The 57,222-nt window shown below is 42.7% G+C and overlaps 4 protein-coding genes and 1 pseudogene across 4 annotated transcripts; 3 read left to right on the top strand and 2 right to left on the bottom strand.

The window, feature by feature from the left end:
• Positions 1-12,634: 12,634 nt before the first annotated feature.
• Positions 12,635-16,026, top strand: LOC130198324 (neuromedin-U receptor 1-like; annotated as a pseudogene).
• A 6,909-nt stretch (positions 16,027-22,935) lies between these two features.
• On the bottom strand, positions 22,936-28,794 carry cpdp (CPD photolyase). Its single transcript, XM_056420513.1, is given in 12 exon segments — positions 22,936-23,640; positions 23,734-23,888; positions 23,970-24,091; positions 24,295-24,432; positions 24,907-25,037; positions 25,039-25,094; positions 25,668-25,826; positions 27,049-27,151; positions 27,153-27,220; positions 27,753-27,919; positions 28,011-28,330; positions 28,578-28,794. Coding segments are annotated over 12 exon segments (1,626 nt in total). The 5' UTR covers positions 28,601-28,794; the 3' UTR covers positions 22,936-23,456.
• Positions 28,795-28,878: 84 nt separating this feature from the next.
• LOC130197690 (UAP56-interacting factor-like) lies at positions 28,879-32,670 on the top strand. Its single transcript, XM_056420512.1, has 9 exons — positions 28,879-29,045; positions 29,210-29,350; positions 29,454-29,617; positions 30,573-30,721; positions 31,032-31,104; positions 31,450-31,505; positions 31,662-31,736; positions 31,930-32,056; positions 32,177-32,670. Exons 1-9 carry the CDS (start codon positions 28,973-28,975, stop codon positions 32,276-32,278), a joined length of 960 nt encoding a protein of 319 aa, XP_056276487.1. The 5' UTR covers positions 28,879-28,972; the 3' UTR covers positions 32,279-32,670.
• A 302-nt stretch (positions 32,671-32,972) lies between these two features.
• On the bottom strand, positions 32,973-49,412 carry LOC130197689 (TSC22 domain family protein 2-like). Its single transcript, XM_056420511.1, has 3 exons — positions 46,326-49,412; positions 35,058-35,109; positions 32,973-34,702 (listed from the first exon to the last, which is right to left on the bottom strand). The coding sequence occupies exons 1-3, from the start codon at positions 47,957-47,959 to the stop codon at positions 34,391-34,393; spliced, it is 1,998 nt and encodes a 665-aa protein (XP_056276486.1). The 5' UTR covers positions 47,960-49,412; the 3' UTR covers positions 32,973-34,390.
• Positions 49,413-51,852: 2,440 nt separating this feature from the next.
• Positions 51,853-56,692, top strand: LOC130198022 (profilin-2-like). Its single transcript, XM_056421059.1, has 3 exons — positions 51,853-52,164; positions 53,482-53,674; positions 54,834-56,692. Exons 1-3 carry the CDS (start codon positions 52,036-52,038, stop codon positions 54,929-54,931), a joined length of 420 nt encoding a protein of 139 aa, XP_056277034.1. The 5' UTR covers positions 51,853-52,035; the 3' UTR covers positions 54,932-56,692.
• Positions 56,693-57,222: the final 530 nt, after the last annotated feature.

The following is a 57,222-nucleotide window of genomic DNA, read 5'->3' as shown; positions in this document are numbered from 1 at the left end:
GGCTAGTCACGCAGATACAGCTGTTATGCGTCACTGGACATAAGGATCTCATCCTAACCAGTGATGTCATAGCAGCAGTTTAAAATCACCTGTCATTGCTCTGACGTCACTGCGTGAGATATCACTCTCCGTTGCTAATGTCTTCCTGAAAATGATTTTCACAGAAACGCACATATTTTATAACGCTTTTATTGTGAAGTCAAAAGTTTCGACACTTCCGGGTGTCTTTGAATGTCCGTGCTGTTTGACGGTGCTGGCGGTGGGCGCGGAGGAGGAGGAGGAGGAGGAGGTGGGAGGAGGAGGAGGAGGTGGGAGGAGGAGGCTAGTTGTTTGTCCAGCAGACTGGAAGCGGCACCAGCCCGCAGTGTGTGCCCGTCCTGCAGCAGGTAAACCGGGCCGGACCCGGCGCACCGCCGCTGAGGTGGTGCTCGCTTCTGTGTTCACAGCTCTGTGGTCGCATTGGGGGCGTCGGTAACACCGGAGAGACTGCGCCTCCCGCTGAACGCCCGCTGCGCATAAACATCTGTACGAGAGGTCCACAGCGTCAATGTAACTCAATCAAATCCAAAGATATCACCTTAATATATCTGGTGTTTATATTTTTGCATTACTTGATACATTTTATAATATAATTCCACATGTGGACCGATATAACAATTATACAGAAAACAGCACAGACATCTACTGCTGGATCATGTAGTTTATAGGTTTATGTTGCAAGTTATAAAGAAGATACCGTTTTAGGACTCAAAGTGGTATTTTCCGTGCAAAGCAGTAGACTGCCTGCACTCATTAGTTCACGTCATACTTTGACCTTTTACACTCTCTGTCTTGGAGTCTCTCTTTTTAGGTCCCTTTGCACCACACCCACCGGGTCTTTTGTCCCTCGGCGAGTTCCAGCAGAGAGAGGGAGTGTGTATGCTGGTTGGTGGAAGCCTGTGCTCTCAGCTTTGGGACAAGGCTCCTCTTCACACTGCTTATTCATCCCTCTGTGTGCCCCCACTCCCGCTGCTTCAACCCCCCTACTGCTGCACACACACACACACACAAAGTTTCGCCCCCAAAGTCCCTCTGTGCAACAAGCTCAAGATCCCCAATTCACCCCCCACCTCTCTCTCTCTCAAAACGTTACCCCCCACATCCAAGCAGCTCCCCAATCACATCCACCCCAAAGTTCCTTTTGTCCCGCAGGCTTTGTGCACTAATTAACTACAGTTCAGTTCCCAGCAGGGTTGGGTCAGCCTCTATCCTGAAACCAGTGATGGACAGCTCTCTTTAACCAGCTACACTCAGACTAAGACTCACAAAAAGACAGATAGTGTCCTTCATGGCAGCGTTGGCACAGTCATCGTGAACAGGTCATGCTAATGACATGTTGTCACGACTCAAAAAGCAGGACCCAAATGCTGACATTACTGCACAAACTAATATTTAATTCCAAAAATCACAGACCAGACCAGACAGGAACGAGAAAAACGCAGACCAAACAGTACGAAGCCACACTGGGAATGAGACGAACAGGGTTTACATACACAGGCAGGTGGAGGTGATTGGACAACGGGGAACGAGACACAGGTGAACACAATGAGGGCGGGGCCAGCAATCACACAGAAGGAAACAATCAGGACCAGGGCAGACAATCACAGGGAGACAGACGACACAAGAACTTCAAAACGAGACACAAAACGAGACACAAACTCCAGATCATGACACATGTGCCAGAGCTGCTGCTGCTGCTGCTGCTGCTGCTGCTGCTGCTGCTCTTATTTGTTAAGCATCCCTCTTCCCCTGCGTGTTGGTCTTTAAGAAGCTCCTCAGAGACCAAGAGAGTGTTTTGGACACAATTTACAAATCAGCTTTGCAAACAGTCCTTGAATTCCCTCAGTGTTTTAAAACACACACAAACAGAGAATAATTATTGAGGGATTAAACAAAAAGAAGAAGAAGAAATCCAATATAAATGCCTTTTATCTTTCCACTTCCTCTAATAGCAAGGCTATTATGTGTGCTGGCTTTATGTGGAGAATTATTTTGTTTAGATGAAATATCCCTTTGACTGAAAGAGGACCCATGCTGTCTCGCCTTCAGTTTCATCCAGACAGGTGTTGTTCCTGCGTAACCTTTCACCTCTTCACATATGATAGACTGCCGGTTAGATCTCAGGCTCTATACATGCTGACGACAGGTGGAATAAAGAATTGCTGCTCTGGAGAGTCTTCCCATCCTGCTGCAGATGAGAAATCTGTTATGGGCTCAGGGGGAGATATTCACATTTTACCGAGCATGCAGAAGAGACTTAAGGAGCCAAGTATGAGGTGGAGGGAATGAAAATGAGCTCTGTGGGACAGCAGTGTTAAGCTGACAAGAGGGGATGACAGAACATCTCCACAGCGCTAGACTGCCTCCTGCAAACTACTCGGGAATTATGGAGTCTGTCCAGTTCACTGCACTGTGTGTGTGTGTGTGTGTGTATAGACACATGTGCACACAGGACGTTGTGTGTGTGTGTGTTTGGATTTATGTTTGACTCATGCAGCCATCTTCCTGTGATTTTAGTTTTATATGACTCTAACCTGTGTCTTACTGATGTTTCTGACTCTAAACAAAAACACCTAAAGAAACATGATTCAGAGGTCACCTTCTTCCCAGATGCATACATTAGGATAATATCCGAGAGCAGAGACCAAATGGCTTTTGCAAGATAGTGGCAGGAATATTTTCAATACATTTTTAATTCCATCAAAGAAAACAATATTATTGAATTCTGGTTATTTGTAATGTGAAAACTGAATCTACTCCACGTTGAATCCACGGTATAGAAATTGAAAACAAACTCGATCAACCTCACAACCACTCACAGGCTGTTCTGGATCTTTCTCTCACGTCACACAACATTTGAGAAAGAAATGCAGAAATCTGATTCCTTCAAGGACTTCTTGTCTTCTTCCTAAAGGACATTCGACTATCTATAATTCCATGACAACTAAACCTCCATCTCCCGATGAAGGAGGCTCCAGAGCAGCCACTCAGTGGCCCTTTTGGTGAGATTGTTTTAACAGTTGGCAAAGAAATAATAAGAACATCAGTTAAGCATTAAAATGGAGTTATGCTTGCAGCACGGCAAATAAATCTGACCTGCATTTTCAAGGAGCATTTGACATTTTGGAATATACAATTGACTTATTTGCTTTTCTTGCCAAGCGTCAGATGAGAAGATGATTACCACTGTATGGTAGATGTGAAGCTACAGCCAGCCGACAGTTGGGTATGCAGGAAGTCAAAGTGCAGACCAAGAATTACTCCGTCACAATCCCTGTAAAATAACAACTTGCCGTTTTTACACTTGTGCCATTAAAACATACACTATTTGATGTGTTTTCCCGTTTCCAGTTTTTGCACTAAGCTAGGCTAACCGGCTGCGAGTTTTAGCTTCATATTTGCTGTCAATATTCTCAGTAATGATCTTAATATAGTCTAACTCACAGTAAGAAAAACAAAAAGCATATTTGACACAATGCCACTCTTGTCCATATACATCAAAGATTCCCCATGTCACACCATATTAGCAGAAACGTGGAAAAAGTGCAAAAAATATCCAACCATAAGATCTCACAACGACGAGGGTAGGTCATCTTTTCTTAGGGGCTGCTGATGTGAGAAAAGCAGAAAAGGCTCTGTCGACAAACGCTGGGAGATTAAGTTAATGGGGGACAACGCTGTCAGATAATGAGGGAAGACTTTGCCCAAAGAAATTCACCATAATTCTGCATATATTGGAATATCTGTCAGTGAGCTCCTTGTTTGCTAACAAGGCCAAAATGAAGAGCTCAGCGTCCTCACGAGCACTCCTCAAACACGACGTGAAATTGTGCAGGAGTGGCGCTTTGCTTCATTGATTGGGATGTAATGATCCACGATTATATTCAGACAGGGAGCTGCTGCTGGGCTGATGGACTGAATACGAGTCGCTGTTGGTTTGGTCGTGTTTGTCTCCCTGAAAACTCCCCGTGAGTCGACTCTTCTCGCGGAGCTGTCAGTGTCAGCCACCGCTTCAGGTTGGGAGAGTCGAGCTCCAGCACTTCCACTGACTCCCAAACTTCACAGCTAATCAGCAGAAAGCTGTCACTTATCTTCTACGCGCCTGCAATACACAGTAAAAACTAATTAGAACAATCCCATTTTGGTGAGCAGAAGTCTTTTTCTTTCAGAATTATTCACAGGAGGCGTTATTGATGATTCGCCACATTCTGCAATTTTCCCACCATTCTCCTGCTCCATTATTCATCCACCTCTACTTTTTAATCTCCTGTGAGCTGACTCAGAACTCCACTTCCATTTGCAGACTGTTCCTCCTCTATGCTCATGTCTGTAGCATTGATTAAATGGACCCCGGTGGGCTGGGGATTACGTCGGGGGCTCTATTTGAAATGGCATTTCTACTGTGTTTTTCCATTACTGAGCATACTATTGGAATTTAGATAAACTGGGTCTGGGTAGGCTTTGTTGATTTCTGAGTTTATTCGTCTGGGTCACATGGGGTCCATTTGTTGCAATTTAACAATTACTGGCTTTGGCATATTTGCTGATTTTCTGCCTTCAGATCCCTCACCAGTTACAGCCGACCGGACCCCCACAGGAAGACAGAGGAGAGGAAGAGGGAACAGTGGAGGCAGAAAAAAGGAAAACAGACATTTGTTCTTCATCAGCTGAGATGAAGCGCGGACACGATCAAACAGGACTGAGACAAATGAGAAAACGAGAGAGGACAGAGAATGAGACACAAGCACGCCCGTTGTTTCCGTTCACATATTTGTGGTTTTAACTATGAGTTCAACGCCGGTTGTTAAAAAATGGCTGCCCCCCTCACAGCTTTAAGTGGAGAAACGGTTTCACTCTTTGCAGCCGCAGCCAGTCGGAGTGAAGTGGCCTGTGAACATTAAATGTGTGTTTGATCACTCTGTTTACCCGCTGAATCCAAATGTATTCATGCTTTCCAATTCTCTAGTCTCGCTGCAACTCCGATGCATACAGATGTTGAGCAACATCCAGCTTCTTCTACATTATTAACACATGCTAACGCTCAGTAATTACAAAACCCGAAGGCTTTTGACCTCAACATCACACCGTGATATTTCTCCACGAATGGCCACTTCTGCACTGTCCAACAGCGTCTCCACTTCACCCAAGAGGTGAAGTAATTGGTCGGGCTGTTTTGCTTCAAACACTTCTCATTTGGAGTAAACAACTGTCTGGCGCTCCGGTCATTCCCAGTGAAAGGTCTCCAGTTTAACAAAGGATTTCCTCACCATTGTACACGCTGCACAAATGATTGGAGTCCGGCGGCAGCATTCGCCACTTCAGGTTCTACTCAAGCACAGAAATGATCACACGAGCTGAGCAGATTGCTGAAGGAGGCGCTCATGTGCTCCCCGGAGGCTGAATACCACCAGTACAGCAAATAATTACCACAAGATATATGTAGACCAATTTTAAGAATACATAACTTTGACTTGTTCAACACAGGGTTATCCTCAGTGATGGAAGTATTCATAATGTGTACTTAAAGGGGACAGTGTGCAGGAGTTGGGGGCATTTAGCGTTGTGGTTGCAGATTGCAACCAACTGAATACCCCTCCGCTCACCCCTCTCTTTCCAAGATTGCGATTAGTGTTAGGGTGAAAAACCATGGAAACGCCCTTCGCCTAGCTCAGAGACCATCCTTACCGTAGTCAAACTACTTTAGGAGCAACGAAAGTCCAGTCACATACCACCACCACCATCACCACCATCATCATCGTCATCATCATCACCACCGCCATCATCATCACCACCACCACCATCATCATCATCATCATCATCATCACCACCATCATCATCACCAACAACACCACCATCACCACCACCACCACCACCATCATCATCATCATGATCATCATCTCCTCCACCAACAGGTCTGGACTCCACGGTGGGATTTATCTCGTTGCTGATTGGTCAGACGGTCCTGACTCCTGATCTCCCTACAGAGTCCAAGCGCCAAAGACTCAGAAAGTTTATCATCAGATATCATCTGTTCACAATAAAAAATGATGCTTTCTTTATTTGACGGGTCTCTCCAGATTGAAATACTCACTGCAGTGAATCCAGCGCCAAGTGTGATATAGTTTGGTCGTGCACTTCTGAATTTGTGTAATTTGTGGCGCGATCACTGACAAAACACCAATTACTAGGGATTATACAAAGTAGGACAACTCGCTTTTAAATACTTTAAAAACAGGTGGTCTTAAAAACCTTCATTTGAGTATAAATTTCCGGCCACATCTAAATAGTTTACAGGATATCCCAGCTGTGTTTCTTTATAGTGCATGCAATACTTTTCAGGACAAGTACAAAAGCCATAAAGTAGTCCATGAATATGAGATATGACTTTACAGATACTTACGATCCCTCCTCGTCAATGTGGAGGTTGCTTTATGGCTTTTGTCGGTAGCACCGACACCTTGGCATTTCTACGGCTTACATTGTTTAACAATATTCTGTTTATTTGTTTGTTCGCCTTCTGGCATTTTGGAGAGCGCACGGCGCATAGAGTATGAAAGTCTCCGTTCACGCTCGGAGGCTCGCGCGTATATAAACAAAGCTTGACAGGACAGCATTCATTTGGAGTCGTGTTTCTATCTGAGTAAAAGTCCAACACTGGCTCCCCTGCAGCTATGTTTTTGATCCCTGCGACTCCTGAGAGAAATATGTGTGCCTTCACCAGCTGGTCGCTAACTGTATCTGTCTGCTGCTTTGCTGCAATTACTTCATCGCAACGTGTTTCTTGAAAACAAGTAAACAACTAAACTAGGGGCGAAAAGACGCTCGACATTAAGCCACATATGGAGACCCAGACAGAGCTCAAAGTAGAGATAATTAGACCTAAGCCACATTTACATCAAGCAGTTACTTTAACATTAGAATCGTAATTTTCACGTTTCTATTAGAATAATTAATACCACATTAATATATAATATTACTGCTTTACATATTGCGGGTTTGTTGAATTATTTCCCATTCATAATGTTCACGTCTTGCAACTAAATTCCATTTCTATGCAATGTTTGAGATAATATTCTTTCCACCTCCATTTATGAAAACATGTTTCAGTAAAGACTTGTTGTTCCACCGACAGTGGGAGCTGTGCGTCAGACAGACACCACGTCCACCTGGAGACGAGCTGACCTCACGAGCCTCAGCCTCGAGAAGAAAAACAGTCAATCTGTAGTTTGAAGGCTCCATAAAACCATTTCATAATGAGGTCAGGACGATGCCAAGTGCACTGTGTGTGTGTGTGTGAGTGTGTGCCTTGAGAACGATTTATTTAACGTTTGAGAGGATTAGCAGGGCCAAATCCCTTGGAGTACTCCTGTCTGCTACAACACCCCCCCCCCCCCTGCCGCCCACAGCTCATCATCCAGGCCACAGGTGGTGACACAGAGCGAGGACGCCTAAACCAACGGAAATGTGGGTCGTGGTCCTGCCTGGCATGGGGACAGTGGATATATAACGTCATGATGTATGTTTCAGATACATCCCTCGTTTTGTTAGTGGAGGATCATTCACTCATGGAACACAAGCGCCTCCTAGGGTCAGAAAGAGGAAGTCCAAGATCTAAATTCCACACTCAATACTTCTTCTAAGCAGATTTGAGCAGAATGAAGGCCATAAAAAACAACAACAACAACAACACATAAGTGTACTCAAAAGGGCAGGTTTTTTATTTTTTATAAATACATTTCGTATTTTATTGTCATATTACTTGTTTATTACATACATCGAGGAAATGTGTTCTCTGCATTTAACCCATACTGAGGAGCAGTGGGCTGCTGTGAAGCGCCTGGGGAGCAATTTGGCATTAAGCTACAGCAAGAAAACAGTTAGCATATTTGTGAATTTGTTTTTATTTTGTCCAAAGTCAGCCACAAGGTCAGAATGAAGCCTCCCATGCCGTGTCCCATGAGAAGTTGGCTTGTATACAAAGCTGTCACGTTATTGTGATGTAGCACAGGAAAGATGAAGTACGTGCACTAAACTGTAATGCTGGAAGAAGAGACACAAAACAAGTTATCCTTTAAGGCAGAGCGAGTACGATTCATAAAAGTAAGCTAAAAGCTAGAAAAAAGTTTTAGTAAGAATCTTACAGAATGAAACAGTTAAATCACACGTTCCTCCTGAGAGGTCACTGAGTCATGTGATCGGCAGCGTGCAGCACCAGTCACGTCTTCTTCATCATTCTCACATCATAAACAAGAGAATGATGGACTTACTCTACTCTTCCACCCAGATGGTTCACTACATGTGCGTTCTCTCTGTTTATATACATCCTAAATATAGAGACCACAGTTCTTGAGTATTTCCGACATTATTATTTATTTCCAAAGAATGTCCTTCCAGTGCCGATCCTCACATTGTCTGAAGTGAGCCATGGTGTTACGAGCTCTTCTGTAAACTTTAGCTAAATCAAAAAAAAAGCCTCGACCCAAGTTTGGAGAGGCCGTAGTGCGGCAGCGTCGCCGCTGCCTTTTGCTTAAATGCAGTCGCAGTGACAGAAAGTCTACCAACCTCTGCAAAAGAGGGGATAAACATAATTATGGATTAAACCTTTTTGAGCTGTCGAGGACGACAGATACTGAATGAACTGCAGCAGCAGCTTGCTGCACAGAACGTAGCTGCAGTACACACCCTGCCAGGCCTGAGGTGACCCTGTTCAGCATCTGATTGTTTCTGATTCTGTTGCCTCGTTGAAATCCTTCTGCTTAATGAATCTACCAGGAAAGCCCATCATGGGTTTATCATGTGCCACAGAGTCACACTAGCAGTCGATCAGCGTGCCGTAACATATGTAACAGATAGGTGGACATCTTGTGTTAGTGTATTAGCACAGAGAATTAACAAAACATAATTAACAAAATAATATTTTGAGAGGTTTTCACACATGACAGGGTCTTTGGATATTGTCACATCAACAGAGGCGGTCCTTCAACTTTGAAGGAAAAGATGACATCCTGAGTAAAAAATAATTCACGTATGTGCAAACCAGTCACGGCTCTACTCACGTCACAACAAACCACCAGCGGCATAGACGTCAGAGCAGCTGACGTGGGACAGAGACAGAAGTTCATTTTGAAAAGACACTATGCTTGTAACACACTATATTGATTATTAATGTAAGGGGAAACTAGAGCGCCAAAATGTGACCACTGACCAAGTATTTGAAGCATCAGGAGTGAGGTGTTGGTTTCTGAAGTCCTTCTCTTCAGAAAAAGAAAAAATAATCCAAAAAGAGAGAAAGAAAGAGGACATGATTGAAAAGAAATGTACAGAATGTGCCTCCCCATACTTCCCTCCATCAGCTCCCCTCTGGGCCTGAACCACTGCAGTGGTGTTTCAAGCCTCCTGATGGCGTTCAAAGTAACTGACAGGACACTTGATCCTGAGTGACGGTCCTCCAGACACAGTCTCTGGGCTCTGCAGACATCTCACTGCATTGGACAAAGCAATGTTTCAACTATTGTTTTCTTTTTCCATTAATCTTTCGATTTATGTTTTAAATGGCTGTTTTATTCTCTTAACACTGTCAGACAACTTCACAACTCTGCTGCCAGAATTCTAATGAGAGCCAAGAGACCTAAACTTTTATCTCTTCCCCGGCTTCCAGTTACAGAGAGAACCGAGTCGGCTGCCAACAGACCGTCGTCTTTATTTGTGAAGAGAACCCTGTGAGTTCTTCATGTTTCCAAGGTCAGAGTTTTAACACAAGTTAAGAGTTTAATAATAAGACACGGATGCAATTATCATATCGGGGAAATGGCACACAATGACTTTATCCTATTGTGAAGTTCAGTGGCTCCATTAAAGCATGGACGTATGATGGATGAATGGATTAGCTGGGGTTTGGGTTTAAAGCGAGCAAGGAGAACAGTGAACGCCTGCAGCAGCTGCTCCCTGCACATGACCACGGAGCTCTCTCTGTTCGTTTTAGACAGCGTTCTCAGTTTCAAGACTCTGCATTAAGTTAATTAAACTTGCAAGGAAGCGTGTTTCTAGTAGCTTATAACAGAGAACAGACACAATCATATCCAGAGTGCAGACTGGGACATGAGTCCTTTGTGCTTTAGGTGCAAAAGCGGTAAATCATTTAAATAAGTCCTGATATCTGCTCTTACATGTGGCTGCAGACATATGATGGTTTGACTTGATGCTGGAGACCTGTTTCATGACTCAACCGGAGGTCGGCCCTTTGTTGTGTTTACATATTCCTAATGCTACAGAAAGGAAAGGTTTAGAAGTATAATACTCCATGTTTTACTGTTTTATCTCCAGCCCTCCTTCCCTCAACCACAAGTACAGTCCTACATCGTATACACTATACAACAAGTGTGGAAATGGTTCTACTCATGCCTGAAAGGATTTTTCACCTAAAGCACGACAAGTTTTCTCATTTGCCTCTAACGCACAGCTGGTTGTCACTTTAGGGGGCTTCTCGTGACGTCTCCTCACAGGTTGCATATGTCAATGAGCGCTTCAAGAGTGACGTTCACAGAAACAAATGAACATCATTTTGTGTTGTGTAGACATTATTTCAATCCCTCTGATTTATCTTGGAACCTCTTTCGGGGGTTTTGATCCCGAGATAGAGTTTCACTGCTTCAGTCTATTCATGCAGGTTTCATTTAGCCAAGATTTTAATTATCTGAGTGGCTTTTGGCCCCGACCGCAATACAATGGAGGCGAATAGAATTTGTCTTTCAGCATTGAACATTGATTTTGTTTGCATTGGAAAGTAGTTGAAGAGTAACAGGAAAGACAAAGATTCAACCAACATCAACCAAACTATCTGCAAGGTTAGATATCACCCAAGTGAAGTGGACACTTTTCTTTTGGCAATATGGGTTTAACTCCCCTTTACCATGTTACAGTGTGACTCTTGCTGTTTTACAGTTCGAATTTTACAGTTTTAGAAATGGCCCACGATTTAATAGCTTTTGGGAAAAATTGCGACAATCACACACTTCAATCTACGAACATGGTGCAAACTACAGGGGAGCTCATGTTTAATAAGACATGAGCTCGCCGGACAACATGATTTGTGAAATGAAAAGGATCACTAAAATATTGACAATGTGCTATTTTTGTAATTTCCATCCTCACCATCATGGATCATGAATAAAATGAGGTTAATATTGATGTATGATTCATGCAAGAAGGTTATTCATCATGAATTCACGTAAGGCGTTCAAGCTATCTGTTTCATCACCATCAAAGTTTGGGGATGGAATATTAAAAACCTCTCTCACTTAAATTCAAAGATCAGAACAAAACAAACATTATTAGTCTATACTCGGTCTTCGTGCTGAAATGCACCATTATCCATCTCTCTGTGTTGCATTCGGCAGCATATGGATAACTCAAAGAGAAAGGCAAGGGGCGACCCAGAAAAAAAGTGATCTCCCTAAAAGCCATGTAGGGTTGACTGTGGACCTATACTGTACATTCAGCATGATGCTGAGGCGGTCTCGTCACAATCAATGCTTTCTGTCTCACAGAAGATCAATAATAATGCTAAACGGAGACACAATAATAACATGTCAATGCCCTCCTCCCAGGGAAGTGTTGAGTTAGACCACACTGCAGATGGAGGCAGAGAAACGGGGGAGATGGGGAGGTGAGGACAGTCAGAGAGGCATGTGCAGCCGACCACAACTGTGAATTCTCTGGCCTCTGACAGCGGCTCCATCAGCTGCTGATGATTTATTGTTCACACATTTAGGCTCATCTATTAGCTGAGCATTCTTCAGCTTGCCAAATATGTCCTTGACTCTACTCTGGTCACATGCATACGTATATGAGGGCTGCCTTACTAATGGGGCTTTGGCTGAGGGGAAAATACTCATCTAATAAATATATATTTTCTTCCTAATGTTCAAACATGACAAGTGAGACAAGGTACTAAATGGCCGGAATCACGTGAAATCAGTGATTGCAGATGTGATTAGTCTGGATCTACTTATATACAAGACTGTCATAATAATTTATGTTCGACAAAACCTCTCTGCATTTAAAAGGCCTATTTCATTATTAATTTGGGAGTATGTTTATTATTTGTTTGTATACTGTCCGCCTCCTCTCCAGAAAAACACTCAGACAACAGGTTCGAGCATCGGAGCAATCTCAATCTTCAATTTTCACATTGCTGCAATACGTGGTCGTTCAATCTAAAAGGTAATAGAACGTAGGATGACAAGGTAGCCAATGTAGGTTATTGTGTGTGTGTGTGTGTGTGTGTGTGTGTGTGTGTGTGTGTGTGCATGCGTGCGTGTGTCTGTGTCTGTGAATAGAATGAGAGAGAACTAAGGTTTAAGAAGTTGAATTTAAGAAAAGAGAGAGATGGATAGCTACTGGTGGAGGGTGTGAACAAGATGATCTGGTGATGAAAAGAGAGAGAGAAACAGGGGAGAGAGAGAGAGAGAGAGAAGGGGTGGACGTCAGTGCTCAAATACGGGAAGTGGAGGCAGCTGATGCTCTGAAGCAGTCAAGACAAGGTGTTAGACACAGTCCAGGATGCAGAGGAGCACGTTGTCTCCCCTTTCTTCAAACCAAATTCATCTCAAGCCTCCAGGAGCCCACACACTGCAGGTGAGGGTTTTTTTCTGTTCCAGACATTATCTTAATAACTCTGTTGCATGTTGGATAAACAGATCCAGTGTGGGCGGCCAAACAAAGTTCGGTCTGGAGTCTTTTTTCTGCTGCAAATTGATTCCAGTGCAAGACAACATTGTGAGTGACAGCATTATTAATTTTGGACAACATGTTTTGTGAGAGGACAAGTGAGCATCTAATATATTTGGGAGGTTTTAGAAAGCTTATTTTGTCCAGCATAATTATATGTGTATGGCTATGAGAACCTGACAAGTTGTGGGAGACACTACAGCCACACACATTGTGTTTCATGCACTTATCAATTTTGAGATTTTGGGCTGTTTTCTTCCAGAATGAAGGAAAACATCCAGTTAGCGTTTGATAATGCTTCATATGCATATTTAAAAATGCTATTCTAAAAACTTGTAGTGCAGAAATGATTTTCTTAATTTTAAGTTTTTCAAAAAGACAGAATTTAAAACACATCATTCAGAGCAGTTTAAAAAAAGTTAGGTTGTTCCTCTTCTGAGCCAGAAATCTCTGCTTAAGCAATTACCCGTCTGACAGCTCAGTTTAAATCATATCAATATTCTGAAGGTTTTTTGTTTATATCATTCATATTCATTTTTTAAATTTGATTCCTAACATTTTAGGCTGTTGAAAGTATTTTCTCCTTCCAGCTAAAAAAAACATGCATTTTCAACTTGTTTTTATTTAATGTTCAGATGTCTGACCATAAATAAGATAATGACTCATCTGCATATATAACATGCAAAATAATTAAGTTAAATTTAAATACAAAAAGGATGTAGGCTATTTCCCTAGTTTATGACTTAATCTGGGAAGTTTGAATGTGGGATCTTTTCGTTAAATATGTTTTCCTCTTGAGCTGCAGTGTCTTTAATCCTTGGTGACGTGGTGATAAGGTATTCCAGCTTTTCATTAAACTGAATGTTGCTTCCACCTCTGATCAGAGTCTCTGTTTCTCTGAGGCTAATCTGCTCGGTAACAGTCTGTGAACTCGTCAGTTGAACTGAGGATATCACTTCGGTTTGTTCCAGTGATCTAGATTTGCACTTCTATAAAGTTAAGTGGCACAAGACACAGATTTTACTCACTACAATTCCCATAATCCAATTGGCAAGGATTCCTTCTCTGCCTGCTAGTTGCCCACATGTTTAAAACTCCACCAGTGTGTAACTTCCCTTTCCTCATGTCGGTGTAGAACAGAGGAGCCTTCCTGCCAGCCGTCAACATGCCACAGCTGAACTGCTCCTTCGCTGCTCTTTTCACAATCGGTGCCGCCGTGTTCAAAGACCTGGGCTGCCCGGAGGCTGCTTTGCTGTGTGGGATGAACGTCTCCTGGGTGTTGGCGAACGCTACCGCACAAGATCTGGATGACATGTGCTTGAGCGAGAAGGACTACCTGGCCATGCACCTGGGGCCTCCGAGGTCCCCTGTGTTCCTTCCCGTCTGCGTCACCTACCTGACCATCTTCGTGGTGGGTGTCCTGGGCAATTCTCTGACCTGCACTGTCATTTTGCGACACAGGGTGATGCAGACGCCCACCAACTAGTACCTCCTGAGCCTGGCGGCGTCCGACCTGTTGGTGCTGCTGCTGGGCATGCCGTTAGAGCTCTACGAGATGTGGCAGAACTACCCCTTCCTGCTCGGGGAGGGAGGTTGCTACTTCAAAACCTTCCTGTTTGAGACCGTCTGCTTCGCCTCCATCCTCATTGTCACAGCGCTCAGCGTGGAGCGCTACGTGGCGGTGCTGCACCCCCTCAAAGTCAAACACATGGCCACACGTGCTCACGTCAAGAGGGTGATCGTCATCCTGTGGGTGCTGTCCATGCTGTGTGCTGTGCCTAACACCAGTCTGCATGGGATTGTGAGCTTGCCTCCGAAGTTCGGACGACAGTTTCCACGATCTGACATCTGCCGTTTGTATATATTTATTATTTAAGATATTATTTGTGCTCGTCAGCTGCCTGTGTGAGGCTGAAGGCTCTGCTCGCTAAAATACTCGCATTGACAAAGTTTGCTGTGCTATCCATCTTAGTTTTGCATGCTAACATTTTCTAATTGCAAGTACAGCTGAGGCTGAATGGGAAATTAGTTTTGTGGGTAGTTTTTAATTACAAATATGAAGTCTATTGAATTTGGGCTGATGATGGTGCAGGATGATAAATGTCTAAGGACCTTTACAATCATGCTTGTTCATAGCACATGTTATGCTCTTATGGCATACATCAAATACATTTCACCGGTAAAGTGAATGACTCAACCTGCTGGTCATTAGGATTCATCCTCTGGGCACCATGAATATCTGTATCTGAATTTCTTGATAATCCATCCAAAATATTTATTTGTTGAGAAAAAGTGAGTTTGTTGAGTGCTATATGAAACAACGATGCCCATGGTACACCTGGGATCCCGATGTGATCTCTCTGTTACATGTCCATCCGTAGATGTGATTAAGCCCACCTGGATCTACAACCTGATCATCCTGATTTCTACGTTGGCCTTCTTCCTGCTCCCCATGGTGATCATTAGCATTCTCTACCTGCTCATTGGCTTGGGGCTGAGAAGGGAGAGGATGGCGACGGTGGCGGACACCAGCTTTGGACCGGAAAGTGTCTCCAGCTCCGACAAGCAGAAACTGAGCAAACGAAACCTGCAAGTCACCAAGATGCTGTGTGGGTGTCACTTCAGTCATGTTAGGGAGCAGAAAACTAACTTTAAATTGACTGTGTATCTGTGTGTGTGTGTAAATTAGTCTTTACACGTATTTGCTATTTTTAACTTAAATGCTGATCTGTTTTAGCTGTCTGACAGATGTTGGTGATTGGATTGACGTCATGATTATTAACTTGTCGATATTACTGGTGTATACAATGAGTGTGTGTGTCAGTGTGTGCGTGTGTGTGTGTGTGTGGGGGGGGGCTGAGCGTGTGTGTGTGAGTGTGCTTCTGCTTGCCGGTCGTCCGGCTATCTGTCCAGTTGACTTTCACCTGAACTGTCCTTCTGGCCTGTCCAGGTGTGCTGGTGGTTGTGTTCGGCCTTTGCTGGGCTCCCTTCCATGCGGACCGCTTAATGTGGAGCTACATCGACCCCTCGTCCGAGCAGCACCTCCAGGTCTTCGAGCACGTCCACATCGTCTCCGGAGTCTGCTTCTACCTGAGCGCCGCCATAAACCCCATCCTCTACAACCTCATGTCCACAAAGTTCAGAGAGATGTTCAGTCACGTTACTTGTTTTTCTGGCTTGCCGGCGCGCTCCAGCTTACGGATGACCCAACGCAGCACCATGAGCGAGTAAACACCCAATAGTATGAAAAATACTTAATCTGGACCAAAGGTCCAGGAACATTGAACACCAATGGATGTCAAAAGGGAAAATGTGAGAAGAGAAATGCAATTATGGGAATGGGGTGTGACTTGTATCTTATGTCCTGCGCCAGATCTCATTCAAAGTATCTTTGACATTCACCATAACCCTAAATGAGGGGATTTATTTAGGAGGAATGTAGTTAACCCCTCCTCTTTCTCTAGTTTTCACTTGCACAGCAGCTGCAGCCTCCCGATGTCACAATATCACTTGAGAATTGATGGCAGCTACATGGTTGTTTTAGTGAGAGAGACACAAGATTTTTGGTGAGACAAGGATTTTCTTGATTCTTATAGCAACTATTCACTCTGAGTCTCATTGGTAGCTCCTGAAACAGCATCAGTTGTATCAGAACTTCTTTGAAAGGCTTTTCTCAATGGAAAATATATTTTTCTTTCTCTCCTCCTTACATTGGTGATAGTTTAATTGACAGATGGTATTTCCAGTGTAACAAACCATCTGGCTGGTCAAGTTATCCCTACTTATAAGTACCTGCGTACCTCTCAATTGTAAGGATATAACTCTTTAAGTGGAAGGGGATGTCACCCGAAGATGAACAGACGTTACCCCAAATCTATAGAACCATGTGACTATTAAGAACAAATCAGCATCATTGCTGCAGAGTCTCCTGCTGGATCTCAAAATCCTCCAATGGGATTTGAGTTACTTCAGAAATATTACCAGTGACTAAAATCCCATTTAGAGGGAGAACCAATACATCTGATTGAAGTGGGGGGTAAAATGACGACATGGAGCAGCATTGACCTTTCTGACTTCAATGTTCAGATGAACAATGCAATTATCATTTAAATGGTACAATAGCATTTGTATGCATGGGAAATAAATCTCATTAAATGTCTCACATCAAAATCCTTTCTCTTTCTGTCAGTGTGTTTGTGTAGTGGGGGGGGGGGGGGGGGCAGCGGTGAACAAGGACGCCTCACAGCAGCAATGTTCTGTGTTTGAATCCTTCCTGTGGCTGAATGTGCATATAGCTAATGGGCTCAGGATCGTGAATGTACTTGTTATTGTTTCTGTCGATGAGCATTACATTTCCAGGATGACCTATTAACACGCTTTCACAGGAAATAATGAATGCACAATGGCTCCTGTTTAAAAGGAAGAACATTTGTCTCAGAACGGGTGAAAATGAAAGACAATTAAGTGAAGCAGGGGAATAAACACAAGGCATTGGTTTGTTTATGGAATTTATGACAAGTGGCAAAGTTAATAAGTAAGGTGCTTTACGAGTATTCCCATACATATTTTTTTGATTACTCTTTTGTGCACTTACCTACAATGTACAATATTACTAAAACCACTTTATTTTTCTTCAGGCTGTGAGACTCCTGATTTAATCTTGCACACTCCACATATAATGCAGTGAAGTTAAATAAATGCAGCTAAGGCAGCAAATGGATCGTGTGTGTGTGTGTGTATATGTGTGTGTGTGGGTATCTGTGTGTGTATTTTCTCATGTAGCAGATGAGAATGTTGTTGAGCCCTGTTGTACAAGGACACAAAAAAAGAACCTTGTAATGTTGATTAAAGCTTAATTACTAAAATGATCACTTTAGAAAAAGGCCACTGCCAGGTTGCAAAGATCACCTGCATGTATTGCTTTCTCCAAAGTGCTATTGATGTTTCATGTGTTGAATTAATTGCTTTCACATTTTGGATATTGTATTGAAAACAGTAGGACATATGGATATTCATCAACTCTTTTATTGATGTCCATTACCTGAAGCAGCATTCCCCCCTATTTGATGAAAACATGCAGGTTTTTCTCAGCGTGTACCCTTGAAATGGTGTATGTATACAATTATATGACCTGCTTTTGAACACCACTGCTGTTGGTGAGATGTGTGTTTATAATTAGTCTTTACTCTTGTTTTCATGTTCAGACTATTATCGAGCAACCGGCTCCAGGACCCACGTGTAAACACCAGGGGGAAAGAGTTACCCAACTAGACAAGTTATTTAGATTTACGTCTGCCAAGAAACACTCAAACCTTTCCATTCGGCAGTCTGATCTCAACTTTAGCCGAGACACAGTCCAGGGAAAAAAGTCATTTCCACAAATGAAGATGATAATTCTGGGGCAAAGAAGAAAAATGATTTCACTGGATTCATAATATGGAAAAAAAATGAAATAATGATTAACACATGAGGAGGACAGAACACCAAAATGAGCTGACAGATGGATAATGATGCATCAGGTTGTAATGACACACTGTTCACACTGTGCCTCACTAATGATCAGCAATCTGCCCACAGCCTCCATCACCATAACAGAAGACACTGTTTACCCAACGATTGCACAAATAGACCCATTTAAAGGCCACATCACATGTATCGTCTAATGGTATTCATTCAAGAGTGCGATTATTATTATCATCACCCGTGGCGCTTTGATACGACAATATGAAGCAGACAGTACCATTTAACTTTGAAGTATTCGGTGAGCGGAGCGTGGGCGTTGTGAAAATAAAGCGCATATCAACCCAAATGAGAAATGTGATGCGTTTCATTTTTACTTTCACTCATAGTTGACATGTTGAAAACAGTAGAAATCCAGAATTGGAAACAATAAAAAGTTAATGTGATGAATTACAAAGTTTTGGATTTCATCTCACTAGTTTTCTTCTATTTAAGTATAGTATAGTAGAGTATAGTAGAGGCTCTGGTCAACCCTCTAAAGAGCTGCTATCGATTTACTTCGAACATAAGACGACATTGGCACAAAAGTCTTCATACTTTTTAATGAACTGTATTATGTATGTTGTATCTTCTTGTTTTCTCTCTTTTTTTCTAGTTGTATGTCTGTTATTTTATATGGAACTTGGCATCTGAAATAAAGAATAAATATATTAAACTCAGCTTACATGAAAATGGATCATAACTTAATAACTAACTTCATGAAAAGTAGAGAGTTACACATTTAATGTGGTCTTAATATGCACAGTTAAGGCAACAGGACCACCTATATTAAAGAGACAGTACACTATACAAAAAACATGATTTTTAGTTTACCTGTCATGTTATTTGTTTTGGTTTGAGTTGCCTTATATCTGTGGAGATATCGGCCGTAGAGATGTCGGCCTCATGTAGAATATCATAGAATTATTATTTGGCACGTAAAACGTCAAAACAAAACATTTGAAGGACTCAACAGCAATATATTTTTATTACAAGGTGACCAGTTACAGGATTACAAAGTTACAAGTGTTTTTATTTGTCGTCATACGACATGATTGCACAACAACATTTACATTGTTCTCACAATTTCCTACATAGGAACAAAAAAGAAAAGAAAAACAACGATAACAACACGTTTGATGATTCTGATAATGGTGTTGTTGTTTTCCATATAAGTGATGGCTGAGTGGAGAGCAATGGAGACACCATCTTCCGGTGGATTTCTTGACTGTATCCAAACTGGTGCGGGTCCAGGCTGGCCCGGATGATGCGTTTTATGTGTTGGAGAACCGTTTTAGACAAGACACAGCAGACGGTCTTGAAGCAGATGGGAATACTCTCCTGTGACAGAAATGTGTTGAACATGTCAGTGATGACATCAGTCAGCTGGCTGGCACATGTTCTTAGTACACCACCAGGGATGTTATCAGGCCCCGCAGATTTACTCTCATCAGGGGTTTCCTCACATCCGCTGTGGATACTGACAGTTTCAATCTAGATTTATAAAGAGCATTACAGATAAAATATGTAATGCCTGCCTGGTGCCATGCCGACTACTATTCATACATGTCTGTCATATTTATTGAATGTGTTGTAACTCTGTAACACTGATCATTCTGTACACATGACATCTCTTGCTTCTGTCCATCCTGGAGAGGGATCCTCCATGTTGCTCTCCTGAAGGTTTCTTCCTTTTTATCCTGTGAATGTTTTTTTCAGTTTTTTGGGGAGTTTTTCCTGATCCGATGTGAGGTCCTGGGACAGGGATGTCGTATGTCTACAGATTGTAAAGCCTGTAAAATTTGTAATTTGGGGCTATACAAAATATACTGAATTTAACTGAATATGTATAAATGACTGAATCAATATATATTTTAGATGTTGGTGTAAACTGTGAGCTACAGTACCCTAACTATCTTCTTATGACACCATCATGATGATTTAAGACAAACCCAAGAAGGTATTTTAGAATCACAAAAGCAAATCAATGACAAGAAAGATACAGAGACGGAGGACATGATTGGCTGCAGAGAGGGCGATGAGAGGTGTTTCGTAAGGAGATGAGTTTCAGTGAAGATTGGGTTCTCACTGGAGCTTGAAAGGCAATTCTAGCAAGAATAGTATTCGTTAAAAAAGACAGAGAAGAAGTGAGCCTGACATGTCCATCCCAGAGCGCGGGGGCTCAGCGGGGACTTCATCAGCAGCGCCATGTTTAGAATCAGAACTACAGCAGAGGGAGAGTTTCATGAGCTTCAACTCACCATGGTAAGTTTTTCTTTTGGTGAGTATGTATTTCACATTACATCATTGTTTAGCACTGCTTGCTGTGTGTGTGTGTGTGTGTGTGTGTGTGAGAGTGTGTTTGTGTGTGTCATCTGACAGTCTAAAGACATGTACGTGTAATAACTCTGCACAGTGTGTTCCATGTTCTCCTTGCTATCTGCTGCGTCCTGTGAACCTGAGCAGAATGAGTGATGAGAATGAACGAATGGACAATTACTAAGGGAAGAAACAGCCGGAATACCAACGCATAACCACAGATTCAGGGGCAAAAGTGACTGCATAAGAAATGGATTTTCTTACAAAGAGTCCAGTGAATGATAATGTAAAGAAGTCCATTGGTTCTGCCTCCTTCCTTTAAATTGCTTGTACAGGCCAGTATTGGAGTGTCAAAGCTGAGCCACCACATCAGCTGGCTACCTGCTGCAATGAGCTCACACACACACACACACACACACACACACACACACACACACACACACACACACACACACACACACAACATAACACAAGACTACAGTGAACGTCAGCAATAAGTTATTTGGTGACTGTAATTATTGGTAGATAAAACGGAAAAGGGATATCCACAACACATTGATTAAACTCTGGCAGTGTGTCGCTGTTTTCATTTTCTCCTTGTTAAACCAATCTTAGTGGGTGAGATTAGCTTTTGTCTCAAGTCATATATAAAGCTATTCTACAAACAGACAGGTAAACCCCAGGGCACAGGAGTTCTGGTGTGATTGCATTCTCCTTCTGTTGCTACCAGTCTGAATGAGCTGAAATGACTCATGCAAAGGCAAGACGGGGAAACTCCCCAGGAGAGCAGGAGAAAGTCACGGCTCACATAATCCAATATCTCATTGTTGATGTATATATCCACGCTAGCGGCATGGTCCCAGGGACGACAATGTCCCACCGTGGCGAAACTTTTACATTTCAACAGCTATTAGTTAATTTGCTTTAATGTTTTGTTCAGACAGTCAAGATGAATACGTTGTTGATGCTTACACTTCTCTTCTAGCGTGTGTGGATGGATTGCTATGCAATTTGGTATTTTGCAACTTTGGGGATCCCTTTACTTCACTTTAAGAGCAATTGTTGACTAAATATCTGCAACACTAAAGACACCAATCAGCCTCAGCTCTGTGCTAATTAGCAAATCATAGTGTGATAAAATGCTCAACTAATTAGGTGAACATGGTTTCAATTATACCTGTTAAAATTGTGTACGTAAGCACACATGTCTGTGTGAGGGTGCTATTTAATTGATAATGTGATCATAATACAAAGTCCAGAGACATAATTTATAACCAGCCGGTGAGAAGCCGCTCCAGGATGCACACCACATGATTGGTCAAATTACACAGCTGTGATAATAGCAGGCGTGGAATGAAACCTTGAGATTTGGCTGAGCATTTTTCAGAAGACGATTATCAGCTGCAATAACGATGCCAGCAGCCTGAACCTCAGTGCAGAGTTGTGATTGTATTCGTACACAGCTACGACTACAAGTAGTTTTCTGTCACTCTCCTATGATTTATTAATAAAGCAGCACAGCCAGTGGTCCCCCAGAAAAAAAAGCCTTGAAGATCCTCTTTGAGTCGTGTTGATGTTATGTTCTCTGTTAAAGTGAAATATTGGTATTGCAAAAGGATTATTGTTTCAATGAAACAATATTTCAAAAAAATTCATTGCACATCTGTTTAGTTGTGGCAGAAGAAGAACATCTACTCTCTAATCCTTGTATGTCCCCACTGTTTTCTATTATACGCAATAACATGTTTGACATTGCTTATTGTTATTAATAGACTGCTATAACATCATTTGTATTATATAGACTGCTTTGTGTGTCAACACAATTATATATATATATATTTACATTATATTATATATTATAATAAAACTTTATATATCGTTGACATTGTTTCTCCTTGAAATGAACCAACACAACAAAAGGACTCGCATCATAGGGAAGGTCACATATTGTAATTTGTGTAACTGAAGTACATTGTTACCTGAAGAGGCTTGTTTTTATCCACAGCTGGGGGTACAGTTAATTAGGCTGGCAGATGTGTTTATTATGGGCTTAATTACATCAATGCTTAGTAAAAACATGTTTATACAACAAAACAGTGATTTGGGATAAAGAACATGAGTTTCTCTCAATCAAAAGGGGCTTTTTCACTTTTCTTGGTTAAAGCTCATCTGTAGATGTGATTACATTATTTTGAATGCCACTTGAACTATCTCAAAGCAGGTAGATAACAATATTCAAAGTGTTAAATAATGAATATAGTGAGTAATCATGAATTACATGTTAATGCAATCAGTTCAAAGTGATTGTGGGTGGATGCATTATTTTGAGGGAATAATCAAACAAGTCTGTCAAAGGCAACAGATGCTTTATTCCAGGTTTTACAGATGAATTACAGCTGGAGAATTGTAAATTAATTAAGAAACTGAAATACAAGTGAACAGAAAAAGGTTTGGTAAGAAAAGATGGCTTTCAAGAAAGAGCAGTCAAACTCTCAGAGATCCTTAAAGGAGCATCGTGTGTCATGGAATCAGTTGTTGCAACACTAACATCAAACATTCAAAACAAGTCATATAAAGGATAGCATGAAACAAAGCAAAGATTGAGCTCGTTCTGCTCAATAAATCGGCGTCACAGCTCATGTTCGACAGTTCGCTCAGTCAGCCCAGTTGCCGTTGTTTGTAGTGGCTGTTAACAATGTGACGGCTGTTAGAGCCGACGGCTCAGCCGCTGCCTCGTTGAGCGCCATCCATCAGAGATATGCTCTGAATTTGGGATTTAGCACCTATTTTTTGGACAAGAAAAGCAGTAAAGAAGATGAAATCCTAAAAAAGGCTGTACAATCACTCCCTGATGTAAAGATGTCAGAGATTTAGGCCATCAGCAGTGTATTCGCATCCTTCCAAACATGTACAGGACAGTATTTTCTCTCAAATCCGGCTACATCAAACTTCCGCAGGCAGCCTTTGTAGTTCATGTAGCGGATCTTTCCGAAAACATCTCTCTCTCCCCAACCCCGGTCATGGATGCCACAAATCGACCACATACAACCTGCAGGAGGACCACAGCGAGGAGGGCATGAATGAGAGAGACAAGCTTATTCAATAATTCAGTGTCAAACTGAGAATTGCATCCATGTCCTCACCGCCAAAGCCATGGGGTCCTGGCCATCCAGCTCGTAGCGATCGTTTAGGTACAGAGCGATTGACAGGGCCTCCTCTGGCGAGGTCGTCCACTCGAGAATCTTTTTGGCCCAGTACATCCTCAAGAAACCATGCATCTTCCCCTCAGTGACCATCTGGTACTAATGGAGATAGTGTGACATAAACAACAGTAAGAAACAAGGTTTGTACGATAAAAAGGACGGGCGAGTGAATAAGACGGCGCCTGAGCACCTTTCCAGTTTGTCGTGCGTGGTGGCGTTCTCCAGCTGCTCCCGCGTGGAGAGGTACTCCCGTTTGTCTTTGGCATGATCTTTCAAGCTCTTCTGAGCCCACTCATACGCACCTGAGCCACACACACGTTTTATATATAAAACAAAAATATATAAATATATATAATACATATAAAACAAAAATATATATGTATATGTAAAACTAAGATATCTAAATATATATATATATAATACATATAAAACTAAAATATATAACTGATAACTTTAGGAGCTGAATCATTTGAAACGTACTCTACAAGCTATCATTTAAACTGACCCTCCACGGAGTCATATTTCTTGTTGTCCGTCAGCTCTCTGCGCACAACCAGCTCCTCGATGAAGGAGGCGACAGAATGACCTGCAGACTTCCCACTGTGCTGAACTTGCATCGCCACACGCTGGGCTGACAGGTGGCCTGATGAGGAGTATGAAGAAGAGACGGTTGAAGTGGATGAGAAAAGGCTGACATAATAAAAGGCGATGGTGAAAGAGTTGGAACGAGTACATTTTAAAGCAAACCTATAACTGTGATATGGTGCCCGGGTTCATTCACTTTAAAGTAAGGATGTTGAACGTTAAAGAGCGCACCCATGCTAATTGAAACACAGGTATGCTGATTCCTTCTGGGTGACAGCGACTACCAACCTTTTCATACAACTTGTAATGGAGAGTTTGATAGTCGTCTTAAGCAATTATTTCAAAAGGGAACAAGTGGATGCGTTTTCTGTTTTAACGAAAAGAAAACAAGGTGACACAAGCTCTATTCTGGTATAAGAGTTTAACTTTGAGTTAATACAGGGTTGCAGCAAATGTTTTTGAAAACCATTTGCCCCTCCAAGACCGTATGCATTAAATTCACACTCACAATTGTTCTCATGGTACTACTGACCAAAGCGGATCCAGGGGGACAGCTGGCTGAGGGCAGCAGTGTTTGGGTCGTTGCGGTTAGTGTCAAACAGTTTAAGGCGTACATCAATGAAGGACTCCAACATGGCCATCCCTCTCTTGGTGCCTGGCTGTGTCTCCTACTGCTCGGTCAACCTGCAGGGAGGCCAGGGTTGAGTCCCAGTCTACTGGCTGGAAGGTGACGGTGGGAGAAAACAGGACAAACAATCAGCAGCGGTCACAGCAGAGTTATGAGCCAAGATATACACTCAGGTTGTGTAGAACTGCAAACTTCAAAGAAGTGAAAATGTGATCCTTTCACAGCGTTTATGTTACAGGAGGCTCAAACTAGTGAATTGCATATCTATAACAGCATTGTGGTCAAAGTAAACGTTCTGCAGCTTTAATATCTAGTGCTGGGGAGGAAAATTTAAACTTTGATTGCTTGTATTCACTCATCAATACATGATCTGCAGAGGAGAGGCGAAAGGAAATGCTTTATTGCAGCAATCTTGACTTGGAAACTTCCCTTTAATGACCTTACAGAGGTTTTTCTCACTGGTATTGATTTTTGAAAACACTTCCGAGTCATTGATTATTTTTATGCAAAGACAAATTACGATCTCGTTGTCTTAACCGATCCAAACGTCCTCAATGTGACATTAAAACATAAAAGCATGACTACTTGTTTTGTCTTTACGATAGCATAATAACTTTTAATCTGAACAATTTGAATGTGCCCCTCACTGCTGCTGCAGCTCTTACTTTGTCAGTCCTTGTGGATGTGTGGGCGTGTCTCTCGACCAGAGGAAACTCGGTGAGGATCTCCGGCTACAGCTTTGTGATTTTCCCTCTGATCGTCCTGGCGGCATGCTCAAGCTTAGGTGATGCGACCCAGCAGGGGTCAATATTGTGGGCATCGACCTGTAAAAAGGAAAATTAGGTCTTTTTCTAACACTTTATTTTGTCTTTTCACCAAAGATAGAACACATATATACAGAAATGAAAAACAAATAACAGCAAGAGAAATTAACATAAATAAAAAAGGGGTCTGGTTTGCTCTGTCCTCTCAAAAGCTAAATATAAAGATAAGTCCTGAGAAACATTCGTGTTTTTATCTTGTGTAATCGTTGACGCGTAAACATCGTAAATTTCTCCCACTTCTCACAACATTGCTCCTCTTGAGCTCTTATTCTGTTAGTTACCACTTCCATATCGTATATACACACACGAGTCATTTTTCAACCATCAACATATTTTCAACCATCCATCTTGTGATGGTGGTTCTAGCGTGTGCTATCTCTTCGTAATAGCCATTTTACAAGCTGCCATCAGGATTGTCAGCAGATACCCGTCTTCCCCTAACACACTATCTGTTGTCATATTGCCAAAGTAGAGGAACATACAGGACTTGGGTGCGTCATAGCCAAGAATTTTGACAATAACGTCATGGACATTTCCCCAAAACTGTACAATTTCCGGGCATAGACAAAATATATAGGAAAAATCTCATTTTTAGATTCTTTATTACTCCCCTAATTACAAGCAAATGTCTGTGTATTGCTCAACCATGTTGGGGGAAATGTGGGACACTAAATGTAGACCATTCCTCCAAATATTCAACTATTCATCCTGTAATATTCACACCAAGTTCCTGTTCCCATTTCAGTTTTATATAAAATGTTGTATTACCTAATTTTTCCATCAGATTTTGATATTCGGTTGATATGTTTCTATATTTCTTTGAGTTGTATGTTATTATTATTATGGTTATAATTATCCCATTTGTTCCCAAGTTTGAACAAGTTGTTGTGCTTTATTTCTCTGTCAAAAAAGTCCCTTAATTGAAATGTTCCTGGTTATTTTGTGAATATTTAGCTTTCAAAATCGAAAATTAGGTCTTTTATTCATATAACAGATTTTTTTTAAAATACTGACAATAAGCACTAAATAATTCTATACATATAAAGTGTGAGCGAATTCATTTGCCTCATTTATGTAGATATGTATTTCTTTGTAAACAGGACAAGAAATGAAGCACGTAAATGATAATAATAATAAAGTCAGAAGAGAAATCCAACAAAATATCAAAGGGACAGAATGCAGAGAATCATATCAACACTTTCTCTCTCTTGAGTAAACGTACCTGTATGAGGGGAATGTCCTCTGGAAGACTCTTTTTAACATCCTCCAACCACTGCAGTGGCTCTCTGAGGGGGGTGAAGTCTGTCACCACGGCCCCCAGAGACGAAGCCAGGGAGGATGTCCCCCGCTGATCCATGAAGTAAGTGGAACTGGATGTTTAAGGCTTTGCATTCCTGTTTGGTTTGGGCAGAACAACAAAGTTGAATAGACTTGGCTCGGGCTAAAAGTGCCAAGAAATGTGATATCATGTATTGTACTTGTGTACCTTTTAAATGCCCCCTAAAAACATCACCATACTTTTTGTAACTACATCTACTCTGTGATGTTTTTATTACTATATTATTATTTTCCATTATTGATGATTCTATGAAACAACCATTACCATTAAAGTCCAAAATGCCTGTGGCTGTTAATGCCACCTAATTCAGGGTATTTGTTGACCATAAAAAAAGTAAAGATGGCAACTTTAAAGTACGAACAATGTGTGAAGAATGTTTGAAGTTTTTACTTTCCACTTTAACAATAAATACATCATAAAATAATCAGCTATAATTTTAACAAATAAAACAAAAATGTCCTTTTCAAATGACCAAATAGCTGTAAACTTATAATTGACCTACCTAAGTGTGTGGTGACATTGCTTAATCTGATTGATGTACAAATAAAACAAATGCGTTATTATGTAGGATGTAATGACGTCAATACCGTTGCAACTTCATCCAGACCTTTCAGCAAGAAGCTGTAATGTCTCGGGGTGGACAGCTCGGACTGTGGCACCACGAGGCGGACTGTGGCACCACGAGGCAGACAGACGTGCAGAGGAAGCTTCTACTTCAAAGCAAGCTGCTGTGCATGAACCAGCGCCCAATTATCTGCAGCATGGAGGGAAGCACACACAGAATATGTTATACAATCCAGTAAAGGCCTCTTGTTGCCTCACTTTTGGTTGTTTTATGCGTTTACCTTGTCCTCTGTGTTCCCTTAGCATCCAGTACAGGACACCCTCGGAGTCCTGTTTTATCTTATCTGTGTCAGATAAAAGGCGGAGGCGCTTTTTGTTGAATTTCATCTCCTTGTTGTCGGTCCTGTGCTGCTTCAGAAGCCCCTCCAGCCAGCCTCCAGCGCTCGTGTTCTTCTCCTCCTTCACGGGAGCCACCTTCCGCTGCTTCGCACTCGGCCCTTTAGCAGCAGCAGACGTTGACTTGCGCTTTTTGTCCGACATGATGAGTTGACCCGTGAGTGACTTGGTCAGTGGGGAGAGAACTGAAGCGGGTCTCTGATTACTGAGGACAAGAAAGGTGTGCTGCAGGGTGGACCGCAGTAAACAATGGTGTAAAGACTCACACGTGTCCGTTAACAAACCCTGACAGAAAACATAGAATATACAAACAAGCTTCTGTTGGGAGACAGAAACATAAGGAAACTCTACACGTTAGCTAAATGACAGATACAGGTCCGCGACACCACGAGGACGCCTAGCTAGAGAAGCGTACGCTATCATTCAAACGGCTGGTGCGATGAATAACGTACCTCCTCCAAACGCAGAGCAGCATACAATTAACGTACTTGAAGTACTAACAGTTAAAGACTGAGTCAGACAGGAGTACTTCAAAGAAAACAGCAGGCGACGTTTCAGCAGTCAAGTTGTGAGAAACAAGTTGGCGAGCATCGTATTTCCCTTTATACAACCAGCTACTCGATGTTTTGTAACACTGTTTTTGTTGTATTTGACTACATTTCCCAGAATGCAAATGGAATGTCTTTACGGGGCATGCGCTGCGCCGTTTACGTCCGGGCGACCCTCCCCCGCACCACGGGTGTGTGTCCCTTGGTCTGTTGTAGCGTAACGTTAGCCTTAAAAGGGACGAACAGTTAGCACGGCTGGCCACCAGCGTTAGTATTGTATGCTTGCCGTGCTGTAAAGTATGAACAACGGGGATGTTACAGCTGCTCGGGGGAGAAGACCAGTGGTTCCCGACAAAGTCGACATGTCCTTAGGTAAGGTCTTCGAGAGCAACCAAACCGTTACTCCAGTAACTTTACTACAGTTAGCTCACGTCAACGTTAGTTAGCTGCTCCGGAGTGGGAGGCACGTCCATGTCAGATGCTAGCTAGCTAAATATAGCCTCTGTTTATCGTTGCTTATGTGATGCATTTAACAGATGACATCATTCGGCTGAACAAAAAAGAGCAACAGTTAAAAAGGAGACAGGCTCCTGTGACCCGCCGACCAGTCAAAAAGACGGGCCGCTTCAACCAAGGGAAGGGAGTCGCACCGAGAACAGCCGGAGCCGTCCAGAGAGGTTTGTGCGGACGCTTTCTCGGTCGTCGTTTGCGTGATCGGTTCCCTCTTTTTTTCTGTCGGAACTACTCCGTGTGTCACGTCGCTATTAATATCGTTACCAGGAGGTGGCGCGCCCCGAGGTGGAGCAGCTAAATTAAGAAACAGAAGAGTTCCTCCCCCACCTGGGCGACGACGGGGTCAAGGGGTCATCACGGGACTGGCAGCCAGGCGGCCGGCTGCCCTGCTGAAGCGACTGGGTACCATGAGCAGAGCAGCTATCAACCAGGTAATGGGGGACACGCTGGGGACACCCACATGGGGACACCCACATGGGGACAGGCTACTGGTAGTAGCCGTGGATATTGCTCTGATACCTCCATTGTAGACAGCTGGCATCTAACATTTTCTCAGACTGGAGGACTCATTTATTTATATATATATAGATAGATAGATAGGGATGGATAGCCATTTCTTTTAGACCCTGTATCTGTTATGATGTATGGAGTCTGTAAGTCTGTGTTAATTCATTGTGGATGTTCAGTAGGTAGTCCTTTATCCTGCTGAAATTAAAGGTATACAACCCATCACATCTTTAATAAAGTACAGTTAAACCAGCTGAGGCACCGACAACCTAAGAGGCAACGCACATCACCATGTGGGATCCAGAAGCTACAAACTAACTGCTCCTCTAAATCCTGTTATATATATATATTCAAGGTTAGGAGGGCTTAGCATTTCAGCAGATGTGATTTAAACTTTGAACTACCGTAGACGTCAGCGTTAATGGTATGCTTTACGTATTTGGTTATGTCATCTGACTTTGGCAATTCATTGTTTTTTTCTCATTGTTATGGAGTTCTTCTACATTCTAAATATTTCTAAGTGCATACAAATTAAGTTTGCTCTCATTTAACGATAGTCACTGTCGTCCTCTGTACTACATTAATTTTTAGTTTTAAGGCCCATCACACTTGATTTCAGACGGTATTAAATGGATTCAGCACAGTTCAATTAGTATTAAATCCGGTTTTATTGCTGACTATTGACAACTTATGAAAAAGTAAATCTCAGATTTTAACTAATCCTCTACCTAAACATTTTAATTGGTTTCTTACACTGTTTCACTACCATGAACAAACGGTGTCGGCTCTTGCCGTCTATTATTAGAAGCGGTGCAGCTTTTCAAAAGTTTTGCCTTTTGGTTGTACTGCATCTCTACTTCACTGCACTTCACTTTTCAGAAAACAAGACTGAAAACCAAGTCTTTCAATCAACGCACTGAAGCCCCGAACAGGAAGCAAGAGTTGCAGAGGAGGCCGTACAGGCAGCCAGAGCTTCTGATAGGTCAGAATTCAACAGCGGTCAGGAGACCATTTCAGCTGCGACGACGGTGAGAACTCCTTGATAAAAAAAGTTTACAGCAAACGCATGCTGTCCAACGGTTCACATGCGCTAATGTGTAGTTTTATATGAACACGCATAATTGTGAAGAGCCCAAAGTCAGGGTGTCTCTAGCTACGTCATCACGCACAACTCCGTTTGAAGAGGTCTAATATAGAAAGTAGTTTTCTTTCAAACCGGTGTAGAGAAATGAAGACTCCTCTAAATGTGCTACTTTATTTGGTTGATTGTCCAGCATCACACACGGTACACTAAATACACAACTGTATATTCATTCCTGTTGTGTTGCACTCCTGCAGACCACTGCCGCCTGCCCAGCAGACACGGAGGGAAGCACGTCAGGCCACATTTCTTTTTAACAGAGGACTCGAGGTACTTGACGGGTTACGTGTGACATCGAGAGTTGTTAAATGTAATGCATTTAAAGTTTATTTTGGTTAAATCCATCTCCGGCCTAAATCTAAATCTGTACACATGACATCTATTGCTTCTGTCCAGCCGGGGAGAGAGATCCTCCTCTGTTGCTCTCCTGAAGGGTTTTTCTATTTCTTGGGAGTTTCTCCTGGTCCGATGTGAGGTCCTGGGACAGATGTCGTATGTGTACAGATTGTAAAGCCCTCTGAGGCCAATTTGTGATATTGGGCTATATAAAATAAACTGAATTGAATTAAATGTACCACTTTGTTTATTCCTCTTGTCCATTGCTCCGCTTTACAGGTGCAGGCCCAAGTGCAAAAGACAAATCCTCACAGTCCTCCAGTCAGAACTAAGCAGTGAGTATTCTTGGAGGTCGTGGTCATTTTCGTTCAGTGGCATGTCTGAAGAAGAGAAAATCCCCCTGACATTTACCTTTTGTAGTGGAAAGAAGACTATTGTTTGCAATGTTATATTCTTGTGTGACGCAAGAAAATCATGTGTTTATCCACCAGGTGGGGCACATCGACAACCAGCAATGTGATGTTGACTATTTCAATTGAAAACCCCACAGCCAGGACTCAGCCTGAGTAAATATCACAATCCCTGAATCTTTACACATTTACATTTGTTGGCATAATTTAGAAGATATTTGATTAAGAAAAATGTATTTGTATATTATTGTGGTGTATTGTATTAAACACACAAATACATTTGGACTCATGCATGTTTATAACACACAAGACTCCGCCAGATAAAAGTGACTGACTGACTTCTTCGTAGGCCTCCGTCTGCTTGGACCCTGCATCCCCCAGCGGCCGTCGCTGCTCCCGTTACCATGGAGATAATGGAGAAGAAAATACCAAAAGGAGTGCCTCTGCAATTTGACATCAACAGTGTTGGGAAACCGGTGAGAGCATGCTACTTATATTTCTAATATGCAGGCATAGGACCATTCCCCCCCCCCCCCCCCCACATTGTCTCAAAGATTGCGCAAACTGTTAATGACTCTGCACTTTTCTTTCTCCAGCAAACATCAATCACCCTGAATGAGAGATTCCGCATCCTAAAAGATCAACGCATCACCACAGAACAAGGCGTCAAAGGCAGCCGATTTGTTAGCGTTGGTTAGCCGACAAAGAGCCGGTTTGTCCTTCTCGGACTGCAGTGAGCCTCCTGATGGACGGGATGTGCTGACCCCCTGGCTGATATGAGGGAAGATGATACGAGTGGGACGCGGGTCCAACGTGGGCAACTGTGAGAAGTGTGTCAATGGAAGACTTTGTGAATCCCCATTAATGTTCCATGTTGTGCTCCACTGTTGTGGATGTCCTATACCGGGAAGGCGGGAGCTTTTTCTTTTCCCCCTTTGGACTTGGATCTGTTGACGAATCATGAAAAGTGCTTGGAAGAATTTAATTTCAGAGGGCCGCGATGCATTTGTTCAGGTGGCACGTATGTTCTAAAACCTCTTCAGAATTGTTTTGTAATGTTTCTTCAATAAATTAGTTTCTTTTTAAAAGATATGGTCAACTTTACAGCTTCAGTTTGTAGCACACTGAAAGCACAGCGCCCTCTCCTGTAGTCCAACAGTGCCCTCTGGCTGTAAAACATAAACAAGTGAGGAGCACTTGAAGCATCCAGAAAGATCGGCAACATGTTGTCTGCAGCTGTGTCCTGGTGTCGGTTGTTGGCTTTATGGCGGGTTGAAGGGATACAGAAGGAGACAGAGGTAATTAAAGCTTCCAGAAGTTGGCTCATACTACAGGTACTGTACCAGTGAACGATTACAATGTATTGTATAAATATAACAAATGAAACTGACATAATTTGGAATCTGAATATTGCTTTTATTTAAATACATTAAAATTTGCAATGTAACAAAACTATTGGCATATGAAATTCAAACACCATTTAAGGAACGAAACATGGCTCACTTCATTTTTCTGTGACTAGTGTCAGTAACACTAGGTTATTTTTCTCTGCTCTGCATCATTTGCCCCATTTACACTGTTCACAGACTATCTTACAATAAGAGTGCTGAAAAAAAAAATGAGGTAAGAAAGTGGTTTGAAGATTACAGATCATGCAGAACATGCTGAACAGCAACAAAATGTTGTGAAGGAGGAAGTAACAAAAGAAAATACATGTGTGCATTTAAAAATCAATTTACACAGCTTTGCATCTTTGGTTACAAAGTAGGTTGAATGATTTCACAGCTTTCCCCCTGGCCCTCAGGAAAAACATTGGGAGTAAAGAAAAAGACGAGGGGGGTGATGACAATACTAATTCACTTTTAGATCAAAAGAACAGAATTTAATCTTCATCAAATAAATTCCGCAGGCTCACATTAAGATTTGATGTCAAGGGGTGAAGCGTCACCCATCAAGGCTCCTAATACTTTGCATTATACAAAAACGTACATTCATACTGGATCTCGACGAGATATGAATTGGCAATTGCAGAGTATAATTTGAGTTAGTGTTAAACATGTCGGATGTTTTAGTCTTGCCTACAATTTTAAAGGACGCGTTGCCCCCGGCGAATCTGAAACACTAGGAGAAGCGGAAACGAGCCACTGGGCTACTGTTGGACAGGTTTTGTGAAATTGTTCATGTGAGAATAGCAGCCCTGTAATAAATAAAACACTTAACAGTAGAACTCAACGATGCAAGAGTTGGACTTGATGTAAAAGTAACGGCATCGCTGTGGCGCTCCGGAAAACAGACTCTCCCACGTCTTACAACATAAAACAAGGCTAAAATACCCCTTTGCCCACTCAATTATATCATTACAAAAATAATCGCTCTTTTGACAATCGCTCCCGTTCGTCCCTTCCGTGAGCTGAAGCCGTCCAGCACCCTCGATGTGAGCAGGTTTCAGGTCACGAACTGGTCTGGTCCAGGAAAAGACATCCTGTCCACGAGCTTGGACCCAGCAGGCGACCACTCCGGGAACCCAGCACGATGAAAACAAACACCCGACCTTCCCCGATACCGTCTCCACACACACTTTCTCCCTCTCGATGATTGCATTAACACTGGAAAGGCCCACAGTACAGATGCATACACACCAATTATCTCTCTCACACACACACACATACCTCTCTTTGTGGTCAAGCTGGTGGCGAAGAAGACAGTTTATTTTTTTTCTCTTCTTTTTATTTCACATACACTATTTGTAATAAGTTGTAGAGAAGATGCTCTTCTTTTTCTCCTGCCCCCTGCAGCATGGCAGATGCTCTTCAAGCAGAGGTGACGTTGGGTTGCATTTGTTGCTGGCTGGGATCGAGCTGAGGCTGAGTCTGGAGCTGGGGGTGCGGCTGAGGCTGAAGTTGAAGCGGAGGCTGACCGAGTCCTTGCTGGGGGGGCGTGGTGCCGGAGCTGGTAGCCGGCTGAGCGGGCAGCTGAGACAGCTGCTCGCTGTTGGCCAGAGATTTTAACACCGCGTTCTCCTTTTCCAGCATAGAGTTCCTCTCATACAGCTCCTTGATCTGCTCCTTGAGGACCTCCACCTCCTCACGCACCGCATACATCAGATGGCTTTTCACCAGGTCCTGCAAGGGACATGAAATGTGCAACAGGGTCAACGACATGAAAAGGACCCGGCCAGAGGCGGCCGATTCATCATGCGACACGGACATCAGAGTGAAGCTCAAGGCTGGATTTGTTCATTCTAGATGACTATTAAATTATCAAAAACGTCAAGACAGACGTGAGAGCTGGATGTCTGCAAAACAGAAAATATAAAGAGGGAAGGTGAAGTAAAATGACCATCGTAGAGGACACATGAATAGATTCTGGTCCCTGATGTCTTTCCATGAAACTGAATAATTACTCCTGACATTTTAAATTTAAAAAAAGTAAGACAGCATTTTATTGTCTATGATCCCTAGAAAATGGACTTCTTACCATTGCCTGTTCAATTTTATTATCAATGGCAGCAACATTGGTTCCCGAGGCCCTGAAAAAAGACAAAGTTATCGTGTTAGTATAAACTCAGCATATTTCCCCTGCTTTGTGGAACAGAAATATTCAACACGGTGTGTGGAGCATATGAACGATGGGGGGGGGGGGGGGGGGTTAACACCCACACTCGCAGAGCGAGGATTTGCCATTTCTATTGTTATTATAGGTTGTCGGCCGGGATTCAGATAAAATCAAGTAGGTTCACCAGAAACTAAAATACTGCTGGGGGCTCCAGAGTTTGGCCGCGCTGCTCTGCCGGTCCCACGCTGAGCGCAAACACCGACACCACGCTGCTGGAGGACCGGGACAGACAGCGGCCTGTCGGACCTGCTGCAGCAACAGGTTTTCTAAAAAAGGACTCCGGCTTGGAAACATTACCACGTTCGTCCAAAAATACCAACGGTAACTTAAATGAATCCATTCAGAGATTGTTAAATAAACAGTTACATTCTTATTGAACTTAAATTGAGAAATAAAAGAAAAATATAATGCAACAAATAATAATATTCATTAGAATCAGGCCTTTCAAAAATCAGCATTAAATTACCCACCCGATACTTTTCTCATGAACATCAACAGGGCAGAACTCTCAAACATAGTTTTACGCAAGTGTCACAATGAAAGAGTTTCTCCACCAGAGAGCACCGAAGAGCTTATTTTTTCCAACTATAACTCAGAAAATATCATCATTAAAACTCTTCAATACATAAAAAAAAAATGTAATTTCAAAAAATATATATCAACTGATTATTTAGTATTTAGTACACCAGGTTGACTCCTCACTCCTCCTGAGGACACTATGTTCTGTTCCTCCACACCAGCCATTGTACGCCAGGGGAAACTCTCCCTAGATTGCCATCAGCGAGCTTCACCGGGGAAGGAATGTTCCCGATACCTCTGCTGCTGTGAAACACCGGCGCTCACAAGCCCTTTGAGTGACAGCGCATTGCTCCATGTCACAAACGACACCGTCTAACATGAGCTCCACGCAAGTAGCTCGTACGAAGAACAGAGCGGGCGTCTGTTGAATGAGATCCACATGGTGTCACTCGGCCCAGAAACACACCCATCACTTTGAGAAATGAATTACAAACAAGAATGCACATTTCAGCAGCCAATACTTGCTCATTAGCATCGTTCTCTCTCCCTCACATTTTGTGACCCACACCGCCTCCCGCTGCACCAATGGCTAGAAAACCAAATGTTAAAATAAAAATATGTGAATAATTTAGAGAAGGCCTTCCTACTGTTATCCAGAGGAATCTCAATCTGTAAAGTACAGACTATGGATCTCTGGGCCTCACCAGAGCCTTCAGACAATAGGCCTCAGACTAAACACTCTGCAGCAGTACAACAGAGCAGTTATTACTCAGTTATAGCCCAATCTGAGCCCTCTTTACGGCCAATTAACAAGTCTGACCTTGTTCTTCTTTACATTTTAATTCCTTTTTTTCTTAACCAACCAAGCCTACGAAATAAGATGATGGGAATTCAGTTTGTAAGCTGCTTCACATCCACAACAAACAAAAGGACAACGGAGATGCAAGTCGGCTGCACCGTCTAAATAAAAATGCGATAAGACGGCTTTATATCTAGAGAATGCACAATAATTATCAGTCGTAATGAAGTCATTTGAATTCTTGTCATGGTCTTTCGTTTGCAAGTGTGCATATGAGTGAATGAAGTAAAGATGTTTTTATTTATGACAGTTTGTGCGTCGACTAGATATTTGGCCGAACATCACGAGGGACGGTCGCACCAACGATCCGCATCAGATGTGGAGGTTGTTCAGCCACGACTCTGGGTAACGTGATCTGACTCACGCTCTCTGGAAAGACAACGTAAACCAGAGAGGAGACGAATGGGAATCATTAAGAACGAGTGTAGTTGCTAAGACGTTGTAAAGGCAGCTGGAGAGGATTCACACAAGTGTGATTCTGGATGTTGATTAAGGGAAATAACTGATGATTATTAAGTAACTTATTGTCTGGTCTATATCAGACATTTGTGAATGGAGTTGAATGTATTCCAACAAAAACATTAGAACCCAAAGATATTATGTGTACTACCAAAGAAAATCTAAATGGTTGCAAATCCTTTCCTGCCTGTGGACTTACTCAACTAATCATGTCAGCTCTTTAGTGGTCCGAGCTCGACAGTGCTGCTTTGTTGCTGCTCCTCATCCCAACGGCTGAATGACCTCACTGCCAGGAAAGCAGGGGCATGGAGCATTCCTCCAGCTGGCTTCAGTGGAGGCAACGTCGAGAGGGATGAGATCAAACCGGGGAGGAGAGCGAGAGGAAAACTCAAAACACTGTGTACTTTTAGTGGGTCATGTGATGAGTTTGTAACTATGGAGACTGGAAAACATCAACAGCGCATTAATGCTGCTTCTCAACATGTTTGGAGCGTTTTTTGTTGTTGTAGTTCTGCTTCCTGGCTTCAAAGAGGCTGACGGTGAGCGTGTTAAGTCACGACGGTTTGGGGCGGCGACTCTTTACTTCACGAGCTACATTGAAGCAGCAATATCCATAAAGTAAAAAAATACATATTAGGACCTGATCTGGTAGAACGTCCCCGAACAACTGATACCTCTACCTCCTCCTCCTCCAACAAAGTGAGCTGTAAAATAGGAATGTCAATAAAAAAATCCATTAGCGGAGGCAACGCGTCCACTCGTAAGGAGCATGGGCACGCGGAGCAGCGGGGGCAAATAACTCCTCTGGACATTGAGCGGTTGTCATTCCTGGTCTCTGGCAGACGTGCTGGAATATTGGAGAGAAGAACGTTTGCATTCAGCAACGGGGTAAAAAAACAAAGCACAAATGTATTTCACTCGGCGTCAGACATGACGAGACATGTTCAGAGCTGAAGAGGCGGGGCCTCGGCCTGTTCCCAAGGACAACAGGTGCACAGGTCAATCTCACCTAAACATTTGTGATGCAACCATACGTCTATTTTTAAAACTTAAATCATGGTCCTCATTAATCTAGACTATTTTTCTACCCAAGCTGTGGGTTTTTAATGTAAATGTCCAAATCCACAGAACTTTTTTTTTTAACACTTATTACATTTAAATAAATGTACTTGAATTTTATCCAAGACCTGACAATTTTCATCATTTATGACGCACCATATCACAACGATGTGCGTGTCGCGGGGCACTGGCACCCAGCCAGCAAACAATAAAGAGGAAGAGCGAAAGCATCAAAGGTGACGGAGTGAGCAACAGATGGAGCAGACCGCCTGATGGAGGCTTTCATTTTGACGTTTACACTTTTGTACCCGAGATATCAGGATCAAAGCAACTGTAGAATGACGCACACGATAAGATTTGATGGGATTGTGGAACCGGGTACGATTGAACATATAATAAGCAAACTACAAGTTGAAATAGGTTTGCAAAAGGCTGAATCGGGTTTCTTTCCTTTCGTTTCTTGTTACTGTGATCATCAATTAGAATGGTTGCTGTTTCACGGAGGCAACACAGATTCATTTTGACATCTATTTCAACTTATGACACTCAATTCTATAGAATAAAACCTTTTTATACCACGAAAGCTGTTTGTAACATTTTGCTGATGTTGGTGCAAGATGAAAAGTTGAGTGACCTCACCAGAATGGTGCGGACGGATATGCTTCATGAAATAGACTTTAGGGTCAATCCCAAACGCCATTGACAAGAGCTACCAAACAAAGTCTCAAACAAATTCTTCTGGCTGGTGACGGTGTGTCAGTTCTGTATTTCTCTAAAAACTGTTTCATTTCCTGTCACTCAGATAAGGTTTCACGCGCTTCCCTTTTCATCTTAGTAAAAGGCCTCACACTCTCTCTCTGTGTGACATCGTCGTGTTTCTATGAGGCAGAGTCTACACGTTAGTGTCATTCAGCTTTTCAACAACTCAATGATGAATTCTAAATGTAACTATGATAAAAAGGCCGTATAGAGCGGGCTGTCCTCGGGCTGGTACCTAGGTCCCGTGTGACAGTGCACACACGTCAGCCTCACTCGTCCACTCAGAAGCAAGTTGAGGATGTTCAAATGATTCATCTCCAACAGTCTGAGATCTCTGGTGTTGAGACTGTAAATCAGTCTGCAAGCAACATGATCAGTCATGTAGAAGATGTTGAGAGATGTTGGTGGGAAGTCGATTGGCTAATCCTGCTCTTGCTTCCAGGCTCCGTTTCCAAACTCAATCCGTGCACGGGGAGAAAGCAAAGCTCACTTCTACTGAACACATGTTGTTACACGATTGCAGGCCTTTCCAGTCCAATCCAGTATAGTACTGTACCTATCACTGAGTCCCTTAATCTGCTGCCAGACTGGAAGGCCTGGTAGAAAGCCTTGGAGGGGTTCCTGTGTCAACCAGATTCAGGGAGAGAGAGAAAAGACGAAGAGTTGAAACAGACTAAAGTCCTAGAAATGTTTCCTAATGTAACTTTATTCCCTCTGAGAAAACTCCTTCGCTCATGCGGGCAGCTAAATTAGTGGAGAAAAGGCTCGTCGTTGTCAAAAACACATATGGGACATTTGCACAGTGTAAAGCAAAGGGGCGGGTGAAAGGGAGTCGTGACCCCAATGCAGGAATGCGTGTTCAAAGGTGGGAACAGCTTCTTCAACTTTCAGGGCCTCCCTCAGGCCATTTGCTTACAGTATGTTGGCCATCACTCATGCAGAGGTTGTTTTCCTCACAACTCAAACACAACAAAAATCAGCCATTACGTCTGGTGTTCCGCTGAAAATGAAATTGTTTTTTGTTGTTAACCGTGTTGAGAAATGACGCACTGCCACTCGTTAGCTACGAGTACACTATGTTCTATGTCATATATATATATACACACATATATATATATTCAGGGAAGTTAAAGGAAATCACCACTCTGACCCAGAAACACAATCACATTTACACACACTTATTTAATCTCCTCCAGGCTTGTGCCCAATCAAAACCAACTGCTTCTCTCCCACATTCACACAAGTGCACACATACGCAACTCCGCACACCGAGGAGCAAGCCAGCGCAGGCAGAGTTACACACATGCAGAAGGAGGAGTTGTTTGACAGCATGTGTGAGAATGTTATAGCGGCCAAGTCTCTTTTCCTAGAAATCGCTGGCACAAACTCCCTCGGTCACATTACCTCATGACTAAACTCTCATAAGACTCCGCCTGTGCTTCATTTTACTTTGTGGGCATTGGCCCTACAGAAACCCCAGCTATACACCTCCACAGATATGCTTTTCTTAGAGCTCTGATATAACTCAGAGCTCTGTGCAAGCCAGCTATAGTCTGAAATCCTCATGGTCAGGGTGGCTTGGTGTCCAGCAACCTCTTCATGAATGAGGTCAAGAACCGGAGGAGTCATCACTCCTTGTTTTCAATTAGCAAACACTCGGCTCTCAATGGCTCTCTTTGTAAGTCTGAAATCTAACATGTTAATATCCGTTTACGAAAGCCCCTCTTTGTAAACCAACTGTGTTGAGCAGTGGTGAAAATGCCGTTCACCCCAAAAAAAAACCAGAGTATAGTGTGTGACAGAAAGACAAGGGGGTGACCTCCCGGACATGTATACATTATGGATGTGCAAAAGTCCTCTTTTCACTTAAAAAAAACTTTTTTCCCCTCAGAGCACACGAGCAAATCAAAACGATGGCTGCACATGCTCAAGCTTTGCCAGATACTGCCCAAAAGCAAATGTATGACCTGGCCGCAGACTAAAATAACCTTTAGAGTGCATTCTTGCTGGTTGATGTCACACATCTAGCAGGAGCACATCACATGGTTTATCCTTCAATGCAAGAAGCCAGTTGGCGCATTAAAAAGATAGTTTCACAAAGTTTCACCTCTTAATAAGTTCGCCAACTCATTGAGCACGAGAAAACAAACAGGGGGGGGGGGGGCACAGAAAACAAGCGTTATCACCGAGCTTCCTTCTGCGTCACGGTGTTGTGAGGCTTAATGCATCGGCCAAGAGCTGCGATGAGTCGATGAGGGACTGCTTATGGCAGTGGTTCTCAACCTTTTTTCAGTGATGTACCCCCTAAACACAGCAAAAAAATTGGGTTTAAAAAAAAGTAATATACAGCGCTGTGCGATCAGTATCTGACTTATTGAACTGTAGAAACTGAAGATTGCATTGTTGCATTGAACTGAGTGCTTCTGCACTTTAGTGACTTGTGCTGATGATCCTCGTCAGTCTTGGGGGCAGGGAGGCGACTCCTGTGGTCAAGCTCTTCTCCAGACTCAGTCTGTTTCTTTGTTTTGATCAAAGTCATTGCAGAGAAGGAGGCCTCGCATACATATGTGGAGGCAAAGGAGAGTCTCTGCTCCAAAGCTTTCTGTTCCAGATCCTCCTGCTTCACACACACACAGAACACTGTGCCGCTACGCACATCTCGCTGCCCGTCATTGATGCTACGGCAGGATGTTCAGCTCACGCCGTCAGGCCTTTACGCATCGTGTCTTGAGATGACCTGAATCCAGACAGTTTCTCTTTATGCTGGCTTCATGCTACTGTTGGCTAACCTTTCTCCACAGAAAGGGTGGGTTATAACTCGTGGACGTAAAACAAATTAATCGCCGCTCCGCTTCAACCACGACTCCATTGTTTAAGTTTTCAAGGCGTCAGTGATTGGCAGGTGGCGTGTGCCAGGTCGGGACACCATCCTGATATGGAAGGGTTGCAGAGTGTTTGGGATCATACTTTAAATAGCCTACTTAATATACAATTAGGTTTATGAACTTACACTGATGTTTTATTGATTAGTAATTAAATAACTAATTTTTTTTTAAAGGATTTTTGAATGGATGGCAATTTTAAATAAAATTTGGTTTTAATCCCACGTAACCCCTGGAGTACCTTCAAGTACCCCCATTTGAGAACCACTGGCTTATGGTTTCTCCTGTATTCCCAGTGGAGGAGTGAGCAAGCGAGGCTAATACCAGTGCAAGCCCTCCTACTAAGCTGGCAAAGTGGGGGTGGCTATAGACAAACTGCGAGAGTAACTGATAGTCAGGGGGTGCAAAGAGGGAGGTGAGAGAGAGCCTTTGATATCTCTCACTGCTGGTGCTCAGGAGGCTTCAGGTTCACTGCACCATCCATCCAACTGCCACAGAAAAAGTAGGGTGAAACTATGTGGATTCCAGCTGCCTCATGGTAGTTTCTGTCAGCAGGTTTGGGGTTGGACACGAGGGAGGTGGAGAACAGGGACGACTTGGAGCCATTGTGTGATTACAACATGGCCACCGGAGGATATTGTGAACATCCCCCTCGCATAGTTTAGATAGTTTAGTGACAGGACACCCAGGAACGAGACGATACCGTGACGACCGCAGATATCTAGTTCAACTTCTTAAATTCAGGCTGTAGTTCCCCCCCGAGAAGACCCTTCTCCCACAACACTTTCAATAACCATCAGTGTGGAAACTGGTCAAACATCAGCTGCTTTACCGTGTTCTGAAAGCAGGCAGCAAGCACCTTTTCAGCATCAAAAGAATTTGTATTTAGATACCAACATATTTGTTCTCAGTGAAAATTCAACAAAAGGTTTAGCAGTTAACTTCCAAAAACTAGAAAGAAAATGGGGTGAGCAGGACAGAAAGTGGGAGGCATGCAACTGAAACCTAAAGCTCAACTGCAAATTGTTTCATTCGCTCTATGTATTTAAAGAAAGTTCCACCTATTTTACCAATACAGGTGTATTTACCGGAGTTGGGGAAAGTTGTATAAAGCCTTTGTGACTCTAGACGGAGTCTAATAAAGTGACTCAATTACCTACATCTTGAAGTAGATATTAACAGACCGTACTGACCGCTAAGTTATTTGAGAAACAGTAAATAATTATTTAAAAAAACTAATTGTACAGATCATAAATGAATGATTGAAAAATTATTAATGATAACAAAATAAGTATTTGTTTCTTGTTGGTGCAAAGCTGCAAGTGCAAAACAGCTGAAAAGTTAGTCTCTGTTATCCTTTAGGTAACATAAGTACCACTTTCCAAAAACAAGATAGCGAGCATATTCTCAGCTCCGCTTATCTGCAGCCCAGTACAGCACATCCCCAGTTAAACAGGCCAGGGAAACCTTGGACGGAGTTACAAGCGAGTAGTGTTGACCAACCAAAACAATACACCCTGCTTTTTAAAAATTGCTTGAAGGCTGAGAGAAGGCACAAGGATGAACAACTTGTCAAGAGAAATATAAAAAGCACACAGTCTGCTTCAGAAGATTCATCATTACACTGTTGCTAAAGACCCGAAGGGGGGGAAGGATGCTATTTAATATAAACACCTTTCAGTTTCAGAACTACAGAGCGCACAGTTACAGGTATTGCTGCTTTAGGGGTCCTGTACAGTATGACAGCATGAATGACGGCAGCCAGGTTCAGAACTCGGGTTACTGTTGGCTAAAGATGTGTTTACTTCTACCCCTGCGAGGCTCTCTGGATAAAATGGGCCCACAAAATGTCATAATAGAGAGCCTCAGTGCGGAAGTGGGGAGCGAGCTAAGGAATATTTAGTGAATAGAAGGTGGAGATTGGTGCGAGGGACTCGGACTGAAAACAGGATATTGCAGTAAACCAGAGGTCACATAGGGGAGGGAAAGACCTGTGGTGGCACATGTTGCCTCTGTGCGTCACACATGCACGCGCTCTCTCAATATGAGTCCTCCGTTAATGCCCGCGGTGAATTGCTTGAGAAGTGTTGCCTCAATGCCTCCTCGAGTGGCCCCTTCCCCCAACACAGACACTTATGCACACATACACAAGCACACTAAGTCAACCCATCCCCTCATACAGACACACCCCTCGTCCACCCACACAGACAGACTCTCAATTCATGTTAGCAGTAACTGCTCCACTATATCCCGCCCCTTTCCTACCGCCTATGTCCAATATTACATAAGCTACCACTACGCGGGGACAATAACGCATACCTCCCCAGCATGAGTCCTATAACACACAGTCTACAGAAAACATACATTTATCCCACAAATAAACTCCTCCGTGAGTGCAACAAAGACATTATGGCCGTCCGAAGTTATTTTACGCCTTCAGTTGCTGAAGCCATCTGGGAAACATTAAGATGAGGGAATCATATTCCAAGTATGAGAGAAACTTCTTCACGCTGTTGTCTATATGGGAACAATCATTTGGGGTAACCAAATGGCCAAGAGCTCCTTCGAGCATGTGCAAGCTGTGGAAAGTCGACAAGATGCAGTCCAAACGCAGAGCATGTACAATAGCTTTCTGTGTTGTGCGGATTATAGATATTAGCTACAGAGGTAGTCCATTTAAGGAGAAGATATAAGTGTTGCGTGGCGGGTAGGGCAGTAAAAGACTAAATAAAAAAAGTGCAGGGGACACATGGAAATTAAGCAAGAGGAAAAAAAAGTCTGGGGAGGGTTAGGGGTGTGTCTGTGCCAAGCATAGTTAACATGCCTGGTGAAGTGAAGCACAGCACGTTCCCCCCCCGTCTCTTTGAACATACCACAGTTGCTGCTGCAAATAAATGTCATTCAGCACTTCATCTACCCGTAAACAACGGTCATGCCATGTCTGTCGGTCAATCGGTGGGCTGGGAGGCACAAAGCACTGATTGCAGCACTGATGCTGCGCCAGTGGGACAAAACAAACGCCGCTCGGGCTCTGAATGACGGGTTCACAGCTCTTGGAGTGGGAGTGTGCATGTGGATTTAAGCACATTCAGAAGGCCCTAAACTGAACATACACTACTTAAGCTCACATTGTATCTCAAAAAAAAAGAGCCAACAAGCTCAGTTGGTTGACACACCCCACTGTCATGTCTCCCATCTGCAGAATAGAGGCACAGTGGAAAGACTAGTGCTCACGGTCTGCTGGGGCTCAGCTGTCGTAGGAGGCTCCTGCTCCTATCAGCCTGGGAGCTGAGCCTCTCACAAGCAGCACATAGTGGTCCAAAAACACACTGTTGCACTGTCACAAACATAAATCATGTTTAAAGGGGGCCGCTGCATGCGTTTGTGCAACTTTGAAAAAAAATGTACTTGATCCTCAAACCACTGACACATTATACTTTGCGTCTCTAAAGCCTTAGTTTAGGTCGTGTTCAACGATGACACAGAAAAGAAAAATAAGATTAACTGAAAAGACTGATAAATGCAAACTTGCATTGCATACTCAAACCCTTTAAAACACTAAGAAATTGTCCATTAATGTGAATATAACAATTAGTGCCAGTGTTCAGCTATTATTACTTGTTCTGGTCTCCATTCTGGTATATCGGTAAAACAGAGATTAAAGGCATGGTATCATTTCTGCTCGTGTGTGCCATCGAGTGAGACTAAGCGCTAAAACTCAGGAATTCAGAGAGATTACTTAAGGAAATTAAGTGAATGCCATGATACACGATAAGACTGCCACATGGACACAAATGTTCTCATATTCAGCTGCTTACTATCTGACATAAATGAATATTAACATATTTCAACCCCAATGGGTTGTATTTATGATTGAATGTTTAGCGTGTTTTATACCTTCAGAGGATATTAGGATCTCTGATGTCCATCATGATGAAATATCCACAACTCCGCTCAGAAAACAAAGAACTTGCCAGAAGGATTCATCACGTTTAGCATTCAGCAAGCGGCCAGAAGTAACATGGAGACAATAGAAAGCTCAGCTAATTCTCCACCAACTAGCAACACGTCGTGGATGGTTGCAGCCAAGGCCACTGTGCTGGAGGGTGATAGTTTAAGAGGGAGGAAAGGGAGGTTGGAGACATTCAAACTGCAACAAAAATTCACAGTGAGTCACAATATTCCTGGAGTCGTGTGCATGTCTAACAAGTTGTTGCCTGTGCAGTGGAAGCCATGGATGTTCACCTCGAGTATCCTACACTCCCCCTACTTCTGTAGGTAGACTCCTAATGAGTAAGAAGCAGCATTACATTATCTTCCTACTCCTCTCGACATACCTCCCTGAAACTAAATGGGAAAACCTGTTCTGACAAACTCGATGGCCAACCACCGACGTGTGATCACAGCTCGTGCCTGCTTCAACGAGTGCTCTCTTACTGCACACTGAAACAGGCACAGCGAAGACTTGCAGTATCTGAATGTTGATCGTTCAACTCGTGTGTCTTATGTATAATGTTGCACAGGCACGGTGATGTTGCGCAACAGGATTGATCATTTCCCACAAACGTTATATTAAGATCTAGAGTCTGTTACCTGTCCACATCCCCGTCGACAGGTATGTGGAGTCCAAACAGGCTGTTGACAGTTGGAGTGGCGAGCTGCAGGCTCTCAGGCATGAAGGGCTTCATCGGTTCCCTCCCGGAGACAACAGGAGAATGTGCGTTGACGAGACCCTCTGGCTTCCCTCCACCTCCCTCATGTCCAAATCCAGTTGCCGGGAGGCACTGCATCCCCAAAGCCACTAGAGTCCTGCTGTGGGATATCTGACCTGGAGGCAAACTGGAAGTTGTCATATTTGGCATGGCTGCACTGGAGGCACTGGGCACAGCGGTGGGTACACTGGAGCTCCCTGCGGTGGCAGGCACATTTTGTACACCGGAGGATGCAGGGTGGAGGCCGTGGGGTTGAGGCTGTCCGGCGGCTGTATATGGACTCAAAGCGGATCCCCCACCCACAATGGAGCCTCCAACAGGCCCCATTCCTCCAGCCTGCTGCTGCAGGAGGCCAGGAGCTGGCTGTCCCGTCGGCACAGATACATCTCCGACCTGACTTGGCACAGAAGCACCTCCAGAGGATAGATGCAAGACCGAAGGGTGTCCTTGTCCCACAGGATGTGGTCCAGCAGAGAGGCTGGACACTGCGAGGGACTGGCCAGTGGAAAGCCCTGGCTGTTGCTGCTGATAGTACTCCGTATGGTTCTGCAGCAGTACAGAAGACTGGCTGTTCAGGTGGTGGCCCTTAGAATGCTGCTGTTGTTGCTGTGGTGGGTAAGCAGTAGGCTGGGCTGAAGGAGGCATGATGGGGGACTTCTGGATCTGGACCACCGATTGAGGCAGGCCGTTTTGTCCGACGGGCAACACAGCCTGGGGAGCAGAACCGCTGTAGTTTTGATGGTGGATTTGAGGCTGCTGCTGCTGCTGCTGCTGCTGAGGTGGCATCTCCACTGAATGCATGCGGGACAAAGGGAGAGTAGCAGCCGCCACTGAGCCCAAGCCCTGACCCGAGTGTGTCGCCGGGGCCACCACAGAGCCTCCCGTATGCCCAATCCCACTGTCCCTGTCGGCAGCAGGGTCCAGTGTTGTTGCGCCGGCATGCCTAATGCCATCTACAGTCCGAGTACCAGCGGAGCCCTCAGAGTCTTTCTCATAAAACTCTGTACAAGTCCACCTGCCTCTTCGAAAGGGTTCTCCGGTACCATGATCAAGTTTGATGACTCTGAAGCGGGAGGTGCAGCTCACCGTGGAGGTGGCAGGTGGAGTTGCAGCAGGCTGGGGTGCGTTTACCGAGACACCGGCTGGCCCTGCTGCTGGAGCCGGCTGCTGTCCTGGAGCGGCGCACCGCGCTCCCACCTTCCGAAACTCCCCCACGAGATTGCCTGACAGCGCAGACAACTGACCGGCTTGAGGTATGCGTGCCGGTGCCAGAACACTGACCGCCTCCGGCTCTCCAACGTTATTCAGGGCTTCTTCTGATGAACTTCTGCCACACGCAGGCTCGTACTCGGGCCGCGACATGTCGTATATCTCCGACGACACGTCTTCGGCCCGGGACTCGTCTGGGTCCTCCAGACTCTCCGTGTCGTCGGCACCACAGATCGCCGCCACCTGGGCCTGAGTCACACTCGTGATCTGGAAACAGCTCTTTTTCTTGGCCGGCATTTTCGACATATTGACAGCCCGATTACAAGTCCAGTACGGCTATGTTATCCTCCGTCCGAAAGGGAAGAGCTGGGTGCTGCTTCGATGGGGCTTAGATCGTATTAAGCAGCAAACTTGCATCTAATTCACTTGGCCCAGCGAACGATAACTGTAATCAATATGAACCTACGCCATTCCGCTTCCTCTCTCGGGCTCCTGTTGCGTTTCATGAGCCCGTAACGCAACACGTCGTGTCGTCTTGTTCAGCAATGCGGCTTCAGGCACCGACCCCGGCAGCCTGTCGGGGGGATCGATTCACAGCTTCGTCTCAGTCCAGGTCGGCCCGCGAAGGTCCCGGTCGTGCGGTTGTCAAGCGGCCGTTGTCGCGGTGTGTTGCCCAGCTGGAGGACCTACTTTAGGCTGAGGAGGGCCCGCAGCCCTTCACTCTCTGAGCTAGCTAGCAAGTCAAGCCAACTGGCTGCTGCACACTCCCTCTACGTCGGAACAAGTATGCGAGACATCTTCCCGAAAGGAGTCCTTTGTATCCACTCACCTCGGCAGCTCAAAGTCACCCGGTGGCGGACACTTACTTTCAACAGCTATTGAGAGAGGAACACGCTCTTAAATTCCAGCTTTAAAACAAATGGGAACCTAAACAGCGCCTCCAGTTCCCTCCCTCTCCGAGTCTCTCTTGACAAGATGGCTATGTTGTATGCAGCCGCGCTGCATCGTGGGTAGGCAGTGTGCGCAAGGATGTTTACGTACGAGGCGATTGAGAATTCCCCCTCATGCTGCCTTCATGACACCGTCGGAAAAAAGTAACACTGCGATGAAATAAACTTGAATCACAAATTCAAAGTGAGAAAGTGGAAATATTCTGAAATAGTGGGCGCCGCTCTTATGACATCACTACCACTAGTATTCGAGTTCATCCCAAATAATCTCCGCATAGTCTCAAATCATAATGATCACATTGACTCTCTCCAGCTGAAAGTGCCTTTTATTTGGGACTATAGCACACAAAAAGCTGCTTTAACAAATAGGTGATTAATTGAGAAAAGTTTGGTTCCAGCAACTCTATTGTTTTTCATTTCCCCGCTTTTCTCAGTTCTATTTTATTGTAAATTAAATACTAAAAAATAAATAAACTTAAGACGCCAACTTGGGTTCTGGGAAATTGTTACATGCATTGTCTTACTATAATCTCACTTATCACTGTTCACTATGTTTCTGTGTCTTTTTATGCTGGCATACTACATACTGAGTAGTGATTTGATGATTACAATAATTAATTTAGAAATAAGCACCACAGAACAGAAGCTGATAAGATGAAGATTTTAAAATTAGGTTTGATTTAGGGGGCCCCACTTATGTCATTTTGTCCTTGATTGATCATATCTTGATTTATGTTTAATTACATTGCACTACCAGATGGTAGTCATGGCAGCTAGTGATTCAAATAGTAATGGAGTGTGTCATTATCAAGTATGTTCTTCCTGTGTGAATAATTGATGTCATTAATTAAGAATATTCTCTCGTTTGACTTCAGGTTGTCACGTTTTTCTAAACAATGACAGGAGTTATAGCTGAGCTGTAGCTACTTTTTCCTTGCACCTGGGTTGCTTTAATTCTAAAACACAGCAGCAATCACAATACTAATGTATATAATACTGAACTGTCTATAACTAAGTCACTCTTTTGATCAATAAATATCTGACTTTTTTGGAATGTACCTGAATGCATCAACTATTTGTATGCTGCAGTGTATGCCAGCTGATATTATCATACTTCTCCTACAGAGGCATTGCATGTAGAGGTTGTACAATAGTCTTATACAAAGGTATCCATGATCCTATTGCTCTTGATCTGTGAGGGTGCTTTATTATAAACTCCTTGTGTGTACTTTTATAGAGTCATGGAAAGGATCATCACTATAAGGGTACAACTCTGCAACAATCCCAGAACCTATTTATTTTGTTGACCAAGAGGGTGTTTGATTACTAATGTAGCAAGGAAAGAACGTTGGCTTATAGTTCTCCATTTTTTTACAATTTGGTATTCGTAATACAGCATTTGAATGACCTTTCATAACTCAACTAATCTCTTTTCTAAATAAATCTAAATAGCACAATTGTTATTGTTTTTTACTCAACCTTAGTTTATAGGTGCATGGATATTATAACAGACAGCATGATGAGTATGCAGTACACTCCTGGGATCACCACGACTTTGCATTCCTTAAGAATCAAGAACAAACACATGTTAAGCATTTCATATAGCACTGTGTTGAATAACCAACCCGTGGTTCAAGAAATATTGGAAGGTATCACGCATGACTATGTCACAGCACTTCAATGTATCTGCAGTCTTTGGTGAGGTGATGAAGTGAACTCTGTGGAGGCTTTTTTTTATCTAACAAGGTCAACACAAATACATATAAATAAATACTTGAGGCTACAGTGTGACAAACTTGAGAAAGCATGCATAGATTTGCATCCAATTTCAAATGCTGTATAAATTAACCACCCAGAATGGTTTCAGTTTTACAAAAAAAGAATTTCTAAAAGCCCTCAGAAGCTACTACCTCTATAAGACGTGTTTTTCATAGTTCTTGCCAGTCATCAGTATTAAAACCATAGAGAACACTGCCTCTGGTGGCCACAAATAGAATGTTTCACTTTGAATATACAGTAGGTGACATGTTTCTTTTTCATTTTTCGAAGAACTCGCCATCGTCTAAAATGGCTTATATCTTTTAATGCTAATTGTGTTATGCCAATAATTATTTGCCTGCATATTCATAGCAAATGTATATTCGAACAGTACATTAGTCTATTGTTGATGATCATTGTTCTCCAAAATATAAGTAGCCTACATTATTATCCCAAAGGCTTGATGAAAAATATATACTCGTACTGGAAGCTTTTTAGAAATAACCCCATTTATTTTAAACATGGACTCACCAACTCGTCAAATAATGCTCTCACATATTACAGGTTACCTTTGAATATGTTACTTTGAGATAGATTATAATGCAGTTATTGCATTTAGTTTCTATTGAAATGTCAGGTTTTAAGCCTTGGGAAATCTTGAACATTTAAACAATGAACCAGATATTGAAATAATTGTTTTCTTAAGAATCAGCAACTTGTTCATTGAGAGATTATTTGTTTCCAAATTTGATTTTAACATGTGCTTACTTGCCCATAGTATTACAAATATGGCTGATAATATTGCTTCCGGTATTATTAAGCCATTTCACACACATAAATAGTATTGGTTCAAACGTTATTATGTTGGAAGAAAATATACAGGGAACACGTTTGTACTGGACCTTGTATTTGTGTAAAACTGAGAGATGATATATCAATTGCAAAATGTACCTTTTATCCATGAAATATTATTTTTGTTTTCTTCTGACCTTTATTAAAACCCCAAATCTAAATAGTTTTAAGCGATAACCCTTTGTCGCAAACAGTGATTGCACATTTGATGAAGGTGATTAACCACACATTAGCATGAATCATTGTTATTACACCAAATAAGATACTTTTCATGCTTTATATATGTATGTATATATGGCTATCAATGACCAAATCTATATGAATTATGTTACAATCCACATGTTCTGCTATACTAATGTGTGTTTGGTTCAATGAGACCTAAAACAGAACTAAGTTACTGTCGCAGACTCTTTGTCATTGCTCATTCAACATGAAAATACCCTTAATGAATGAAAGGCTGGTTGACTAAACGATTCGATCTGTAAATACTCATCTGCCTACATGTGTACCCCGGCATTCCCTCAGACAGTTGACTCTTGGCTGAGCTGATAAGTCCCTCTTTATTCCGCCGCCCGCTGCCATAAAAGCGCCGGGAGCTCATTGTGCGGAGTGATCTGATAACGGACTACACCCTGCCGCTGCCTCACTACCCTGGCTTTCTTTGCTGCCCGAGCCTTGACGTTGGTTAACGTCGAAGTGTGGGTTAGATTGGAGACTCTAGATTCGGCTGCCGGTTTTCTTCCGATTGAGTTGTGTCCTGTTTGGCAACCATACTTCCGAAGCTTTAGGGATTTTTATATATATAGCATCAATTTCTTGAATATGTCTTGGCAAAGCTACGTGGAAAACCTGATGGCCGATGGCAGCTGTCAGGATAGCGCCATTGTTGGCTATACGGACGCCAAATATGTTTGGGCAGCACATGCCGGCGGTATGTTCAACAATATCACGGTAAGAGGTCCAAACGAGGGTAGGAGACGGGGTCATATGCTTCATTTTGACGGTGCTGCGCATCACCCGCACAGGAGCTCGCCGGACTGAATCGTGTTAAATGCCGAGCTAACGGTCCCGCGCTAGCTCTGCGCTAGCTCTGCGCTAGCTGGTCTCACGCTGGCCTGTCTCGGTCGTTTCCTCCCGAGGAGCCGCTGCGGGATTAGACCTCGTGTCGACCAGATGAGACGTCACTCATCGTGGCGAGCCCGTTACTTTCACACCCCGACGCGGGTCTCGAACGGTAACCGTCGCCTGTTAAATTGTTACGCCGCCGCCTCTTTCTTCCTCCCGGGGGTGTGGAGCCAGCGAGTGTATATTCTATTCTAGACGGTGTCTGACTCGAGACAGCGGACATGCTTTTGTGTGCCCGGCCGCCGTGATTAGCTCCCGTTAAGCTGCTGCTGCTTCACCGGATACCTGTGGTGAAATCTGGCGGACGACGTGTCAGCCGACGATAAGGGTTTCTAATCATTAACCCGCTCAATCTAACCGCATATTCATACGTGTCGGTTTTTTAAAAATGGACATTGCAATCCGTTTTTTATTTTTATTTTGTAATTCATTGAGAAGGATGGCATCCGAGCCAGACCGGTGCATAGGCGGCACGTAACTTCCGTTATCCACTGCAGGGATGTGGTCAGTCCCAGACGAGGCTTTCACGTTGTGGTTATAAACCTCTGTTTATATCACGCTTGGGTTTATACCTAGTTCTGGTGCCATGACAGCAGTTTACTCGATATATTGCTCGTTCTATCGAAAATGGAGGTTATTTAATTATTATTTATATATATCGGTCTATACCTAACCAATACCTATGACCAACATCAAATCATTTAAGAAGCTGGATCCAGCGACTTTTTGGAATTGTTAATGGTTTATTTTAAGTTTAATGACTCGTTTCTTCATATCTAGCTTTACATTTGAATTATATACATATATATTTGTTAAACATATGGAAGCACTGTGTGGATGTAACACAAAGCGGGTGTTCCTTAAGAATGGGTTGACTGTCAAAAAGAGTAAATACATTTCCCAAAAAGTCAAGGCACGATCCATCTGTGCCTATTCATTGGCAAAGGTATACAAGGTTCTTTTGATCATGTCTGCTAAGCTTCTGCCTTTTTGTGGAATTCATATTATTTCTAGTTCTTTCTTTACATTTTGTTTATGTATTTATAAAAAAAAGCAGTTATGATAGTCGTATAACTGGAAGCATGTTTGTTAAATCTGTTTGAGGATTTGAGTGACATTGCCAATCCTGTGTTGTTTTTTCAGTCTCAAGAAATAGATGTCATTATCGGCAAGGACAGGGAGAGCTTTTACACCAGCGGTCTCGATCTGGGCTCAAAGAAGTGTTCAGTCCTCAGAGACAGCCTCCATGATGACGGGGACTGGACAATGGACATCAGGACAAAGAGCACAGGAGGAGAACCGACATACAATCTCTCTGTGGGAAGAGCTGGAAAAGGTAAAAGTGTTCATTAAAAAGCAGTATCTTTAAGATTTAAAATACTATCGTATAAACATCACAGGTTTGGATGAGTTGTGTGACTTAAAGAAGTATAATCTCACATCAAGTTTCTGTTTTTATTTGATTTACAACAGAAGAAGATTTATTCTTCTGGCCAAATATTAGCTGCCCTCAAATATATTAAATATGAGTATTCAATGCTTTAACATTTTTTTAAATGTTGTTTTACTGTTGATCAGAAAATGCTTGCCACATCATTGGTAAACTATGGTATTTGTTACTCCTTATAATAAATATTATATTGACTAAACTATTGACTACCTCATACTGCTGTGTGAAAATGCTGTGGTTGTTGGGCTGATGGTGGTTGGAAACATTTAACATATGCCCAACCCAATGCTCTACCAGCTAACATGTTTTCTTGGCAATATTCACTGGCTTATTATTGTTAAATTACATATGACCGGTTGTTAAAAAAACAAAGTCGGAAGAAGCTGTCCTGACTAATCACTGATCTTCCCACAGCTTATAAATGTTACATTCAAAATAATTAAGCTAAAATGGTGACTAGTGCTATATGGGTATTTATTGTGCCGGTTTTTATTACCTGCTCCCACCTGACAAGAGGCAATCAGCACCACCTGACCATGCATTAATCAACTACAGCAACCGCCTGTGTTTGTGTGTCTCGCACAAACCCAGACACACGCACACATAGAATAAGAAGGTTGACTATGACATGCAGTTTATTTGTAAATTATCAAACTTGCCACGCATCACCAAATGTGATATTCCACCATGTGTTATGGATGATACAGGGGCTTTGTTGGACATTATTAAGTGGTTTACTTAATGATTGTTTCAAGAAATGTTGGTGAGTCACAACTTGCAATGTTCAATTGGAACTCCATAACACTAAATTGTCATCATTTGGCAGTCTGAGATGTACGGGCAATACACGGTATCAATTTGTAAAGTTACCTTGCAGTGAAATAACCTATTGCCAGGTTTTTGTAGCAAAGGCGACTTGCAGGCCTTTAGTCCTGTCTGGAGAGAAATATCTCTCCTACTCATATCTGGTAATGATACTTGGAATGCCTTTCTGTTTAACTGGTTGAATTGTCCTTAACTGTCTTTTGTCTCTCTTCTCTTTCAGTGTTGGTTCTTGTAATGGGCAAGGAAGGGGTTCATGGAGGCGGATTGAATAAGAAGGCTTTCTCGATGGCAAAATACTTGAGGGAATCAGGGTTTTAATGTTTTCAAGCTCATGTAGATGAAATTGAGAGACAAAAAGAAGAGAAAATAAATATTGCTGTTAAGATTTCTCCTGCAAGCAGTTAAATGTCTTGGGAACTTTTAATAGTGATGAAGAGTGATAACATATGTCACCTTTGTTTCCCCCTTTGTCCTGTAGGGGGAGTAGTTGTTCATTTCTCTTTTTTTTTCTCTTGTGTGCTCCAGTATTGGTTTTAGTCATGGGAAAGGAGGAGGTCCATGGTGGAAATCTTAACAACAAAGCACATACAATGGCTGACTACCTGAGAGGATCTCGCTATTAAGCAACCTCTCCACCCATCCATCAATTTAGCAGCTCACTCCCACCTGCCGCACTGTGTTGGCACTACTTCCAGGATAAGATGGCATTCAATGTAACTTCCCCTCCCCGGTCTAGTTTTATGAACAGCCTTTTGTTTGCTTTACTCCTTCCACACTTTTTTTTACAACATTTCCCTACTTAAACATTGTACTTCTCATGTTTTTGGCACTACATTAATGGCATGTTCATTAAAATGTTTATTAACCAAAAGTGTGAAATATATTTGAACTCACCTTGTTTAAAATTCATTGAGTAACAAGCTAATATTCCAACGGGAAGTACACATGTAATAGCGGAATAGTTTTGCTTTTTGAGCATTACTAAAAGATGTCTGTCTTTAAAAAAAAATTATTTTATTTTTTTTCTTTTTTCCATCAGCATGTCGGAATTTAAAAGTTGCATGCAAACCAATCCCTGGCGTATCCCTCTCTATCCATGCATAATATTCCAGCCAAAACCATCTTCTCCTATGCCGCCATCTTCAAGTCTTGGAGCCTCTATTAAAAAAATTTAAAAGACAATTTCTTCTGACAGTCCTGTATGTGTGTACCAGTTCGCCACCCTCACGCACAATGTCTTTTACCCTCCATCACATGCTTTTGCTATTGTACCTGAATGTGGTCTTAAAAGTTAATGATGTGCTGTTGGGACTGTTTTGAGTGTAGTGCAAGGTCAGAATTGCTGAGGTTTCAAGATATTGTCGTGATGCTTCCTGCAGTCTCGGTGGACCTATGTGACCGCTCGGTCTTCTCAGTCAATTACTGCTTTTTGTAAATTTTTCTGAAAATCACTACACATGTTATTTTTCTCCCCTCCCCTTTGGACCAATTGTCAGTATAAAAGGATGATCAGAATAACTTCATCTTATTCTGATGAATGATTGTTGGCATCACCTGTTGACTGTAAATCTTTAAGACAACTTAAATTGACTGTAAAACATTTAACTGCTAGACTTCAACACTACTTAAACCCTTCATTACTAATTTAGTTAACTTTATGTCCATTAACCAATGAAATGGCAATGTCATTTGACTAAGGTATGACTAAACTGAGGCTGTTGGGCTCCAACACTTTGGAATTATTTGCCTTGTGCTTTAGTCATCAAAGGTGTATTCACAAACTGTCATAGTACGGTACTTAGAAGTATATTTAAAAGGAAAAAAATGATGTGTACACTAAACCTACTGAAAATGGTGTTGGTTGGAATAAGAACATTTGTAAGTTGTCTTGTGAAATTTTTCTGAGAACTGTATTCTGTGCCATAAAAATCGATCTGATCTGTTGCTAGTACGAGTTGGATTTTTGACTGTCCCAGACAAGAAGTAACTTTTAATGGCACTTTCCTAAGGGATATTTTGGCATCAGTAATCTCCAAACTTTGTGGAATATGTACAGAATTAAAGAACAGAAAAAAAGTTTGCAATATTTTGTCTTGTTTTTTAGTTGGAAAGTCCTGCCACAAAATCTATTTCAAATGCCATGGATTAATTAGACATCTTGTTAACAGATGGATCAAATAAAAGTTATTCCAACCAGTGTTAAAGCCAATATGTCCCATCTGTTACCCTGTGAGTATGACATTGTATGTTAACTGTTAAGAGATTTAAAGTCCATTTAAATGCAGGTATCTGGTTAATTTATTGTAATAAAGAGCCAATACATTAACACCAATGCACACATCTTTCGTTGAAATGTAGTCTTTCTAAGTGGAAGACTACAAAATAAAAAGATGACATTTGTGTTGCCACACATTTGATTGTTCTTCAGGGTTATTTGGCAGTCTTACCAAGGTTGTTGGGCTTAATAACATCTGTTTTCAGGCCTTTCGTCAAATGATCTGCGTAATCCTATATGTTTTTCTTTCCCTGGGCCTGTATCTTTTCACATAGAAAACTCATATAAATGTCTTTAAAAATAACAAAGCATTTATAAATATAAAAGCATCTTT

The sequence above is a fragment of the Pseudoliparis swirei genome, chromosome 8, assembly GCF_029220125.1.
Source record: "Pseudoliparis swirei isolate HS2019 ecotype Mariana Trench chromosome 8, NWPU_hadal_v1, whole genome shotgun sequence".
Lineage (NCBI taxonomy): Eukaryota > Metazoa > Chordata > Actinopteri > Perciformes > Liparidae > Pseudoliparis > Pseudoliparis swirei.
Note: the sequence above shows the minus strand (reverse complement) of the source record. Positions and strands in the feature narration are given on the sequence as shown.

What these genes read in the sequence shown, in the direction of transcription:
- LOC130197690 (XM_056420512.1), top strand. Translation starts at nt 28,973, where the DNA reads ATGAACAACGGGGATGTTACAGCTGCTCGGGGGAGAAGACCAGTGGTT. An exon ending in CAAAGTCGACATGTCCTTAG is followed by an intron (nt 29,046 to 29,209) that starts GTAAGGTCTTCG and finishes TGCATTTAACAG; the next exon opens with ATGACATCATTCGGCTGAAC. An exon ending in ACAGCCAGGACTCAGCCTGA is followed by an intron (nt 31,737 to 31,929) that starts GTAAATATCACA and finishes ACTTCTTCGTAG; the next exon opens with GCCTCCGTCTGCTTGGACCC.
- LOC130197689 (XM_056420511.1), bottom strand. Translation starts at nt 47,959, where the DNA reads ATGTCGAAAATGCCGGCCAAGAAAAAGAGCTGTTTCCAGATCACGAGT. An exon ending in GTCGACGGGGATGTGGACAG is followed by an intron (nt 35,110 to 46,325) that starts GTAACAGACTCT and finishes GTCTTTTTTCAG; the next exon opens with GGCCTCGGGAACCAATGTTG. An exon ending in ATAAAATTGAACAGGCAATG is followed by an intron (nt 34,703 to 35,057) that starts GTAAGAAGTCCA and finishes TGTCCCTTGCAG; the next exon opens with GACCTGGTGAAAAGCCATCT.
- LOC130198022 (XM_056421059.1), top strand. Translation starts at nt 52,036, where the DNA reads ATGTCTTGGCAAAGCTACGTGGAAAACCTGATGGCCGATGGCAGCTGT. An exon ending in GTATGTTCAACAATATCACG is followed by an intron (nt 52,165 to 53,481) that starts GTAAGAGGTCCA and finishes TTGTTTTTTCAG; the next exon opens with TCTCAAGAAATAGATGTCAT. An exon ending in TGTGGGAAGAGCTGGAAAAG is followed by an intron (nt 53,675 to 54,833) that starts GTAAAAGTGTTC and finishes CTTCTCTTTCAG; the next exon opens with TGTTGGTTCTTGTAATGGGC.